General features: G+C 39.7%; 2 protein-coding genes across 4 annotated transcripts; one reads left to right on the top strand and one right to left on the bottom strand.

Annotated features, from left to right (window-relative positions):
* Positions 1–31,945: 31,945 nt before the first annotated feature.
* pax1b (paired box 1b) lies at positions 31,946–60,250 on the bottom strand. 3 transcript variants are annotated; one of them, XM_004561042.3, is made up of 6 exons: positions 60,136–60,250; positions 42,899–43,172; positions 40,648–41,227; positions 36,846–36,994; positions 35,430–35,697; positions 31,946–32,355 (listed from the first exon to the last, which is right to left on the bottom strand). In XM_004561042.3, exons 3-6 carry the CDS (start codon positions 41,126–41,128, stop codon positions 32,291–32,293), a joined length of 963 nt encoding a protein of 320 aa, XP_004561099.1. In that variant the 5' UTR covers positions 41,129–41,227; positions 42,899–43,172; positions 60,136–60,250; the 3' UTR covers positions 31,946–32,290. The 3 variants fall into 3 exon arrangements, with proteins under 3 accessions (XP_004561099.1, XP_004561098.1, XP_076730687.1); XM_004561041.3 differs by having other exon boundaries at positions 40,648–41,232; XM_076874572.1 differs by lacking the exon at positions 60,136–60,250 and adding an exon at positions 43,414–43,502 and having other exon boundaries at positions 40,648–41,232.
* Positions 52,828–54,697, top strand: nkx2.2b (NK2 homeobox 2b). Its single transcript, XM_004561043.4, has 2 exons — positions 52,828–53,261; positions 53,703–54,697. Exons 1-2 carry the CDS (start codon positions 53,045–53,047, stop codon positions 54,266–54,268), a joined length of 783 nt encoding a protein of 260 aa, XP_004561100.3. The 5' UTR covers positions 52,828–53,044; the 3' UTR covers positions 54,269–54,697.
* Positions 60,251–71,213: the final 10,963 nt, after the last annotated feature.

A 71,213-nucleotide genomic window follows, 5' to 3' on the forward strand; every position in this document is an offset into this window, starting at 1 on the left:
CCCTGGGCAGCCCCCATTGTGTTGGTGAGGAAAAAGGACGGCAGTTGGCGATTTTGTGTAGACTACAGAAAATTAAACGCAGTAACTCATAAAGATGCGTTCCCGCTCCCCCGAATTGAAGAGACTTTAACATGTCTGACCAGAGCTGAGTGGTTTTCCACACTGGATCTTGCCAGTGGATACTGGCAAGTGGAAATGGATCCTAAGGATCGGGAGAAAACTGCATTTACCACTCCTCTGGGTTTGTTTGAGTTTGATCGCATGCCTTTTGGACTCTGTAATGCCCCTGCCACCTTCCAGCGCCTGATGCAGCGGTGTCTAAGTAGTCACCTTTCTGAATCTGTTTTGGTATATCTGGATGATATAATAATCTACTCACCTGACTTCTCTACTCATCTACAGCAATTGGAGAATGTCCTGCAGAAGCTGTGGCAACATGGTCTGAAGCTGAGGCTGGACAAATGTAAGCTGTTCCACTGTCAGGTGAAGTTCATGGGGCATCTTGTCGACCAACAAGGGGTAAGACCGGACCCTGAGAAAATCCAAGCTGTCCAGAACTGGCCTGTTCCCTCGACCACCCGTCAGGTCAGAGCTTTCCTTGGCCTGGCAGGTTATTACAGGCGATTTGTCCCAGGGTTTGCTAGGTTGGCTAGACCTTTAAATGCTCTGCTCGTGGGAATTTCTAGCAGGTCAAGCATGCAGGTCCAGTGGTCTGCTGAATGTCAGGAAGCCTTTGACAGCTTGAAATGTGCTCTGACCGAGCCCCCTATTTTGGCTTATGCAGATTTCCTGGAGCCCTTTGCACTTTATACTGATGCCAGCAATCAAGGCTTAGGTGCTGTGTTAGCTCAGGTGCAAGATGGCAAGGAACGGGTGATTGCATATGCCAGCAGGAGCCTACACCCCACCGAACGAAATGACAAAAACTATAGTTCCTTCAAACTGGAACTTTTAGCTCTAAAATGGGCCATTACTGAGAAGTTCAAGGATTACTTGACAGGTGCCAAGTTTGTCGTGTATACCAACAACAATCCTGTGGCCCACTTACAGAATGCTAGACTTGGGGCAACAGAGCAACGCTGGGTGGCACAGCTGGCATCCTTTGACTTCGAGGTTAAGTACAGGGCTGGAAAAGAGAATGCTAATGCTGATGCTCTCTCTAGATTTCCCACAGACTGTCAAACAGCTTACATAAACACCACGAGTGCTCCACGTCGGGATGCACAGGGGCTGGTGCCGCAGATGAATGACTGGAAGGAGGCTCAAGAAAAGGACATGGATCTGCTCATCCTGAGGGAGTATGTGGAACAGGGAATCCCCCCTGATGCACCAACGAGGAGATCCCTACCTAGCCCTGTACAGAAGTTATTACAGCAATGGAGAAGGCTGCAGGTTTGCGAGGATACGCTGTGCAGAGAGGTAACATCACCCTGCGCGCCACCTTTTCCATCTGCTGCCCTCAGGGAGAAGGTACAGGTCTATACAGGCCAGAACATCCAGACTGGCCAACAGCCTGTATCCACAGGCTGTGAGGCTCCTGAACTCTCTGCCCCCCTCTCACGGACAATAACCATATCCAACTTCTTAATAGCAATGAACTGGTCTGCATTGGTGCATCATATCTTTATTCTCTTCCCCCTCCTGCCCCCCCCCCCCCCCCCCCCCTCTTTCTTAAATAGATAACTATCATATCTGATATCATATCTCACAGTACAATAATATTGAATGGGTTGCATTGTTGTATTTTGTCATGTTTCTCAGGTCTTTGTCTGAATTTCTACGAACATTATTGCTAAGGATTGTCTTATTGCATTGGAGTCACACTGGGTTAAATATGTACACTTGGGTTTTAAGGGGTATTTATTATTTTCTTCTTTTTTTTGGGTTGTATGGAAGCCCCAAACGCAATTTCATTGTTCTTGACAATGACAATAAATAAATAAATACTAAATACTAAGGGACCCTAACACTAACGAAATGTACCTTCAGATTCTATGTCCTGCAGAGAGACACAAGGAGGTGTGGGAGAAGTATCACGAGGCAGCGGCACATGCGGGAGTGGAAAAGACACTGTCCAGGATACGTCGCTTCTTTTATTGGCCCAGCATGGAAGAGGAGGTGCGCGAATTCCAGCTAGGGTGTGCTGCGTGTGGCCTACGAGATAGAAATAGGCCTAGAGCCCCTTTGGATCCCGTTATTGTGTCCTATCCCCTTGAGGTTGTGGCCCTGGACTTTCTTACATTGGGGAGGCCCACAGACAGGTACCAGAATATTCTGGTTATGACCGATCTTTTCACACGGTACGCCTGGGCAGTTCCTACCAAAGACCAGACTGCTCAGACTGCGGTGCATGCTCTTTGGGCTCACGTGATTCAGACCTTCGGTTGCCCGACCAGGCTACACTCAGATAGAGGTGGTAGTTTTGAGTCTGCCCTGATGTACCAGCTGTGTAAGTGCTATGGCATTACAAAAAGCAAGACCATCCCATACCATCCGGCTGGAAATGGTGGGGTTGAGAGGATGAACCAGACATTGCTGCACATGCTTCGGTCCCTAGAGTCAGAGAGACAACAGAGGTGGCCAGAATATCTCCCAGAGCTCTTACAAGCATATAATAATACTGTCCATAGTGCCACAGGGTATGCGCCGTCGTACCTGATGTTTGGGCGGCATTTGAGGCAGCCAGTGGATTTGAACCTAGGTGTTGAGCGGGATTCTCCATGCCACAACCTGGGAGGGTGGGTTAAGGACCATCACCAGAAACTATCCTTTGCCTATGAGATGGCTAAGAAGAAGATGAGGGCAGCAGCCACGCAAAACAAGAGGGCTTATGACCAAAGTGCACGGGCCCTGCCGTTGGTGCCAGGCGAGAGAGTTTGGATAAGGGACAGGAATAGGCAGGGACGAGGCAAGTTGCACCCAGGTTGGAGCTCAGAGCCGTATGTGGTAGTGGAAGAAGTTGGCAATAGTAGTAGTAGAAGTAGTATATAGGGTGCATCCGGAGAAGGGGGGGGGGGGGGGGGGGGAGAAGGTCCTCCATTGGAATGCACTAAAGTTGTGCGTTACCCCTGCAGCAGACTACCACTCAGAGGGGCAGGAAGTCAGCGTTGAGGGAGAGGTGCTAGTTGAGCCTCCATTTTATGGTTTTGTGCCCAGCGCCCCAGCCCAGCAGCCGGGAGAGTTGTCAGAGGTGCGGCGCTCGACAAGGCCTAATTTTGGTCAGCCACCCGCCCGTTACAGGTCGCTTGACTAGGGTGACAGGGGCTGTCACAGGTAAAATGTGGGGGGATGTCACACAGTGGAAAATTGTGTTTTTATATTTTGTTTTGGATCAGACTGTGTTGGTACAGGGTGTCGATTTTATTTGCATGATTTTATTGTAATAGTGATATTGCATGTTTGTTTATTGATATTCCTATTGCATGATTTTATCTCCATATTTATAGTGTGTGTTTAGTGTTGATTGAACAATATGTTTTTTATTATTCCACTGTGGATTAAGCGGACAATTGTAGGCACCTGTGAGGTGGGGGCGTTCCCCGTGGTGGCCTATCAGCCACCAAACTGACTTAAGGGAGATAGTGAGCGCAAAGACTAAAAAGAGAGAGACACACGAAAAGTGGAGAGCTGGAAAACAAAACGTGTGCAAGCCAGCATATGAGAAGAAGGACCTCTGGCCTGACTGTGGGGCGCCACGAGACATTCGGCGATCGGCCAGCACAACCCGGCGATCCAGTCCCGACGGACAGAATAGCGACCGTGGGAGGCGACGCGTGAAATCCACAGTAGGGCAGGGGTACGCCTCTGCCTGCATCTGGCGGAGCTACGAGGGAGGCCGTGCGCGGAGGTGGAGAGTAGCTGGACTGCACGATTGCGCACAGTCAGGTGGAGATAGGAGCCTCCTCCCTGGTCTTCTGCTGGCGAGAGTCCACATCCCGGAAGAGGAGTTCCTCTCCTGTCTCTCTCAGCTCAGGAGAATTTGCCCGTGTGTTGCGGGACTGGGAGAATTAGGACCCTGGGGGGGAGTTTTTAGTATAGGGAAAAACATTCATTTAGCTTTGTGTTTTTAGCGTTTAATCATTCCTGCCGGCAGGGTTTTTAGCGGGTTGTAAACACTATTTTTATTGTATACGGGGATTTTAGCTTGTATTTGGGGTTCTGACTGTTTTATCCTGAAAATAAATGGTGTGTTTGAAGCCAGCTAAATTTCTGTGCTCTGAGCGCTGACCCACTCACTCCCCTTTCTGCTTGTATAGGCGTGGTGGTGAAGATTTAGTTCCACCAGTTTAGCGGCTACATTAACACTCAACTTAGATATTTACACCTTTAACCTCACAGACTGGCAACAAAACCCAAATAATACTGATGATGCCCTCAAATCAGACAATTTGCCACTTAAGTTTTTAGAGAAGTACAACTGATAGCATAAAGCCCAGATTCAGTCTTAGACATTCTGATGCAAGAAATGTGGGATATTCAGCATCACAACTTTACATGCTACTGTGTTAAATACAGAAGAGGCCTTTCTTTCTTGCATTACTTTAGACTGCCATGTTGAAGATCATTTGCTCACACAGCTTACAAGATGAAGGTGTGCATGACATTGTATTTATAATGTCCTTATTTTGAGTCCTTTACTGATCCAGCAGTCTCTGGATGATGCGATACACTCCTTTACTCACAGTTCGACGAAAGAATAAGATGAGTGTAGATGGCTGCAAGGCAGCGTTGAGTTTTCACTGTAGCAGCCCTTGGCATCAAGAACGACAGAAGAGTCTCTAACGGGTGCAGCCATTTATTTCCTCACCACACACGGCTCATTCTCTGGACGTTGAGCACCGTGAAAACTATAAAATAAGAAAAAAATTGATACCCGTACAGTACTTTTTGAACTATAACAATGAGCAATAACAACAATGAGCTTAAGTTAATTCAGGCAAGTTCAAACAAGTAATTCTGAGATATACAGTCACAGATTAAATAAAACAAAAGGGGTTACTTCAAACAGCATCAAGGGATTACACAGTTCAGTTAAATAAAATATAACAACAGATTATCTCTCATCACATACCTCGATGAGAGGGTGCAAAAATCCGGTAAACACTTAAACACTTCGGCCCGTTTCTCATGGGGTGCTGCTAGCTTGCATGACACACATGTCTAGCTAAAAAATAGCACATGGATGTAAGTAACGTAAATACAGAATAAAAAGGTTTTCAGATAGCTCACAATCCAAACGCAGCAACATACCTTACATTAGAAACACACTTATCATACTTATCAAAGTATTATCGTAACTTACATGGACTTTGTACAACTTATTCCTGCCGCGACAGACTGCTCTATACGCGTTACGGGGCATGCCTCTGAGCACATCTGTCCTTAGTGCGACTGCGCATACAGTTCCGACAACCCCCGCAAGGATGACTTATGGTACAGATCAGCGGTTCATTACACAAAAACTCAGGTTTATTGCTCAAACAAAACAAAGAATAGAACACAGCTGGTATGAGGGAGAACGTGACACCGGACATAGGGAAACAGAGGGCTTAAATGCACAATACAAAGACGAGGGAACAGAAAACACATGAGGAACACAGCTGAGATGAATTAGACACAGAGAGACCAGGAAAGCAAAACTAAACACACTGAACAAGAAAAGCAAGACTTTCACAATAAAACAGGAAACAAAAGAATGCAGGACTGACACATGAGCTTGGCAGAGGAATGGAGGAAAGGCAGACGGGAGAGGTCGTGAGGGACCAGGGGAGAGAGAGGGGACGAGACATGGCAGGCTGGGGAAACATGGATAAACGTGATAGGTGGGGGGAACATAGAATGTCACACAGGGAAGTGAACATGGGCACAGAAGAGGGAACCAAGACATGAGGACTCACACAAACATATGAGCACCGACACACAAAGAGAATGAGACAAAGAGGGAGCCTAAATGTACAAGAAGCAAACATAGGTTACAAAAGGGACCTTAAATAATAAAACATAATACAAACTAACACCAAAACACAGGAACGCAAAAACATTGGATCAAAATGACCCAGAACCATGACAACAGCAGCATGTGTTTTGTAAAAATATCATGGAGTAACTGAAACCAGTCAAAATCACTGTGGTTTACTGGACAGAGCTCTTTAACATACAGCAAAAAAAAAAGTGCAGTGTGGGTTTTCTGCTCTGATTCATGTGTACAATAAACATCAATACATCACATTTTATACTGCAGCTACCTTTTCTATTACATAGCTCATACATATATACACACACTGTAATATTTGAGTAATATGTGCAAACAAAAGCAAACCTTTAGTTTATTATTAAAAAAACACTAAAAGGAATAAAAAACATGATGTGTCAAAATAATATTTCTTTCTCCTCAAGTCATTTTTATTTTTCTGAGAATGATGAAAATAACATAAATAAAATGTTATATCTCCCAAAGGAGCCCTGAAGTTCAAGCAAAGCACTGACAATGCCAACGCTGCGGCTTTGACTCCTGCGAGAATATCTGCAGTCATGTTGGTGGAAACCTGGCAAGCAGTGATATTTCAGAGTGATATTTACCTCTGAAACCGCAGCATTATCCTGACCAGAAGCCAAGAAAAAATAAACACCGTCGTACTCAGAGATCTATTTTAGAACTCACTGAGGAGCGAGCTTTTTCACAGAAACAGAGTTCACACTTTCCGAGACATGTCTGAACATATGACGCTTTCCACATTCCGCTTCAACGTGACACAAAAAATGTGCTCTTTTATGTGTTCAACCTGGTGAAGTCCCTGATTTTTCACTTTTAGGTGTAGAGAAATGGCCCAGTGGCACTGTACTGTAGGGTAGAGTGTAGGGTGAAGAAAACAGCATGATAGTGAAGGACATGGCTAATGCCTGGAGGTGGTCTGCACCTTGAATGCTCACTAAGTATTCAGGCTTTGTGTTTGGTAACACTAGTGAAATCTTTACAGCCTGATCTTATATTCTCACTTTTTCTCATTTTTTTCAGCTCCTGTACTGTCCAGTATCTTTGTACTTCAGCAGGGATGCATCTACAGATTGAAACAGCGCCGTCATGGTCTGAATATGATGACCAGAGTTAAATAGCTGCGCACCTCCCCTCCAAAACCTAAACGCAGACACGCTTCTGACAATCTGTTATTCTACAAAAATGCTTTAAATAAGTTACAGACAGTTTCCTTTAAGAAATACAGAAAACAGTCAGAGGGAAAAACCAGGAAAAAACTTTATGTTCAAAGAGAAACGGCTTCCCAAATTTCCAAGAATTAAAAAAGAAAAGAAAAACTGGTTTTGAAAAAATTGAGAAAGAAAAGACTTCAGCCAAACCAAAGTTTGTTTCCTGAGACCCAAATTGAAAGAAAATGTTTGAATCCATAATCTATTTAAATTTATACATTATAAATATAAATAAATTATCTATAAATTAAGTTAACCCACCTTTAAAAACTAATAAGACTAAACTCCATCTGTCCCTGAAATCAGGTCAGATCAGTGTTTGACATCAAAGATTTTAAACCCAGCCCACTGGGTTTAAAATCTTAAAAAAAAAAAAAAAAGATTAAAAACGTCACTGAAACAAACTGAGCCCAGTTTTGATGAGGAAAAATTGGGAGTTCATATTAATAAAGTTGTGGTCATAAAGTGTTTAATGTGCACCAAGACTCTTACACTTGCAGGATTTTTCAGCTGCAAATAACTTTGACTAAGAATAAATGTGAAACTATTTAAGGTCAAATGAGAATATTATAACCCACAGTAATAATAACTGTCACAATAAGCCATGGTTGTTGTGAATGCTTTGTAATGCCTCGCATGTAATTATGACATTTGGCGCTAGATGGCAGCACTCTGCAGACAATCGCCATCCATACTGTGACATTAAAGCAGGTATTCTTCACGATGTTTAAATAGGCCTATGTGCAACCTCACAGGTTCACACCACCTGTGTGTGTGTGTGTGTGTGTGTGTGTGTGTGTGTGTGTGTGTGTGTGTGTGTGTGTGTGTGTGTGTGTGCTCCAGCTTTTAAAACCTTCCTTCTTGTTAATTCTTGTTTCATTTCAAACAGCATTCGCTTCAGACAAGATTGAGAATGTAATTTGACTTTGTTCATAGATACAAGAATACAAATAGCAACACCACAGAGTTTGTAGATGCAGATCATAGCTTAGTTATTTTCTCTATCAGTGCTCTAACCTGTAGGTTTATTTAAAACCTGAGAATTTTTTTGTCCTGTTTGGCTTCTTTTCAATTTGGTGTGTTGCGAGTAACTGTGTAACAGAGATAAATAATGAACAAAACTAAAAATGTAAGAACTGTGCAGTCCTATCTTATGTTAGGATGATTAAGCCTGACCTCGTCTCAAATATCTTTAACTTGAATTTAAGGTCAGTCGCTGCTGCATGAAGCAACTATAACAGGAATCTGTACCGCCCATGGATTCACCTCTGTATAGACAACAGCCCACCAGCAGTTTAACTGCACTGCTGAGCGCGCGCGCGCACACACACACACAAACTGTTGGTTCACAAAGATAACCCTGTGGGCGAAGCACATTCTCCACAGTGACTCGAAACCTCTTCCCAGAACAGTTCACAGCCCAGCAGCAGCCCTCCGTATCTGATGTGTGTGTTTGCATTGTCGGCTCTGCACCTTTAGCATGAAGAGGAAGAGTGTTTAATTGGGAAATGCACAACAAGTATGCCAGTCACCTGACCTGTCACTCTGTCCCACCTGCCCACACCCCACAGAAATCCAGTTTTTTTGTAGTTGCTATATTTTAATCTTTTTTTCTAAATGAATCACTGTGTTTGTGGTTCTGGGCACTCTGTTAGGTTAATTTTCATTTCTAAATTAACTGTGAATTATTGTCTGTTTCTATGTATCAGTCCTGTGATGGACAGGGTGTACCTCACCTCTCACCTAAAGTGGACTGAGTATCTGAAAACTTAAGTGAAAACTTTCTCAGAACTATTTTGAAGCTAAAAAAATAATCTAGTTGTGAAGGAAGAGCTAGCTAAACTGTAGCTGGAGATCCGGATCAAGGCACGGTTCCTGGAATTTTATTCAGTTTCTTGAACAATGACATTGCGGGATATGGCTTGGCAGAGGTACGTGCTCTCTGAGGCTCTTCTAGGTTTGTGTTGTTCTTAGAGGATTGGTTTTTCACTCGTAAACTTAAATTAGCCCATCCATCAAAATAAAATCCAACAAAATGAGGCTACAGCACTTCTGTCTGAGATATTAAACCTTCTCTCTTCTCGTCTTTATGAGCTTCTCCACTGTTTTCACAGCAGAGCAGAAAAAAAAGAGACCGATCCACATGAAGTCACGGAGTCAGATCCACCCATGTGTGTTATTACTTCTGCCTGTTGTGTACAGTGAAGCAGCCCAGCCAACAGCCTGCCGCCTCTGATCTCCGTTATGGCGGTCTTGGAGGCCCGTAACCGCATCCTCGCCCCTCTGACGTCAAACCCCGACCGGTTGGTCCACCGTGACCGAACGCGGAGGGGACCGCAGACAAAACAGAGGCGAAAGAAGTCCCAGACCTCGATGTCTTTCACCATCTGTCCTCCTCCACCTCTGAGTCTGGACACAGGTCTCCCAGGGGAGCACAGCCGCCGATGCATTGAGCTCAAGGAGGGCTTGGCAGCCATCTTGTTTTTGCAGCCTCTCCATCTACTGGAGTTTAAACCACATGACCTCAGCTTATAGCTCCACTGAAAACGATAAAACCAGGACCAAAAATGGGCACCGTGGGGTTATAGCTGACGACAACTTAGGCAACATCCCAACAAAATAGCTCAGCTCGTGTGAAAACATCACCTGCATGTTGGTGATGATGAGCAGCAGGAGGAGAAAGATAACACAGTCCTCTTGGTGTCACCTGTAGACTCGTCTGTTTCCCATATTTGAGCTTTTCCATGCACAATAGAACAAGTATCATCCCATCACTGTTCATTACAATCCACCTACTCTTAACTTGTCACTGCAGCACTGGCGGGTTATAAATCAGTCACAGGATTCAGTGTCTAGTAAACACTGTGCATGTTTTTCCAGGTGTAAAAAAAAGGTTTTGTCTAATAAATCAAACCTACAACAACTTTTCTCAATCACACATTGATTAGATACTTAGATTAGTATTGGTCTTTCAGGACACATCACTCAGAATTCTGGAATTACATCTAGTCTAACTGAGTTTTTAACACAACAAACCAAATCACACACCTCCTTACCTTTAATCACTTTTTATACATGACACACTCATACGCGCTTATGAATGCATAGAAACACTTGAACGTACAGACCGAAGGAGCTAGATATTAAACCGGTGTTGTAGATTTCACATTGTTGAAAATGCAGCAGCAAGACTTCTTACAAGGACCAAGAAAAGCCAACATATTGCTGATTTTAATAACGCAGCTCTGACTTCCCATTTCTTTGAGCTTCTTCTAAGTGCTTTAAAGACCTTCCCTCTTTTAAACTGCAGTATATTATTCTAGTAACAGAGGCAAGTAGAATGACGAGAGAAAATTACAGTCTGTAGAGACACAAACTTGAATCTTCAAGCAAATGATTCACAGACAGCAACAAACTGTGGCGTGCGAGCCGCACCTATTTAAAAACAATGGAGTTTATTTTAAAAGTTTAAAATAAATCATTCAGTGTGTCTGTAAAGTTTCCACTACACTCGTTAAATACTATATTTTGACATGGTCATTGTTATGAAGGTTAGATGTATGAAATGACAGAAGCACAAAGAAAATTCATGTTAATAAAAAAGAAAAACAATGAAACAAACTGCAGAGAATAAAGCGCAGATCTCACTTAAATCCTTTATTTTATTTATTTGTTTTTAAGTCAACTGTTTTCTTATGTTGGCTCATAAATTTTCCACATTTTGAAGTTTTAGAGAGAGCTATCTTTATGTTTAAACAAGGCTCCTTTTTTAAGTGTTTTGGTGTCTAATTAATGGGAATGTGGCAGATTTTGAATGTTCACACTCTACATAAGCCTGCCTCTTCCAGCACATGGATAAAAGAATAAAATCCAATTCTTCAGACTTCTGCAGGAGAGCTTCTCTCATGAATTCAGACTGATGATACATAGCTGCAAATGTCAGAAAATCCTCAGTGGGACTATTTCTTTGCGTGGTTGGACATTCTCCATGAGCGATGGCGTGATGATCTTGGCTATTTTCACATGCCTGCCCCTCGTCTGACACACCAAAGCGTCCCCGAGCTGCTGTAACTCATCTCAGAGGAGATTTATGAGACTGTGCTGTCGGGCCTACGCTCTGCTTTGGAAGCTGAAATTGTTTATGAAGAGTCAGGAAAAGATGCTTTTCTGATCGGAGTTTTACGTTTTAACTCCGTTTTCCTTTCTGCACAGCAGATGTCTTTGTTCAGCTGTAGCTTGAACACGCCGTCTTCTTCCTGGTTCACAAATTTAACAAGTCGGACATGAGTGACCTGTGGAAACAGAGTAACTGGCCTCTGTGGACCCAGTTTCAGGTTCGGCAGGGTGGGTGGTCCATCCGCATTTCTCCATTACACATCGCTCTACAACGCCTGCAGAAAGATATCTGCAGAGGAGTCCGGCACTAAGGGGAGAGTGAGAGTTAGTGTGAGGGCAGTTTTATGTGGGCTTTGTGGTGTCACCTACGTCTTTTACATTTTAATAATCGTGTTGAATGACTGTACATGTTAAAGCCACGAAGTCAGCTTTGCGAGGAGGGCGTGGTGGATGGATGGATGGGTGTTCAAAAGTGCTGAACTTCAACGCAGAAGAAGAATTCTGATGTGGCACTTTCTGTTTCAAGTTTTTGTTTTTTTGTTGTTTTTTACCCAGCATAGCAACCGCTCAGGTTAAGCTCAGGATACAACAAGTTCTGTTGTGAGGCTGCTGTTCCTCTCTGTATGAGCATGATAGTTGGAAAAGTTTTGAATGTATTCTGATAAAACTTTGTAGGGGTGTAGACCGGGGTCATATTAACAATCCATTTAAATTTGGCCGAGGTTTCAATGTCAGCTTTATAATTTGTTGGTCATAAATTGACAAAAAGCCTTATACCTAACTGTGGTGTGCATTATTAACATATAGAAAAGATTTAAAATATGTCACATTTGACCTCTGACCTCTCCTTTGAGGTAAAGATTGATCTGAAGGTCAAACTGATAATAAAGCTATATAGAGCTATTCTTTTAAACAAAATAACTTGTGATCAAACACTTTTTTTCACTTCATATTTATTACTAAACATTCGAATAAACATAATAGAAGTGAAAGGAGCTTCACTGGTCACGTACACAATCATACAGAATACAACATGTAGTGAACTGTGTCGTGTCCGAGCTGTGGACAGGCTGCAGACGTAGCCGCGCCATTCCAGGGTTTGGTGTTTGGCATGGGGGCCTAGCCAGGACCCTTACGGGATACTGGGAGGGAATTCAACGTGTGACTTTCACTCCAAAGGTGTGTGGTCTTACCACTACACTATTCAGCTGCCTCAAAACAATGAAATGGATGCTACACATGCACTAAATCCTCATAAATAAATAAAACAGTAACAGTACTCAAAACTAAGTACTGTATACAAAAATGGGTTTCAACTAAAAACTTATTAAACTATGTTTGAAATGAGCAAAGAAAACAAAATGAATATACTGTATACAAATACAACACAAATTAAACACAATTAGAGCATTCATCCACTGCTCTCGCTCAAATTTGAGCCACAGGTTGTCTGAACAGCAGTTTAATTCCACCAAAGCTACATTTTTGCTCACTGGTCACTTCCTTCAGTATCCAGTCAGGCATGACAGTGACTCAGACAGAGTCTTCTTCACCGTGTCTGCCTGAAGTTCAAACTGAGCATCAGAAATATGGAAGAAACATGTTTTAAGTGACTTTTAACATGGCATCGTTGTCAGTACCAGATGAGCTGGTCTCACTATTCCAGATGATGTACTCTGACTTTCACTCACAACTCTCTGCAGAGACTTAAAAAGCAAGTGACAGTTCTCTGCTGGCTCTTATATTATGTCAATTAGTCTTCCAAGTCTATATGTTGTCATTCTAATGATAAAATCTGTATTTTTAGGTTTAATTTTTGTGGCCTGTTGAAATCTAGTACTTTGATGTTTCTACCTGGAACAATTTAAGGTTTCAGTGCATTTTTTGTACAGCATCAGCAAAGCCATGCCTCCATGTGTGTTGGAGCTGCTTTGGTCTTGCACCTACAGTATTGGTTCATTAATGAGACAACTTACTTGTTGTTGCACTGGAAACATTCAGTCACAAGGATGCTGGTACAACGCTTGATCTGATTGGAAATCCGATATTTAACTTGCGCATTCAGGTGTTTCAACCGACAGCAACCAAGACTTTATATTAAATTCATCTGGAATACAAGATTATCAGAAAACCTTTTATTTCTGTTTTGTTTTGAGATACCAGCTGCAGTTTTCATTCCCAGTTGCAGTGCATACACTCGGAGACATTACATCCACCCACAGGTCCAGTGTTTGGTTACTGTCCTGCTGATTTATGAGATAAATGGCGCCGTGTTTCCGGGCTTCACTCGCCTTTGTAAAACCGGCTACATGCGACGTCAGATCAGAGCGTCAGCGACCTCATCTGCTGTTGATCAGTCGTCTCCTTTAATGTTGGACCACAGGTTTACTGCAGGCCTCCACCCTGCAGAGCCTCAAGGAGTCAAGTTCAACAGGATGCTGCCTGTAAGCAGGTAGAGAGTGTATATATGAAGACATAAAAGTGCAGAAGGGTTAACAAGGCCCGGCTATAAAAGCTGAACCTCACTGCAAGAGTAACAAAAGCAAAGACTTGAAATATGTCCTACACGAACTGTTTGCCATTATGAAATCTGACTTGTATCATTCGCTTCAGTCGTATCAGTGGGTACAGTGTTTAGAATTATACTGAGATGAAATGATGGTGTTTGACCTTTGCAACAACAAAATGTGTAAATGTTTTGTGTTTTACAGGAAGACTCCAATCATGTGTTATAGCTACTTTTATATTGGTTATGTATGTTGATAAGTCAGCCATAATTTTGAGGAGTAAATTATTAATACAAAGAATTTAAAATAAGTTATTTTGTGTGTAGGCTCTGTTTTGCCGTGAGTGCCAAACCCTGTGAAGTTATGAATGCACCTTTCCACCTGTTAAGAGTTGATTAAAGTTCGTTTTCTGTCACCAGACATGATGGAAACGTGAGTGTTGAAAAAGCTGCCGCGAGTCCCCCACACATCAGCATTTCTGCAGCTAATCAATCAGTCAACCTTTATTTATACAGCACCTGTCAAACTAATCAAATGCAATTCAAAAAGTAAATAAAAAAATTACGCATGAACACACACACACAAAAGAGAAAATTAAGGGCTGCAAAAATAAAAGATATGAAATCAATAAAATTGGCAAACAATAAATATTACACGAAAAACTGAATAGTGAAAATGTCAAGTGTTGATGAAACAAAACAGAATAAAGACAAGAAATAAGAAAGGTATACTGAAAACATGTCGGAGCATGGTGGTTAGAAAAAAGCAAAAAAAGAATCAAATGAATAAAAATTGTTTGAAATGTTTGCACAAAATAAAGTATATTAAACAAATACATTTATTCAAAAGAAACCTAAGAGAAAATAAAATTAAGAGTTACAAATTAATCATCAATAACTGAAAAACAGAATAAAGATAGATAAAGATAAAAAGAAATTACTGAAGTGTTTTATAACTATCAAACAAGCAAACAATAAGATTATTTCAAAACTGTCTGTAAACATTGCATTAATAAATTATAGCATAACATCATTAAACTTATAAAAAATCATTGTTAATATATTTACAGACCAGTTACATTTTTCTTAACATTAACCACTAACAAAAAAATGTATATAATTTTTCTAACCTAAACATCCGAACAATCAATTGGGCAGGGAGTGAGAAATATAGAAAAGATATGAAAAGGAAGAAAAATGTAAGATGTTTATTAAATGTATATAAATGTTTATTTATTATAACATTCATTTTTAAATGTTATAATAAATAAACAGTTGAAATACAAGGTAAATACTGAAAACAGTAAAGCTCATCTCGACATGTTCCTCTGACAACCCTCTATAGAAAGCTGCTCCTGCAGTTTGAGCAGATCTGAGGGACCTGAGTGAGAGCTAGTCTGAAGCAGTACAGCGGCTTTTAAAGCCAATCCAGAATCTAACAGGTAGCCCCTTTAAAGGCCCAGTTTAGGTGCAATTTGCGCTCCTCTATTGATGTAAGTCAGCATCCATGCAGCATAATTCTGGATGAATTGCGACTGATTTATTGCACTCTTCAGTAACCCAGAGAGCAGGGCGGGACAGGAGTCTGGCCTCCTGTTATAAAGCGTGTTTCACTCGCTCTGATGCGTGCTATTATAACCTGCAGCAAAGCCACTGCACCGCTTTAGTGCAGGTGAGGAATTTTTACTGTTTTTCCAGACTTTAGATCAAGGTGACAATATTTTCATGCCAAAGAGAGCAGGACACATTTTGATGTCGTTACCTGAGACGGAGATTTGCTTTAATCTCACAGATATTACAGACTTTCATATATTTTAATTATTTATTAATTATTTCTTTTTTATATTTTAAAGTTCTGAACGGCAGTTGTTTTACTCGTGATGCTCTACACATATGTAACAAATCTGCACTGGAGCTGGATGAGAACGTGTTTCTTTGCCTTTCAGTGTGATTCTAGCTTTCAGCAGCAGATTCACTGGTCCCGTGTTAAAATGTCAGCTTAAAAGCTGAAACAGAAGCTTAAAAGGCTTCGTTAAGGAGCTGCTTTCTGTTTTGGTGAGTAAAATTCTATTTTATTAGTCTGTTGGACAATGGAGTCCAGAAATCAGTGAGTGAAATCATGGAAACATTAAATAGAAAATCAATTTTATTTTAATTAAATGGCAGAACCCTGAATCTCACTTGTGCAAGTAGTCAGAAGCAATTCGTGGCACAGGAAAAGTTTTTGTTTTGAGTGAGTCCAAAAAGAGATTTCTCTTCTTAAGTGGTTACATATTTACATAGTTACATGGATACACAGAAAGGAGCCCATTGAGGTGTTTTGGGTACGTTCAACTGGGAGGAGACACTGGGGTAGACCCGGGAAGAGGTCTTTGTTGTTTCTTGGAAATGAGCTGACCTCCTCTCAGAAGAGTTGGTGGAGTGGCTGGGAGAGGGAGGCCTGGGCATCTCTGCTTAGACCATAGGTGTCCAACTCCAGGCCTGAAGGGCCGGTGTCCTGCAGGTTTTAGATGTGTCCTTGATCCAACACAGCTGATTTAAATGGCTAAATTGCCTCCTCAACATGTCTTGAAGTTCTCTAGAGGCGTGGTAATGAACTAATCATTTAATTCAGGTGTGTTGACCCAGGGTGATATCTAAAACCTGCAGGATCCTGGTTCTTGAGGCCTGGAGTTGGACACCCCTGGCTTAGACTGCTGCTCCAACACCCACATAAGCGTCAGAAAATGGGTGGATGGATAACCACATGTCAACGACACATCAGGGATAGTTTCTGGGTTCGATTCTTGTCCAAGTGGACTTTAGCATGCAGACTTTAGGAGTGGTGTCTCTTACACAGGTCAGAAAAAGAAGAAGAAGAAGAAAAGGTTTTGTCTTTTGTACAAAGAGACAAGTGGTGGAGGAAATGATCAGATGTTTTCCAGGATCACAAATGTTTCAGCACCTTCAGCCTCTGCATTCATCTCTAAGCATAAGTCTTTTTCTCAGGTTAGCGGCACAGAAACAAATGCCTCTGAAAACAAACGGCTGATGTTAAACAGGAGCCGAGGGACTCTCCACATTAGAAACTCATAAAGAAACTCTCTGACATCTGTTTCATTCCCCACAGTGACTCCTAGAAGGTCACAGGGGGGTCATGAGCACCAGTAGGGGTCACACATTGGGGAAACACTACCAAAAGTATAGACCACCCATCAGAAGGCTGCAGGTTGATGGGAAAACCAGGTTTAAGTGTTAATCTAAATGGTTTTCTATGTGAGGCTTTTTTTTTTTTTTTAATTTTCAGAGTTTGTCATTGAGTACAGGCAGAAGTCAATTTCTTAGATATGTCATTGGATACGTTTGTTACTCCCAGTCTGATTAAACATCAACCAGGAGGTTCCAGAACAAGGCTGAGCTACACAGGACCCACCCCACAGGACCTTCAGGATCCGATCCCTTGTCCCTGCACGACAGCATGATGCCCAAAAGAACATCTGGCAGGTGTTGTGGTTCATCGGTAGTCTCATTAATGTAACAAAACATTTTCTACAAGCTTTACTAATGTTTTAAACAGGTGTTCCTATCATCATCTATGCTGCCCAACCTCAGTCTCAACATTTCCACAAAATTTAAACACATTTTAAGCTAAAAGACTGGAAATAAAAATGCAAACAAATGAATCAATAAAAATCAGGCTTGCTTTATGTTCCTACTGCAATAACAGTAACTTTGTAGCATCACTGCATAAAATCGTTTTTTCTTTTCAGCAGCTGAGCTTTTTATAAAATGTTACATTCGAACCAAACTTGCTGCATTGATGAAATGCAATAAAGATGATAACAAGTATCCTGCCCCAGAGGGCTTGAAAATGTTTATTGATTAGATAGTTTCTCAGTGATTCCAACCCTGACATGTAAAACTGAAAACTTGCCATATTATTAACAGTACAAGTTGAATAGCATTATTTTTGCAGAGCTTTCTCAGACTCTTTGATTTTATTTGGAGCAACATTAAAACACAGTTATGGCTCTCTGGACCTCCAGAAATCAGAGAAAAAACCTATTTGGGGGTTGAAAAGATCCAAAAGACCATGAACACTGAGAGGAAGGAAGCTGGCATGGCAGGTTTGGATACTGAAAGTGAGAAAGTGCAATTACTTGGAAGACTTTGTAAGTTTAATGCTATAATAAAGAAGAATTTTGAACGGTTTTCTGTGTCAAGCTGATGTAACCTTGAGTAAAACCAAAAATCTTCCATGCAGCTGCCTCCTGATTCTGAATAAACCTAACATCTTATTTTCAATCGTCTCTTACAAGCATGTTTCTTTTCATAATTAAAATAAGGCTCACTGGTTAAACTAAGCTCTTACTGTAGATAACAGGAGTGTGTTTGGTTTCTTGAGGCCATTTTTAGCGATGCGCTGCTTCCTGAACTCGTCTTCCTCTGCTGGGAGCATTTAAACACCGGACACACTGACACGAAGCCCTGTGTGGTCCAGAACTGAGAAGATGTGGGTGAAAGGTTGGGGTTCTCCCAGTGGTGAACAGCTTCATTTTTCTGTTTACTACAACTTTCACAGCTAACTTTACCATGATGTTATGTCTTTATTTAAAAATCCGAACTATTCCTTTAAGCTCCCCATTTGTCACTCGACTGCTTTTACTTCCATCGCTCCGGCGTTTTCTCTCTGCACCATCCAGGTGTTTAATCCTTGTATATTTCAGTGGACCCACATTCAGATACGGGTTGTTTCATCTTGTGGGTTTTCCATTCAGTCCTTTCAGGGCTGCTGAGGCGGGCGGAAGGGCCACGTGATGTAATCTGCCACGACGTGACCGCAGATCTGTCAGTGCCCAACTCACGTCTTTCTAAACTCCCTGACAAGATCGTTTCATGCAGCCTGCAAGGCACATTTACAGATACACTTACAAAAATAAAGGTGCTAACTGGATCCTCGACATAGAGCTATATAGAAGTGGTGTCAAACATCTGGCATGGGGGCCAAACCCTGGCCACCAAAGGGTCCAGTGAGGTCACAAACTACTCCAAATTTTCATTGAAATATATTCTTCATTTTTACTGGTGATGCTAGCCTCACAGCACATTTTATTTTTAGAGCTAGACAAGTTGTTTAAATCATAAAGATGGAAGATATTGATGGTTATTTACAAGAAAAGGGAAAAGAAGACTTTTTTAAAAAGAAGAAACAGTGATCAGGATGCTTTTCTACTCTGGGCGATTTTTTTAAATATTTAGTTATTTACACTTGAGATCGGTTTGTGACCCGTGGCCTAAAATGAGTTTAAATAAAGAAATATGAGAATAAATAAAGAAAAAGGTTACTTAAAGAGACATTTTCAATAAAGTCCCAGCAAACACTGGCATTTATGTCCCAGGTCACTGATTTTGATTAGTTTTTACAATCCAATCAAATCATTCCTTACAAAGTAGGAGATATCAATCAAATTATTGCAATAAAGAATTTAAATTTGTTTTTTATTAACACAGACACTGAACATCCTCTACACACGCTTGTATCACAGGAGCTGTTAAAGGAATGATGAGCAGCACTTGAGTCATCCATAGAGTTTTCAGGATTTTCTAATTCTTATCTCAGTCAATTCACTTCAGTTTGATTCATACAGCATCAAATCACAACAACAGATTTACATTGTAAGGTATTAAACTTACAATGATGCAGAGAAATCGCTGACAAGAGCCAGAGATTCATTATAATTAATGATTAGATGCAGAGTGTTGTCAGATTGTTTGCAGTATTTAATTTAATTTAATTTTGTTCTAATCCATAAAAAGATTTCATAAAACATGTTTTCAACACAATTCCTCTAATGTTGAACTTTGGAGCAAAAACAACAACAAAAAGTCAACTAACTGCTGTGGTTCCTAACACTTCCCCTTTGCAATAATCCCACTTACAGTTGATTGTGGAAGCTAGGAGAGAGAAAAACCTCACTCATTGCATCCAGAGTACCAGGCTCAAATTCAGTGAGCTCATTCGAACATTCTTTACAAATGTTTCTAAAGGCAGACTGCATAGGTGTTGAAAACACGTGAATTCAAAGATTAAGAGGTGTGACCTGGTGCTTTTGTCCATGTAATGTATCTGTGCTTGTGTATTAAACCTTGCCATCTAAGCTAGCAAGTCTTACAGTCCTCTTTTTGTCCAAATATGCACAAGCAAACCAACATCATAATAGCCAAGATGCTTTAAAATGTCCAAAACCAGTCAAACCTCATTCTGAGTTCATCCAACTTTTATACAAAGTCTGTAGTCACCAGTTTATCACAGAGCTTCACTTACAGTCACTCCTTCTGTAAATCACAGTCAACAATTAACCTGACATCTTCAGAAGCTCGTACAGGTTAAACTGGGCCGACCAAACACTGTTAGACCTGACTGGCTTTGAATGCTTCAGTAGAAAGACTATATGCTGATCAGCGACAACGTTCAGAGTCTTAGTCCCTGGTTTCATGTGGCTCTTAATTTGACACTTACCACTCACATAAAGTAAAGACCCCACAAGGGCTGATGGTGCAATATGGCAGCCTCGCTTCTGTCAGTCTGCCCCAGGGCAGCTGTGGCTACAACTGTAGCTGCCTCCACCAGTGTGTGAATGTGAGAGTGAATGAATAGTGGAATTTTACAGCGCTTTGAGGGCCCCAAAAAGCGCTATATAAATGCAATCCATCATTATTATTATTATTATTATTATTATTATTATTATTATTATTATTATTACTATTAATCCAGCGAAACAGTCCAACAATCCAAGGACTCTGTGTGAGCACTTCTACCTTGAAAACCACCTGCTGTTACCACCAGGTGTCGCCCAACCAACAAGGAACAACTCTAAACAGATTTTTACCTTTCCATCTGATTCTTTTGGAGATTATAGATTAGATGAGATTGATAGATGCTGTCTTGTGCTTTGAAATGTGTGTTTTTCTTTTAAAAAAGAAAAAGAAAAACACAAGACACATAAAAGCAAGCCTGCAAACAACACAAAGTCACCACAAAACTGCTCGGTTATGGAACATAAATGAGCATATTTCACTTTCTTTTCCATGGCCTCCAAACCAGCTGCAACATGCCTGGCGAGCATCGGCGCACAGCAGCAGCTCGGCACGCTTCACTGGACCTTTAAAGAGGAAACCTGTGCAGGTGAAAAAAAGTCTTAACTCTCGTTGGAACAGTTGAAAATGTCAGGAACAAGACACAACAATGCACAGTCTCTCAACCTGTACGTATGCTAGTTACTAGTTAAACTGGTGAAATAAAGTTATTACAGACACAGGTCACAGTTAATGATATGTCAGCAGCATGGCATCTTTAACCAACAGGGGGAAGGTCCGTCACCTCCATTTTACCGTGAAACCCGAGATTTTCATTTAGCCTGAAAAACCGCTTCATCTCCACCTCCTCCTCTCTCCTCAACTATTTTAAAAGCCTTTCGATGTTAACCCAAAGGTCAAATATTGTGAGAGTTTCTGTTGATGTTTCTAAGCCCAGATCCTCCCATTAGATCTAAAGGGGGGATTAACAGATCAGCAGCACAGGTAAAAGATGTGCTGATAGGCAGAGACGCCCAGCAACCCACAGCCCAGGTATTCTAACACTGACTTTAGACCGACTTTACTTAAAGAAAGAAAAGGTGCTTCTTTGTTCATAGTTTAGGATATAATTCCTGTAAGGTATGTGAATATTCTTCTCCCCATTTATTTACCATATAACTGTGAACTTCGAGAAGCTGTTAAAGGTGTTAAAAGTGCGATTAATTTTTGACAAAAAAGTTAACATAATAAATTTATTAGAATAAAAAAATCTAAAATTTAAGAAATAAATGTATGAATTTATGAATTTGTTTTTCAGAAAAAATCTCATAAATCTGGAAAAATCAAGCAGCATAAATAGTAACATCAGTTATAATAGAAATAACACATTTTTTTAATCTCACAAATTTGTGAGCGAAAAAAGTCAAAAATGCATGAGAACAAGTGTAAGCTGTATTGTTTGCGCCAAAGAAAGAGCAACAAAGTGTCAACAATATACAGATACCAAAACCTTCTAAGGATGGCTCAGTTTAATATTCATCTCTGCCTTCCTGCTGGAGACAATAATACTCCATTTGATTGGGCAAGGTACACCCTGGACAGGTCGCCAGTCCTTTACAGGGTCAGCGCCATAGGCTCCATACAAAACTGTGATGTCACGCATTTGTTAGTGAGGTCTCATTATAAAGATTTGAGTGAAGTGTTTTTATTGTCACCGTGTTGGCATTTTTGAAGCGAAACTGAGTGAGAGGTGGATCTGACTGATCTGCACGTACGCATACGGTAGTGACTTGTAGGCCTCTCTTAGGCATACCAGGCATCCTCCTCCTTTATGACTCTGTCTGATCCCAAATTGGCACTAAAGACAAAAACAAAGTGGACAAGTGGAGCGATAGATTATTCCACAGACAGGACTTCCACAGAAATGTCCCAGAGGATTATATACTTGGTGAGTGAGGTGGTTGATTTGGTTTGTCTGTGGATGATAGCTGGAATGGAGCCACTGGTCTGTTTTCACAACCAAGAAAAAACAAACATGTTATATTACAGTAAAGAATTGATTTTGCGAGCACTGAACCATTACTTTATGGCGTGCCAACCAGGTGATGGCTCTATACTGTACAGACTGTATAAAAGCTTCAGGTGTTTGGTTGAAATTATCCATCTTTGCTTCACCAATGCAGCGTTACAGGGCAGGTACACCCTGGACAAGTCGCCAGTGGGAATTGCAGGGTTATAATAATTGCATTTATATTGTTGTTTTAGCATTCCTACTGTAATCTTCATATATTACTTGAAAATAATTACATGTCCTCACCCAGTTTTCTTGTCTTGACAGGTTCTTGCCTGCTTTTGGCACTGCATGGATAAAAAATGTGCTGTAGTCAACATTTAACTATCATGAACACGAACACTGACCTCTCAGTCACTGTGTGGCCTTTTGCTGCCTTAGCTAAACCTCAACACAAGGTACAAAATACAAAATAACTGACACAAACATGCGCTTGATGATTTGAACTCCAGCACTGATATTCCCATAAATATTTGCAGTCACCAATGAAAATATTCTGTGTTATACAATGGAAATGTGCAGCATCCTGATGGTTTTTTTTATTCCGGGGCAACAGACTTCACAGTATTCATATGTACTCAAGAAAACAGTTCAATCGTATGGAAATATTTCTATATTTTGCTGCATTTTTGAAGGTAGTGAGGCTGGTCCCAACCCAAAATTCAATCTCAGCAAAATATCAACCAATCGTTCAACCTTGGTGCTTGGAAAACAAGCACAAAGATACCCACATGGCATTATCTATCACCAGCTGCCATCAGCAACAAATCAAAACGTTCACAGTAACACAAAGACAGGAGAAAAGTGCTGGCCAGAAAAACCTGGGTGGCAGCAGAGAACCACGCTGTGGGAGGGTTCAAGGTGAAAGATGGCACGCCAGCTGGGTGTGAGGAAAAACAGATGACAGTCAGATAGCTAAGATGGATCTGAGATTGCCCATCTGACGCATTTCCTCATCGCTCACAGATTTGTTATGTCTGTCTGTCTGTCAGGACCCTGCTGTACAAGCAGCTATTCATTAGAGATGCTATCAGACTGGAAAAAACAAAAGGTTTTTTTTTTTTTCAAGAAGGAAGATGTCCAGGTGAGATCTGTGGGAACTCAAAGCTGACTTTGTGTGCCAGTTATGTTTGCGATTTTCCAACGTCAATCATTGCATTATCATGCAATGCTTTGTCTGTAAAAGGGAATGCTTTCTCTTTTGATTTGTTTAAATGTAGTGCCATGTGGCTTTGTTTGGAGAACAGAAATTTGGCAGGTTATTTGTAAAGTAATGGTTTTAAAATGGGTTGGGCAGGCCCTTATAACACGCTTTTCTGCAAAATGTGCAAGCAATCAACTACCAAACGTCATTCAAAGTCAAAGATGCATTAAACAAACACTTACTTCTGCACAATGTCAGCCAACATACCCATAGTCAGATAAGAGAACCAATATAAGTTTAATCTAAATAAATAGCGCTGTGATAGACTGGTGACCTGTGTAGCCCCGCCTCTTACCCCAGTGACTGCTGTGATAGGCTCCCTGAACTAGGTAAGTTCATTGATGACTGGATCTCAGTAAGTAGAAATATACCACTTGGATTACATGTTTAATTTGTGTAATTAAATTTGTTTTTAATATATTGGAAAGACTATTATTCCAACTAATAGACTAATATTCCGTTGCTGTCCATAGTTGTGACATCTATGGTTTTATGGATATGTTTGGCCAATTGAAAGAATTTGGATAGCTAAATATTAGAAAATATCCAACTTTTTACATATTTTTCTAAAATTAAATAAAGAGTGAAAGAGTTTTAAACATTACCTACTTTGCAAAGGTCTTGTTGACTTTATGAGGCGAAAATTGATTACATCACGTGAATTAAGAGACGCAAACAAATCGCTTTTGAAAGCATCTCAAATATTACCATGGCTGAAAATTCCTGGATCCAGAAGGAGATCTAGATGTCTCTCAGTTGTTGTTTTTCATTTGTATGTGTATTTGTGAAGTTTTCTGCCCTGACATGCAGCATTGAACTCTAACTGGGTCAAGTATCACTGTTGGTAAAATTTTATTGTTAAATTTTCATTCAAATAAATCTTTTGAACCAATCACATGATCTGTTTGATGGGATGTTCTACACATTATTCCAGAGGGGAAATTGAAGGGAGTCACTTCCACTCTAATAAAGATGAAGTGATTTCCTGTGGGCTTTAATAAAGCGTCAGGTTTGGACCAGGTCCAGTCTGGCTCCTGTAGCCTCTCTATACATGTTCATGAGTGCTGTTCAAAACCAGTCAAAAATTGAAGTGCAGCAAGTCTGCACTGACTTTTAGCCACACACTTCTTTCACCCCTTTTAAAAGGTTTCTTCCTGTTAAAAGGGAGTTTTTCCTTCCCACTGTCACCAAAGTGCTTGTTCATAGGGGGTCATATGATTGGTGAGTTTTTGTCTGTATGTATTATTGTAGGGTCTACCTTACAATATAAAGCACCTTGAGGCGACTGTTGTTGTGATTTGGCGCTATATAAATAAAATTTAATTAATTCAATCTACACCATCCAATTATATATATAAATAAATGAATAAATAAATAAAAGGAAAATGCCTGGTGGTTTTTTGCCAGCACATCATCCTTTAACAGAAAATCTTTATTTAAAAATCAATGGCTGGTTGAAAAATACAGCACCTAAATTATTAAATTAATTTATATATAACAAATAAATAATTAATCTTTTTTAATAAATTGAAAATTACCACAACAAAATTTTTAACAGTGAATTTGACTTATTGCAGACTTTTTTAGCATAGGTTTATTGACCATAATTTTGTGTATTATATGGATGACACTACATGCACTTACCAATTAATTTCAGGACTATCTTAGTAAAAAAAAGAAAAAAGAAAAATGACTGAAACTGTACAGGCCCATTTACCAGTGAATGATGGACAAAATCCTGGTGCATCCATCTGACAGTGAAATAAATATAAGAAGATGTTGATTCATGTTCCTGTTTACATCTGAGAAATTCAACATGTCCCAAAGCTCGCCAAAGTGTGTCTACCCTCTCTTATTTAGTAAGAGAATTTCCCTCACCAAATAGGAGAAAGGTGTCAAGGTGAAACTGGAACAGAGACTTTGTCATCAAAGGTTGTTTTCTGCTGTAGTAAGATCTTATTACCCATCACTCCAACTCCAGTTTCAACCTCATTTCATTTGAGCATCATATGCTAGTGTTTTGTCAAGGATGCCAAAAATCTACAGGTGTTTGGGTATATAATAACTCTACCCTTAACTTAAAGTGTAAAGTGTGCATGTTAGTCCCCATAGGGAAATAGTTCCTCTGCATTTAACCCATTCACCCAGTGAAGCAGTGGGCAGCCACCAGTGCAGCGCCCGGGGAGCAGTGTGTGGGGACGGTACCTTGCTCAGGGGTACCTCAGGGTAGCCGTTCAGTGGAGTCGAACCCCCGACCTTCCGATCATGGGGCCACCACTCTACCTACTGGCATGGTCTTGTCTGCAACAACGACAAAGTCTGCATGAAACTGTCAACCAGTAAACCACAGTTTGTTCCTCATTTCGTTTAGTTTTGACCAGTTAGAATCGATGCAGGACTCGAGCCCCCAAGAGCAAAGGGGGACTGTACAGCTTTAACAGAAAATGCGTTTGCTATACACGGGTCAGCTACGAAAATTTTCATGGGCATGGTCAGTGACTCTATAGTGTGTGGAATATCCTCACACATTGGAATTTTTTTGTTGTTGTCGTATGCATCGATAAATCTCCACAGCAGTTTCCTACACCTCATTTTAGTAACAAACCTATTACAGCACGAGGCCTAACACTGAACTGGATAACCGGTTAAGAAAATGGATGAATGGCTGTCCGACAGTAAAGATGAATTAATTCCCTTCACATTGTGCACCAAAGAAAGCTTACCTGTCTGGAATTACAGACATGACAAGAATATTAATGCACAGAAAGGTGAGAGAAGAAACTCAAAGAAAATCACGTAACAAAAGATCTAACACTAAAATAAAAATCTGTTCAGTGAAGGAGAAATCCTCCGCCACCTGAGAGAATAGAGGAGATTCTCCGTCTGACATGCTAAGCCGTCATAATTGATGACTTGACATTCCAAGTGTTGCAACATGAAGCAGACTGTTGTTGTTTTGCAATAATTAGCCTGTGATGGGCTTTGTGAAGGCTACGGTACACTGACAAAGACTGCAGCCAGACAGAAGCAAAGCGTGTGGAGTCGCAAATAGGTATGAAAAGTTCAAAAAGCAAAATTCACCTGCAGTTGCTATCTGCAGTGATGATGTCAGCATTTATGGATGACATGCCACGCGTGCACATCTACTGAAGACTTTCCACAATCTTCTTAATGACATCTTGATCTTGAAGCTATGGTTAACTTGTAGGATTCATTGGGGAAAAAACACCCATGAAATGTTTCCACCCACTTCAATTGTGTTCACTATTATTATTATTTTTAATCTACAGCTTTTGAAAACCATTAAAACATAACTGCCGTATGACGTGTGATGAAAACGTTCTAAGAACAGGCTGTAAAACTAAAGAATTTGGCCAGTCTCTGAGGTCATCTTCCTGTGCACCTCTGCACCATCCTCCATCTTTCAGTAGTTTTGTTTTTGTCCTTGTAATTGTGCTTCTGTGAGGGGTGGTGGATCTCCTCCAGTGTGGCTCCTTCAACTGGATATTCATTTTGAGGAAGAGAATGAAGTTTCGGGGAGGCAAATCTGACAGTGTGAGACAACAGATAATGTGTCACTGGCAACACAGTAAGCAAACTAGAGTTTATCTTGTCTTACTTGTCCGGAGGCAGGTCACGACATGGGGGGAGGCAGATGGTGAGGTCCAGGTGAGTGCTCATTGGTTGTGGGTGCAGAGAGTCCGGTGGGTCCAAGAGGGAAAGGCAGTGAGCGAGGCAGGTGAAGCAGAGAACCAGAATGGCGACGATGATGGCTGCGAACCAACTGAGAAACCAGCATCCAGGTGAATGTGACAAATTGCAAGGGTGGATGGATAATCTAATGAGTATTAAATTACAGGAGACAAACAGTCAATACAACAAGAATACGATGGCTTAACATGAACAGCACTTAAAGGCTTGGCACTAACGAGGGTTAGCAGACAATCTAGCGAAGATTCTTTGAGAGCGCTGGACATAAATACAGCCACGAAGATTAGCAACAGGTGTGGACACTTGGACGGGTTGCTGAGGCTCCACCTGTATGCAGAGACCAATCTAGTGGAAAACACAAAGCCACTCACCCGGACCATGATACATATTCTTTCAAGCTGGATCTCAAGATCTCTGTCTAAATAAATAAATAATTCTTGGTAAATTCCCAGATGATCAAACATGCAACTATTTTGCTGGTAATAACTGAAATGAGTAAAGAAAATCAACAGCCTACTTTTGCAAGATAATTCATAATTTTATTTGGGGGGTTATATCGGCTGGGTCTGATTATTTATGGGGGGGGGGGGGGGGGGGGGGGTCAGCGCCCCTAACCCCCCTGGAAATTACGCCCCTGCTTTTGCTAAACTCTTCCTTTGAATTTTTTCCTGTATTTGCGCTTTCCACCACCAAGAGGATACACCAAACACCTTCTTGGCAGTCTACCTCACCACACCAGTCATGTGAGAACTCTTCCCTACCACCCTGTCCACCACCCAGCTTGTCTCAACTCCTCCCTGAACTCATCATTCAACATTCTTCCTTCTTCAACTTCAGCCATTTAATTCTGGCTTCGACTTTCACTCCTTGGCTCTTCTTGATTTCCAAACTCATTTTACAAACTACCATCCAGTGCTGCCAAGCTACATTATCCCCTGCCACCCTCTCGCAGTCTGCCTCTTTCAGTTTGCATCTTCTGCACAAGAAATAGTCCACTGTGCACCTTTCTTATATATACCTCTTATATGTCACCCAATTTCCCTCCCTGTTTTTGTCCACAGTATGTGTCCTTGTACATTTCTTTACCCACCCAACACTTCCTCATCACCCCTGCTCCCTGAACCTAACCCATTACATTTCTGATTGTCTGATGTGTCTCTTGGAAGATGTTTTTATAGCCTGGGCTCAAAAACAAATTCTATACCATGACCTAAGTCACAAAAATATGTTAACACAATTAAAACACTCTAAAAATTGCAGCCCAAATGACACAGACACGTCTTATCATCACATTGTACTTCAAACATCCTCCTCTGCCTCCAAACTGACCCTCACTCTTTGAAGTTTTGAAGATTTCTAGTAACACTGCTGATAATCTACTGATCACTATCTTCAATTGAAATCATTATTTACACTCAAGTTTCACCTGGACACACTCCTGGGAGTCTTTTACACTTCTGTACTGTTCATCAAAGCTGCATGTGCAAATGTGACCTGAAATGCTCGCAACATTAAATGGGCTTAAGATATTAAGTGTTTAATAGAACAGTGGGTGGATAAACTATCTCTGGTATAATTACTGCCCTGGATTTGTGATTTTGGCGGCTTAGAGCGGTTTCATGCTGAGCTGCCTCTCTTCTTCGTGGCGCCTCCGTTCTGTAGGTGTGAGAGAGATGAGGCAACACGTACTGCGGTGCAACATGTTTGGCATGTTAAAGGTAACCAAAGGGTATGAAATACAATGAAACAAAAAGGTGAAAGCATGTCGCACAATACACGAAAGGGAGGGTTTGAACAGTTAAAGCACAAAAGACAGATTAACAGACAACAATACACCTACTTTAATGCAAATGAATCCAGCCATAAATGGACATAATTTTCATTTCATAATTACTTTTTTTCTCTATTTTTTTTATACGCTTTGGTTTTCTGTGTGAGAAGACACAAATCGTGAGCAGCCCCACCTGCACAGACAGAAAGCTGCAGACTCAATGAGCAGCTCAAAGCAGATAATGGAAAAGACAAGTGGGACTCAAGTTGCTTCCTAAATGACTCAAAGGCTTCCTAAAGAGTTTTAAACAATGAGCCGCTGTTTGCTCTGTCAGCCTGGGTCTCAGAGGGACTCAGATTGTTCAGGTATTAATGGGCAGCCTCTGTTTACTTTGAGCTGTTTGCTGATGGATCATCTTACTTTTTTTTGTTGTTTACCTGCAGGAAGCTTCTCCTGACTGCAGCAGCAACTCACGAGAATGAAACTGGACTTCTTTCCTGATTTAGGAGGTTTGTGCTTTTTCAACAAAAAAGAATTTTAGAACCAGTTAAAGATCAGTAATGTTTTGTTTTTTGTTTTTTTTGCGAGTCAAGCAAATGAAACATGAGAAATCGAGTTTCACTGATAGCTGAGGTGCATAAAAATCACCCATTGTAATTTCATTACAATTTAGTGTTCAGGAGCCTCTGGATCCTTACATGTTGGTCAGTGAGTTACATACACACACCTAAACATGACACACAACAAACACGGCAGCATCTGACAGTAGGACATTACTTCCCACCATTTGCACCTTTCCTCTGACACACATGTTTAAAAAAAGAATAAAGAAAAAACGCTTCCATTAATTCTGAGCATCAAACATTCCAACTTTCTCTATCATTTCCCTTTTTGCATCAATTTATGGAGGAAAACGACAAAATTCAGGCAGCAGGTGAGAATGCAAAATAGAATGAAACATAATACACTGAGAGTCCCAGGCATTCTTTATTGCTTTCAAATATTTACTCTCCTTTACTTTTCTCATTTCATGTTCTCCTTGCTGAGTCAACATGCACAGAGGCACGATTTCTGTCCTCTTTTGTTTTGGTGGCATCCTCTTTAAATGTGCATGTGGCACCTATTCATGACGGCGAGTCATCATTTTATTTTATTTTCATAAGGTTTTTAGAAGCATTGGAAAGGAGAAAGTCTCAATTCCCCAATAAATACCTCCAGTTAGACGACGGTGCTTTGTGTGTGCCATAGTTTATTTCCACAGTAAAACTCTTTTTAATCTCAGATTAATCATTTTAGCAAATAACACTTCAAAGTAATAAGTAAAGTACAGAAAACTTCAGTAAATGATTCTCCATCTGCTTGATTTTTGAGAGTTTCTGAAAAAAAAATCCTCATGGTTAAATAAAACAATATATTACAAAGTTACAAAATATAAGAAATAATACAATTTTTTATATATTAGAGTTATTTCTTATATTTTTTGGTTTATGCACGTTTTATTGTGGCGCTCGGTTAGTGTCACTGAGCACAGACATAGAAACATGCCTGTGCATGCATGCATGGCCGAGACACTGATGTTATCTCAGAACTGGTCACAGTACGTAGAAAGAACCGCAGCACTGCTGCTGCCGTTTCAGCGTGTGCTCGTGGTTCAGTCAGACCTTTCCTTACACTGCAGTCAAATCACATGTATGTGTTTTTGTATCTTTTATTTCATTTAAATATATATCTTTTAAATGAAATATGAATGACAGAACATTTGATCAGTAAATACTTGTGAAGAGACAGCCATGTTTAATAGCCATAATACAATAAAAATATCAAATATAAAACTATAAATACACATAAATACAGTTCTGCTAAAAATGATAAAAGGATATTGCAGTTGTGCACAGACTAGTATTACCAAAATCTCGTTTTAAAATCATAAACAAAAGGGTTTATGATCTTCATGTCTATTAGATTCTATGTTATTGTGTTGCATGTCTCAGCTCTCAGATGTCAGCTCTCTGCTTCCCAGTGTCAGAAATATAAATCCATAATGTGGTCATTGAAAAGTTTAACTGAGAATGTTCACTTTTGTTAGCAGGATAATACGAAATAATTATTGTAGAGACTTCCATTAACTATAAAATGCATCGGGACAACTTTCACCGTGAAGCTATTTTTCTAAACCAACCAAGAGGAAGAAAAAAAGGTCGTCCAACGGTTGTTCAGCGATGAAACATTTGCTGCAGGCAGCAGTTACTGTGGGATAAGATGAAAAGACAAGATATATTGTTATTGTCCCAGAGCCAGAAAATTCTACACAGGTGACAACTTTTAACTGAAAAATAAAAAGTGTGGAATTTACTCAGGCTCTCAGACACGCCAGGTATGTCTCAGGTGGGTCAGACGAAGGTATGTTTGGTTATGTTCAAACAGACAGACGAAGATTTCGTTAATTATTGATGTTAAATACAGAACTAAATGACATGGAGTAACCTCAGGCTACATTCCATATTTAAGACAAAGCCAGGAAAAGAACAGACTTATTATCAAGTACTCTTAAATATATGCTGTGCTTAAGGTAAACAACAAAATCTACCTGTTATGTACCCATAAATAGTGTCATTAAACTTCAATTACAGGAGAGCCAAACTCATTTAATGCATTTAAAAAAAGACAAAACAATTTGGATAATAACACTAATTAATAACTACAGTTTTCTAATGATAAGATTCTTATCTGATCCATTTTAATATAATATGTTGAAAATATTTTCCTCCTAATGCTAAAATAAGCACAGATGCATTTTTTGTTGCATTATTAAATATTTATTAAGCAAATGTATAGAAAAATATATATACAGCTTTGCCAAAATACTTTACAAGAATTCAAATGCAGCTTAAACATTCTCTTTTGTGGCAACAACATCAAATTATATGGAAGACAAATTCGTTTTATTCAAGCTAAAAACATTTTTTTTTTTTAGGACTTTCTCTGGTCGGTTTCGTGTTTTCTTCCTTCACCTTTTCATCACTAAATAAAAGTCCCGATTCGGACAGATTGGTTTGTAGTTCCAGCACAGTCACAGCTCAGTTTGCCACTAATCTTCTAAAACATGACCCTATTTAAACATCGCTCCAGTCCCACTGCGTTTCCTCCACATCGTCACGAGGCTGAAGATAATCTGTGAGCAGAGTGATGGTGTTTGTTCAGGGGAAGTTTCCCTTCCTCTGCAAAGGAAACACAAGAAATAACCCATTAGCAACATCGTGACCATGTTTCTCTTTTACCGGCATTCAGTTTATTTTATCGAGATTAAACAGCTCTTCTCTAATCAACTATGCACACAGTCGTATCAGCCTAACGAGGATTCCGACTTTATTTGTGGCCCATCAGTCCAGGAAGCCCTTTGAAACCCAATTATTTGAAGGATTTTTAATAGACACTTGTTGGTCAGAGAGTTCTCCCTAAGGGAATTAGAAATCTAATCATAAAGGCATTTGTTGGCACGGATAAAAAGATGATCTATTTCATGTACGTAATCTAGTTTTGTATCAATTTACATGGGTAACTTGGTGTTACTGTCATGACAACAGAGCTAGCATTGAAGTCCACGTGCAAGATAAATATACTCCTTCTACCACTGAAAGCACAGGTCACAACAGCCTTTAGCATCCACACAGTAGCAGACATAGAAGTGATTATCCCACATATAATTTGACCTGAATCGGGGCACATCTAACACTTGTGTGTTCAATATTTGGCCTGTTTGTTTGTTTTGGTGCAGTTCTTCTTAAAATTTACCCCTTACAAAACACGTTTTTTCTTAATGTCAGTTTTCATTGTACAAGCTGGGCAGAGTAAATACTCTGGTGATGATAAAACGAAGTGTTATCATCAGTTCGGCAGCATCAGAAGTCATAAGTAGGACATTGAAAGCAATAAAATACCACAAAACTCTCATTAATTGACAAAGAACTTCACCAACTGCAAAAGTGAATTATAGTTTGTGCATGGACTTGCACGCACGCCTCTCTATTCTTTGCTATTTTGAAAGCCATTTTAAAGAAACTTCACAGATAGCTCAATGGCTTAATTAAAATCAAGACCTCAGATCAAAACACACCTTTACTCTAGGTACGAGTGTACAGACAGGAGAAAGAGTATATCTCCAACTGATGGACAGAGATGCTACAGAAAGAAAGACTGAGTTCTCTGTATTAAGTAAGTAAGTATTTAAGTAAGTATTTTATTCAACCTTCCGTTAAAGGTCGTCTCTGGGCTTTTAAATTCATTTTGAGTGTGTTGTACTGAAACCTGCCGCCCAGCCTGATCCTCCTTTTAAAAAAACTAACTTCAAAGGGATTTTTTGGTTAAACGAAGGATAAATAGGAATGACCTGTTTGTTGATGGTTATCAGAAACTGGTTCTGTGGGCTTCGTGTTTTTCAGCAGTTTTAATAAGGTTTGACGCTGCTGGTGGGAAATCAGATTTGGCTTCATTATTTCAGACGTCTGCCCTTAAAATTTCAGAGTTTCATTTTCATTTGGTTTTGCAGTACATTAATGTTTTGTGTGTTTTTTATTGGGGTTTTTATTCCCTACTAGATTTGTTGAGGCCAAGTCCTGAGGATGAAAAAAGGCAAACAGTTATGAAATTCATTCATTTTTATCAAACTTAATCTGTTTTTGTTAGAAATGTACTGCTAACAACAGTTTACACAGAAAATGTGTGGATTATGTCAGTTTTTGCACAGGACAGCCAACTAACTATAAATGAAATGTTATTTATTCTGTGAAAACCAGGAGCTATTTCTTCTGTGCAATTTGGGGCTTTTTTAATCTTAACAAAACTGTTGTGTTTCTTAAAAACGCATACACATTAGTGGTTGTTGAGGAGGAAAATGCAGCTTTTAGCAGAAAATAAATTCTCTCAGATGTTTTTATAGCTTAAAACACTGGATAGAAGCACTGCGGCTTTTTAGAGAGACCGTTTTATACATCTGTAGTTTTCAGCCAGGCCACAAAAGTCAACTTTCTCTTTAGCTTCCATCCTACAAAAAACTGAAATACTACTGAATATCAACAGTGGGCTGGCAGAGTAATTGGGAATCTGCGGGGCAAAAAAATACAGCACACTTCGGGAAACTATTCATATTATTGCCCTAAAATAAGTTAGGAAAGAAGGAATAACTAAAGGCCAATTTCCAAATTAGCCGGTTTGTCTAAGAGTATAGCGTCTCTTATACGTAAAACGCATGCTCTGTGGCATGTGTTTCATAAATCCAGATGAAGTCGTGTATGCACTGCATTGTTTTGCTGTTACTTGGGTTCTGGATAAAGGCTTGGATAAGAAAAACACCAGGCTGCTAGATTTTTGGGCCACACAGATGATCGTGGTTTGCGTGTCAAGCTTTTAAAATGGCGCCGGTTACTGTTCAGGAATTACTTGTCTGACCAGCAACAGTTAACGATAACGGAAAGCGTCCCACAAGGTTTGGTTCTAGGTCCACTTATTTTTACAATTTACTAATAGAGCTAATGATTAGCTAATGATCTATAACTTGTACTAAATGAACATAAACTGTTCTTCAGAGCAAAACACAATGATGGCTAACTGCCACATATCCCCAATGCCTGGTGATCTGACACTGAGACCATTCAACTGAACAATTTTGTTAAGATTTCTGTTTTTGTTGTTTTGGAATTAGTACAAGTTTGCATGGTTTTTCCATGGTTGCATCGATTATCTCTGGGTACCTCGGCTTTCTCCCACAGTCCAAATACATGTGCAGATCACATTAACTGGTGATTTTAAAAATTGCCTGTATGTGTGAATGTGAGAGTAAAAGGTTGGCAGCCCTGCGGCAGACTGGTGACCTCTCTAGAGCATACCCTGCCTTTTACCTGGTGGTCAATTAAATTAGGGATTATAAACTGTTTGACTCTGTACCCATTTAAACTGTATTGGTATATTGTTTGGTTTTAATGTGTTCTCTTTTATCTTATCTACATGATTTTTTTATGCTTTTCTTTTCTACTCTCAGCTCTGTATGATATCAGAGCTTGTTTCATATGAACTGAGGGGTTTGAACAAGGCTCGGTGTAACATAAACAGTGAAATAAGCACAATGGTTTCACTTTAAATTAAAGCCAATAGGTCATTAATATTTAGTCTCAGAAATTCCCTTGTTTTTCATCACAGCAGTGGGGGTCTGCTAGTTTATCAGTAACAGTAAAAACATCTGGACCAGATGTGGTGCTACACAGAACTGGCTCGAAGGCGACGTCTGAGTCACTCTCACCTTCTCTCTGTGAAAGTTTGAAAGACGTGGAGTGGAAATCTGTAGCTTCCTGTAGTGCAGCTGAGCTGGGATGACTCAGACTCTGAGTCATTCCAGGGCTCAGACTGGGGGTCATTCTGGAATTCAAACTGGGAGTCAGACTGGAGGACTGGGGCTGCCAGTGGTGTCCAGAGTTCATGTAGTTGGTTGCAGGGCCTCCATACACACAGTACTGGTTCGGCGGAGAATATGCACAAGCTGAGAGGTAACCCGGCAGGCCGGATGAAGACTGAGGAAAACAAGGAAAAAAGGGAAGGTTTTAATCCCACTTGTTTTGAAGTAACATTCCGATCAATCCATTATCTTTCAGGATGATTCACATGCCAACGCTTTGCATCAACTAACTATTGTTGTCGACTGATGCTTGGATCTGGTCTTACTTTAAAAATATTGTCACTGACATTTTTTCTCAAATTACCTCGATGATGGCTTAAACATTCATTTTGCCCTTTAATAAATATTAAAAGGTTTTCTCATAAGTGAGTCTGGTCTACTCGTTTTTTGAAAAGCCATTAGGCTGAAATGTACGTTTATTTTAAAAAAAATAGTCCTGCATATCTCCCTGATCACAAACACCTTTAAAGCTTTACTTTTTTTAACCAATGAGATTTCTGGAGGACCTTTGAAGATCTTCCAGTTCTGATTTTTTTAAATTGCACAGTCAGAAAATCTCCCTAATTTACAAAAAAAGAGTAAAAAAAAAAAATACATGAATAAGAATTTCAATTTTTTTTAGAGAAATAACTCTTTCTCTAAATGTCCTTGTTTTCCCTTTCGTTCCAAAGTAAATAGTAAAATACTCCCTTTTGATTCGTCCACATTACAACAGCTGTTCTATAAGCTCTGTGCACATCAGCAGCTGTTAGAGGTTAACACAAAGATGAAATTAATGAGCTAAAGACACTTGAGACAACCTTTTAAGAAAATCCAAGAATTTAGGCTCCTTCTTCAAAACTTCCACTGGAGTATTTCTAAGTCTCAGTTTAACAGCTGTTTCTACTTTCCCCGAAATACTGGAAAACATGAGAGGGGCTGGTGGATTGTAGCCAATCAGGGCTCTCCTCACAATCAGGACTGACAACTATCATCAAAGCAGAACAAGCAAATGGCAAAATAGCAGCAAGTAAAGCAAAATTCAGACACAGAAGGATTCTGCCTTTAATAAATTCATTCGTGTGCTGTAAATCACACTTTTATTTTCCAGTTCATGTAAAGCCTGTGACATGTTGACCAGTTTAATTTCATAGTCAGAATTTATTCCTGTTTTACTGCCAAAATAAACATAAAAGTCATATTTTATTTGTACCTTCCTGCAATTAAAAGTGTTCCTTGTGCAAAAAAACCACTTTGTTTGCAGGTAATGTTCAGGCTACTTACCTGCTGTGGATATTTGATGTCCAGTTCGTTGTTGGGTTTCTCGACTCCATTGATTCCAGACGGAAACGATCTACTGCTCATACTGGTCATGCTGGGAACGCTGGTCCATTCCTCCATTTTGGCTGGATGTCCATCAGATCCAGGCACACCTTTAAAAAAACATGTAAAATGATATAGCTCATAAAAAAATTATACAGTCTTAATGTTTTTCATTGCAAACTGATTCAGCAGAGATCAGTGGGACAACTTGAGAACCGATGTTCTAACAGTTATCTGTTGGTTCATCAGACTAGAGTAAAGTTGTTTGTGCAAAACCTATTAAATCAAATTTCATAAACTTGTTAGAGGAACAACACATTAAATATTGATGTAGGTCAATGTTTTTGAAAGTACGTGATAGGTAACCGCCCGGCAAAGGATATTTGAGAAAGCACAAGCAAAGTGGCTCATATCAAAAAATAAGATTAAATTAGTCCACTCAGAGTAAATTTAAGAAGTAAATAAAAATATAATAGAATTAAAAAGTTTAAGATGGAATAAGAAGACAAGAAGTGGAGCCACTTCTGGCCTGCTTCAGGTTAAGATTAGCAATAATAACACATATTAGGGTTTGTTGAAGGACAGCAGTCGAAGGCTTTTTTGTAATTGTTAACCAAAACTCTTATGCACGACAAAATGCTTCAGTTAATATTTTTCTAATTTCCACATTATTTAATTTTGGAGCAACACCAGGAACGCACAGGATAAATATTACTGAAACAGAAACAAAATAAAAAGAAACTGTGGGGAAAAAATATAAAATTTAAAAGAAAAAGGTGCGGGAAAAGGTGCTGTACAGACAAACGCTTTGGTTAACAGCGTCTCTGATGGATTTGAGGCAGTTCATTCCTCTGTGGCTGCAGAACTTCAGCAGCTAAAAACATTTTTCTGTGGTACCTTTCACCCAAAAACAATAACTTCAAACTCTGCAGGAGAGCAACAAGCCCAAACATCCAGGCAGAGTCATAAAGAAGTACCGTCATCCTCCAGAAGAACAACAAGAGCTGCAGCAGATGGTCTGACCCTGCAGAGCCCTGCGCAGCAACATGGAAACTGTCTGGATCACACGCACACTAAACCAACAGACGAGCGCTCTCAGAAACCTCCGTGCACTCCAGACTCCACTCTCTGGTAATATCTCCTGGATCTGGTTTGCATGCAGACATTGCTGACGTAGAGTGGCTGGCTTTTTGTCAGTTTGTGTTTCTCTAATCACATGATGGAGGGAGAAAATAAAATAAGGAATAATTTAGTTTTTACTGCATTCTGTTTGTCCAGTGTTAGGTGTGGTAAGGCAAACATTTAAATGTATAATAGTTTGTTGCTTTAAAGATAAATGTGCGCTGCGCAGAATTCGACAGGATGGACTTACTTAGCACGACAGTTTGATTGTTGAGGAGCATCACATTGTTTAGACGCACCCTGAGTGAACGTACTGCGAATGTTTGTTTGTTTGTTTTAAATGGCACCGATTTAAAATCATTCAGAGAAATAATGTGAAAGCATGAAGCCTCACGATCCAAAGGTTAAGACAGAAGGACCACAGACGTAACTGAATACACATCAAAACTGTATTTTTGAGGGTTACATGTGAGAATATTGTTGCTAGTTTGTTTGGCAGGGAACCGTGGCTTCAGTCTGAGCCTGTTCAGTCATTATTTATAAAATAGGCATGGATCTTATATGAATTGTTTGGGGGAGGGGGGGGGGGTCAGTCTGTATAATATGTGAGTACTGAATGAATAAATAAATATCAAAATGATCTCCGGGGCCTCGCATGTGTTGAATCAGTACGTGCTGCACATCTTAATAATAATGGATTGGATTTATAAAGTGCTTTTCAAGGCACTATTCATTCACTCTCACACACACTGGTTGAAGGAAGCTACAGTTGTAGCTACAGCTGCCCTGGGGCAGACTGACAGAGGCGAGGCTGCCATATCACGCCATCTGGCCAACACCTATAGGCGGTAGGGTAAAGTGTCTTGCCCAAGGACACAACGACCAGGACAGAGAGCCTGGGGATCAAACCAGCAACCTTCCAGTTACAGATGCGCTTCCCATCCCCCTGAGCCACGGTGGTCCCATCTAAAGCCACATCTTTAGATAGTAATACTGAGGAGTTAACCTGACAGATAAAAGTGACGTTAACCTGAAACTCATCCACAACATGTTGCACTCAAATCTTCATATATGCCTTCATATAACTAATATTTACTTGGCTTAATGTCCATGTGTCTGCTGATAATTACGTCTTGAACTGTGAACAAACAGGAAGTGTTTTCATTTTCACTGAACACCGGCTCATATTTAATGAGGTTGGTGGAGTGTGCAAAGACCAGTGTCAGTGATGGATGAAGTCGGATATGCTACACATAGTTTAGCACCCGTCCATGAGCGCTGTCAGAAAGTTAATCAAAAGTTTTTACTGGGATCTGTTTCCTTAACTACACATGTGTAGAAAACAGCTCTCAGTAAATAATATTCTGTAATTTTTGATTCGTTTCCAGATAAATCAGAGCGGGTGCTGTTACAGAGGAGCTTTGTGGATCGAGACGTTTCTGTGAGGAAAAATAAAGCAGAGCTGAAGAAGATTAATGATCTAGATCAGATGTGGAGGACGATGAGCTGCTCACAGACTTATTATAGTTTATTTTTTATTTAATAAATCTTTATATTTAGTAATTTCTTAAGTGCTCATCCACTTCAGGCTGATTATGCCTCGGACAGGTAGGCAAACAACTATCACGCTCACGTTCACACCTACAGCCAACGTAGAATCACCAGTTAACCCTAAAGCTCGAGTGCCCAGAGAAAACAAACACACGGCCTACAAACATCACAGTTTGCCACAGAAAGGCCAGTCTACTGAATTCAAACACCAGACCTGGGCTTGCTGTGAGGGGACAGCGTCAACCACTGAACCATCGTTCGCTTGAACTCAAACTTCGACAGTAACTGTTGACAAAATACAAAAATATCACCTCATCTATATTCAGCTGATTCCAAACCAGATACTTTTAACCAGAAATACGAGTGTTTAATATTTAACATGTGAATCCGGAACAACACGACAGCACGATTAGATTGCAGTGAATGATGGTCTTTAGACTTTGTTAGTTTATCAAAAGGTCACTGAGGTCACAGTGTATGAATAACTTATAATCTGTGCCTCTCATCTGTTGAGATGTACTCTCAGAGACAAGATGATTTTGGAAATGAATATTTCACAGTTTCACGTTGACAATTTAAATGAACAAGAATTATCCAGTGAGGAAATAAATAAACCCATTTTTCTTATTTGTAATAACAATAATAATCTGCTGATTCACTCACCCACCCATTAAAGACATTTTATTTGTTAATTCATTTCATTTTCCCCATGGTAAAACTCATTTTAATCTACAGTGGACTAAAGTTATGTTTTCATTTAAAGTCGGGAGAACTTTAAGGTTTAGATTCAAACTTTTAAGGTTTAAATTAACAGAAGGCTAATTATTATACTAATCAAACGTATTATTATTATTATAAGATTATTTAAAAAGGTAAATTTTAATAATTTTCATCATGTAAAATCAAACCTTATCAATTTTTAAATAATTAATTTTACTGTATTAAAGATATAAGTAGAATAATTGGTTTGATTTATTTGAATAAACCAGCACATCTTTTAAACAAAATTTAAATGTTTTAATGCATAAACCCGATTTTTAACATTTTTATACTGAGTGTTAAGTGTGAAATATAAAGACTCTCCACCAACCTCCCGGCTCCATGAAGGCCCTGATGCCCAGGAAGTTGTGCCAGCTCCGGGGCAGGCCGATGTGTCCCGCGGTGCCGCTGCCGGTTCTGGTCCCGGAGGGGGCCCCGGGCCCGCTGTAGGATGGGTACGGGTAAACAGGGCCGTACTGCAGCGGGGCCTTGATGCCGTCGCACGGTCGCGGCTGAGAAAGAGTCCCGATTTTATTCCTGAGGATGCGGCTGATGGAGCTGACGGAGGGCACGTTGTACTTATCGCACACCCCGTCGGACAGCAGCCGGTCCCGGATCTCCCAGGCGAAGATGCCCGGGTCCCCCTGCTTGTAGTCCCGGATGCTCTTCACCACGGCGGGGGTGGTGACCCGAGGCTTGCTGCCGCCGATGGCCCCCGGCAGGATGGAGCCGGTCTCGTTGTAGCGAGCCAGGATCTTGGAAACGCAGCCGTGAGAGACCCGCAGCTGGCGGCTGATGTCGCAGGGCCGCATACCGAGCTGCGCCAATTCCACGATCCGCAGGCGCACCGGGTTCGGCAGCGGGCGGCCGTTCACGAACACCCCGCCGAGCTGATTCACCTCCCCGTAGCTCTGCTCTGCAACACGGGGGGAGAGGTGTGACCGAGCCGCTCGGGTGTAAAGCGGGAGCAGGTTTAAAGGCTTCGCAGGAAACATCTTATTATTATTTTAAGAAAGTTATAAACCCTGTTCTCAAAATAAACGTCTCCGTTAAACGACGTTAAATGTGTGACCGTGTTAGTTTTTCCTGATTAAACATAAATCAGATTTTAACTGTTATTTAAATGATAAACATTAAACAAATGACTGAAGATTATTTAACCAGAATAATGATTACATTTATTACGTCATCCATGGCATTAATACATGTTGTTAACGTTAATTTAAAACTTTTAGTATATTTTAGTTTAATTCGCTTATAAAATATGGAAATAAAACAAACATTTTTAAGCTTCTTTATGTGATTATCTACTTGGAAAAAATAAATCCATAACAATACACGTTTTATTAAAGTTTATCTCCGAAAAAACGACAAATTTGTAATTTGTTTCTGATCTTCTGTCTCAATCTCCAGCTTTTTTATACTAAACACGTAGATTAGATTAATTTAAATGACTGAATGTTTAACGCATTAAATGATGCTGAGATTTTACTGGCTGATGAGGCTGATGTGTGTTTGTGTGCACAGATTAAATCCACTCTTCAATTATAGATCAGATCTTCTTGCTAACTCTACATGCAGCTCAGCTGAGGATTCATCTGTGGTGTTAGTGCAGCGCTGCACTTCCTGTTTGTTTCTGCTCATCTGCTATACTAAAAGAATCTTCTTATAGCTTAAAATTCAGCCTTAAAACTTTCTGGCTCCATTTGAGGAGATTTCTGGGTGTTAATAGGACAAAAAAGCTTTTCGCAAGTTGGCAGCAAAAATGATTTATTTGAGAATTTAAATCACTGCTGAATGAACCAGTTTGTCCTCTTAATACTTCGTTTATGTTCCTCTGACAGTCCTGTAACAGTCATTTAAATGCATTCACTGGGGTCTAGACTCTCACTTTGTCCTCACTGTTTGTGCACATCTATTATCAGTCAGAGGCATTTTTTTAAACCTTATATTTATTGTTCTTGTTGCCCATCATTAGCACGCGCTCTTCATTTCACCTGCAGCTTTCCTGGTTAGATAAATGAGGAAGGAAGGAGTTTAATTTGACTGACTGCAGCAGACTAAAGCTCAGACACGTTTCTGCAAACACTGAGTGATAAATTCATAAACTTACTTTAAAAAAAGCTCATCTTTGGGAATTTCTCATTAACAGTGAAGAAGTGAAGAACATGCTCCTTATGTTTCATGTTGTTTTTTTTATCAAATATAATTCTTGCCTTTACCCTGCATAATCTCCGGTCTACTCTGGATTCTTTTATAGGTGTATGCATACTAACAGTTGTTTTTTAATATTTTAATATTTATTGAAAGTGTTATTAATGCACAACAACAGTTTAAAGAGGCTGTAGCACACAGATCAGCTCATTTTAGTTTAAAAGCACCTCGGCGTCTTATTTTGTGTTCACTTTACTTGCTGCTGGTATAGCTACACCGTGTCACATTTTAAAAGATAGTCAAGCACCAACAATGCAGCTTTTCTTCAATAAAACACTCCAGAAAAGATGAAATCTCCTCCAGATCTCACATAAATCCCTTTTCTCTTCTTCAGAGTCACCTTCAGGTTAAATCTGTATCAAACTCACCCATCAGCTGCCGTCCACAACGTCTCACTGCTCCACCATCCAACCCTCCGACTGCAGCCTGCAGCGATCTGAAGAGATTTGAACCACCACCACCTCCTCCTTGTCCTCTTCCTTCTCCTCATTTCCTGCTTGCAGGCTGTCATCAGAAATACGAGAGTTCCTGAAGGGCTCTGAAAGCTGGATTTCTTTTCTCCCATGTCCACATGTTGACATTGAACTCATCTTGAGCTGTTTATTTCCCCACAGACTCAGAGGACAGCAGCTGCCAAAGGATCTGCTTAAAGGACGACACAACACAACGAACTGACGTCACTGGAAAGAGTTTGTTCAAAGCCACTCTGTGTGTGCATGTTAAACAGAACTGACAGATAAATAATAACATAATAAGGCACCACAAATAATTTTTTTTAAAAGTCCAGAAATAAACAACAACAACAAAACTAGGCTCATTACAACTTGTAATTTTTTTTAACTTTTATTTATGATCATTGATTCAACTGCAAAATTAAACCCACCTGTAATGTACGCAGTCCAAACGGGTGACTGAACACAGCAGGTCAAATTCCCATCGAGTCACAAAGTGTACAGCAGTGCTAGACTGCTGTTCCACAAAATCAGTCCATTAATGTAATTAAACACAAAACAAAGAACAGGTTGTTTGGTACCAACTGTCATCCTCCTGCAAAACTAAACCAGCATCTAGTTAACAAAACCTGCAGTTCCCCTGATGCCCACTTGAGGTTGCCTCTAAAAACGAGTAATTCCTCACAGACTCCCTCATTAAAACACCAATTTACAGCTGAAGTAAACGTGTTTACAGAACTGACCTCTGTAGATTGTTCCCCTTTCACAAAAAGTGTATAAAGTTTTCTTTATTTATTTGATCAGAACCTGGTGGGTACTGCAGTGGTTGCTTTGACTGGCAGGTGAGCTGACACAGGCACGTGTAGCTGCAGTCGCCTGGTTGTCCTTCACTCAGTAAATGAGCATGTAAAAGCAGCCACCGTAGTGGAGTCTCTCTATGTCTGCGCATTTTTATTGCAGCTGTCTGATTAATATTATGACCTGCGGAGTTTTATTAAACTGTTATTTCGCACTAATTAGCGACTATCTGTGTCTGTGTGCAGCACCTGTACAGCTTTGTGAAGCACATTAGCACCTTCTTATTGATACAAGCCAACTTCTGGTTGTATTGAATGCAGCACAGCAGTGGCTAAAACACCCATCTTTAGGCTTCAAAATGCAGGGCCAAAAACCAGCCGGTGACACCACGTCCATCTATTATATACAGTCTATGGTGCCAGCATAGGCAGCTGTAGTCCTATAATTTGAGTCGCTGTGCTGCACCTTTGAATTCCAACCCCATGTGCTTAGCCCCTTCAGTGATTTGGTCATTTTTTCTCTTGATCTTATTCGGCCCATGACACCAGCACCTGTCACTCCAGAGGCACCCAGAGATTTTATTTTTTACAGAATATATAAACTAATAAACAAATGTGTTAGATTATAGCTAAAACTGTCGAGCAGTATACAAGTGATTAAAATCATTTCCAACCTTAGCATTAAAGTGATATACAGTAATATTGATGCAATAATATTCTGTCTGATCAGTACTTTTACTTTGGGTTCTTTAAGTATGATTGATGTGAAAACTTTAGCTTTTGGACTTAAGCAGGATTATAACTTTTACAAAGTACTTTGCAAAACAGTCATAACATATGAAATGTAAAATATGAAAAAACCTTTTTCAGGCACTGCTTTAGTACACAGGCTGCACAGGAGCCTTGAAATCATTGTTTCTCAGATTTCAAATATTCTATTTCCTCTTGTACGCAGATATATTTAATTACCACTTTCTTCCTCATCTACACCGCACATTTCACTCACACCAGACTTTTGTATCTTTGGTTTAGGAGCCAGGGTGCTCCTGAACCAAGTTCATTCCCTTCATTTGAAAGCATCCACTGATCTGTTTTTCCCTTTTATTTATGATTCATGTTTTAAATTATACGTCTTGCTTTTGAGCTGTTACAATCTCAACATCTGAATGTTCACTTGGGATTTTAAATTACACAGTTTTAAAAGCATATCTGTGACTATTAACCGCCACACTCAGTAAGAAATGCTAAATACTGCCTGACTGACTCTGGTTTCTAATGTAGCGGCGCCTCCTTTTGGAAGATTGCCTGCATTACAGCTCCGCTCCCACCTCACTGGAGACGAGATCCACTGTTACTGTCTGAACATTTAAACACCCAGCAGGGCTTCACTGGCCAGTTTTGTTTTGCCACATAATTAACAAAAAATTAAAAAAAAAATTAAAAAAATCAGAAACTACAAGACGCCCCCTGCTCACAATGATTCGTCCATTCATTTTGCATTCAGGTTTTTCTCATTACAAACCTTTACAAACCAAGTGTGTCTGCTATTTGGGATTTGTACACATTTCTTAAACTGATGGTTTGCTGTAATAATAATAATCCTACCAAACAGATCTCTTACACAAATCCAGATTTAATCAAGTGTCAAATAAAGTTAGGGGAGTTAAAGAGTTCCTTTTGTGTTAGTAAGTTCACTGTAAGCAAAACACACAACAAATCAACACAATATAAACTTCCTATGTTACACAGGAACTAAACTCTGTAAGGAGGTCCACGCCGTGAATTTGTCATATTGAAAATATTCTGTGGTTCAGATCGATCCCTGATCTTCAATTAATCGTATTATGAAGGAAATGAATCTCTGAGTCTCTGGGAGGGTGTTGTTTGTCCTGGATTTTTAATATCCAGCCTCAGTGGCACTAGCTGCAGGTCCTTCCCGAGACAGCAGGGGGCAGTCTGAATTCATAATTGTGCGGCATTGGACTGGATATCCATTTAAAGCTTCCAGCAGGGACTTTGGGACTCTCTCCTTCTCTAAAATGTTACATTTTACAGGTTTTTAAATGAATGCAGCTCAATTTATAATTTACCTTTTTGTTCTTTTTGTATTAGGGAGCATCTGATGTTTTCTCCAGGTGTGTAACTTTTGTTAATAGTCAATGGTGCAATAGACCTCAATACTTGAAATGTGCAATTCACTTGTATTTTTATTTTTATTCCTATTTATTCTATTTATCCCCTTCGTATATTTTATTTATATATGTCTCTGTATTTATATATGTGTGTGTGTGTATATATATATAATATTCTGTAACTGTAACTTCTGTCGGTGCTGTGCTTTTGGAAACCGAATTTCCCAGAGGAACCCACCCGAGGGATTAATAAAGTTTTATCTTATCTTATCTTAAAGTCTCTGATATCCATGAGAAATTTTGCCTTTATCAGGAAAAAAAGACATAAAATATGATAGGATGAAGAACGGTGGATCCAGGGTGAACTTTAGTCAAAAAAGTCACACTCATTCAGCAGTGCTGCACTCCATATGTTAATCCCTTTTATTAGTGCACTGTGTCCCATCAGGGGCCGACCCACAATTTGAAAGAAAGAAACTAAAGGAAGAAAAAAAATGTATCAAAAAAAGCTAAATGTGACCGTCTCCCTTATGGACTTTTTTTTAAAATTCTGAATCAGATGCTAATTAACAGATAAATCTAAAAATATAAATAAATAAATATTATGTATAAATATAAGAAATAAATAACAGTTTAAAAACTATATCACAATGTGTGTTTTACTGGTTTCTCCTCAGTGAACCAGTTCATCCAGTTCCTCTGTGCAGCGTGTGAAAAGTTTTACACTGCACTATAGCATATCAGAAAGAACTTTTCAGCCCCCTGCTTCCATGTATTCTTTCAGTTTGGTGTCTCAGCTGCTCTTTTATGTCACATTTCTCGGCGTTAAAGAGGAAAAAAATATAATATTCAATGTGTTTGTTTGGAGACTGTAAATGTGGTAATTATGTTTTATTATTTTACAAACAAAATGAAAAACCTGAACCATTGTGTTACCAGCTGACATATGAGAAAAATAAAAAATATATTTTTATTTAGTTATATATCGACTTCTTAATTCACTGTTCGAGAAACTGCACTCTCAATTTCTATTTTTTTTATGATTTAACACTTCATGTTTTATTGCCATTTCTTTTCTTTTTAAAACTGAATTTTACTGTGAGTGTTATTTTATTCAAATTCATTGTATTTTATGTATTTATTTATTTATGTTAATTCATATGTGTGTGTTTTGTATTTTATTGTGATTTTGTTTATGTTTCATTTTGATTTCTTTTAGTTTAACAGATTGTTACCAGTTTTTTGCCTTTTTTCAATCCATTTATTATTATTTTAATTCCTTTTATTATCACATTAAGATGAGTTTGGTTACAAGTTTTACTGCAAATTATTTTTAATCTTTTTTTTTTATTTAAATATTTTATTTTATAGTTTAAATAAACAGAGGCTAATTGTAGATATTGACCACGGGAATGGGTTAAACTGCCGGGTGTGTGTGTGGTCATGAATAAAGAGGAGAGTCTATTGAAGGGAGCACGATGAATACCATGACAACTCCCAGCAGTCTCACATGTATTCCCAGCAGAAAAAGAGTGTGTGTGTGTGTGTGTGTGTGTGTGTGTGTGTGTGTGTGTGTGTGTGTGTGTGTGTGTGTGTGTGTGTGTCCGTCCATTATAAAGTGTTCGGAGGGAATAAATGGGATAAATGTGGAGGCTGTGCGGTCTTTGTGGCCATGGGCTCGGCGTGTGTTTGTTTGCAGAATTCGACCACCCAGCAGGAATTTACACACACACACACACACACACACACACACACACACACACACACACACACACACACACACACACACACACACAGAGCTCATATCTTTGTCACACATCTCACACTCAAAAAAACTGAAGACCAGCGCTCAATCAAACTAACAACTTTCAGAAATGATTGGGACGGTACCCTCCATCATTTTAAATCGTCAATCTGATCCTTCATTTATCTGCTACAACTTGTTTTTAGCCATATTAAAATACAAGGATTTATGAGGAATTTGCAGGATTTGGATTAATTCCCACTAACACCTGTAGGTTTTCCGGGCCTATTAAAAAGGGGGAAAAAAAATATTTTCATCCTGAAACACAAAAACAAATCAGTTCAAAAATGAAAAGCAAACAGCGCTTTGTGAGATTACTGTGGTTACAAATCCTGACTATGACTTTGCTTTTCAATATTCTCTTCATCTGAATTTTTTGAATCAATTACTTCTAACATTTTATTGACTAAATGCTCGTCTTCACCTCGTGGCACCCACATTTTGAAAAGGAACAGAGAGTAAAATGAACAAAAAACTACATTTAAAACTGAATAGACAAATAAAAATAGACTGACTCGGTGGTGAAGAGATCACACCGCCCTGCTCCCACTCATTAAATGAAATGAATCCACAGATATGTTAATAAACCAGAAATCAAACAGACTCTGAAGCACTAACTCTTTAATGATAAAGGACCTGAAATTATCAACTAAATCTCCAAGCACCCTTCAGCTAATTAACAGGAAGTGTTTTTTTATTTGAAGCTTTTAATGATCCAAATCGCCACTAAAACCAAACCTAGCAATTAGCTGCATTATAACCACGAACAGACAGGTCAAAGATTCAGCTGATGCTTCGAGAAGCTACGCAGGCTTCCCTCGGTTCACTCATCCAAACAGATATTCTTAAAGGAAAGCCGCCAGAGAAACACAGAATTAAACATCTTCAGCCACTATAAGAACAATGGACCCCTCTAAAGATGGCACGGTGCCCGCAGAGATCCCATCTCACCATTACTGAGACAGTCTGAGGTTACACACTTAATGCACCAGTGTGTAACCTCAGTGACAGTTCAAGTGACAGTGCCCTCTATTAGCCATGGTCCACAAAGTCTACAGAGGCAGGAGGTTGGGGTGGATGAATGGGTCAGGTGCTCAATGGGAAATGATGAGCTGCACATTGGGACACTGCAGGGCTGCGGTCACATAAGACATGCTCATGAGCCAGAACACCATCAGGAACGTTTTCTTTTACACCACTTGAACTTTAATTTTATTTTTTTCACTGGCCTTTTATTTTTGGTTTTACTTTTGGTTTGGGTTTCAGAAAAAAATGAGAAATGATCTTTCACAGAGCTACAAAGTCTGTTTTAAGAAGCTGTGCAGGTGGTGGTGGTGATGCACATCACATGAATATCAGCAAGGAGAAAATGATCAACTTTTACTGTTTTCTTTGTGTTTGTTTGCTGTTATGTTTAGGCACTAAAAACTGTTTTTCATGGAGAGGAATTTGGATTTTTGTCCCTCAAAACCTAGACTCAAGGCTTCAAATTGATTTCTTAACCATAATGAAAATGATATTTTAAATAGTGACCATCAGGTGGGGTTAAACAAAAAAGAATTCAAACACTCAGGAAAGTCTTTAGTGAGGTCACAGATCCAAGCAGCCGAGAGCCATTTTTAATTTAGCTTCTACTACCAGACATCTTTTGGTTGTTTAATAAAACTCAAGTTTAGACAGTTTAATTATTTTAATGTATTTAATTACTTGTATTTCAATATAAGTTAATAATAACAGGATTTGGTAATCTGGGAATAACTTGGTGAAAACTGCTCCTGCTCCTGCTCCTGTTCTCCTGCGCTTGTGCAGGTTTGACCTAGGAACTCCGGTTACGCCTGCACGCTAAATTAATGCAGCCCACAAAAAGATTCTTAATCACAGGAGTTTAACCTCCTGTTTAAGATAAAGGTTAATAACACTGGAGATCATGTCACACTCACCTATTTCTTATGCTTGAACCTATGGCTGTCACAATATCTGATTAGTCTGGTCAAAAAAATATTCTCAATAAGACAAGAAATACTTTTTTTTGCCACATTCAAGAAATTCTACTCAAGAGAATATTTTTTAAAGGTCCCTTAAATCCATTTATAACTTAATTTATTGGCTTTTTTCACAAATAAAAAATTAAAGGTCCATGAAGGTGATGACAGTATGCAGCTATAACTGTGCAGAAACATACAAAATGGACTATTCTAAAAATATTTATCATCTATGCAGTAATGTCATTATCATAATTTATCATCCCTGACAGTTACCATGACGCCCCCGTCCACACCAAACTGACTCGTTTGGATTGAATTAGAAAAATAATAAACTGTTTGGTTCTATTTCTCTAGATCTCTCAGATCTCCTTGAAGAACCCCTGAAAATATTTTAAATTATTCATAATAATTTCTCAAACTGCTCATCCAAAAAAAGTTCATTCTGTATTTTTGAATGGAATAAAAAAATTAACCACATGTCAGTATGAAAAAACCCTCATATGATAGTTTATGCATTTCTGCTTGTGCAGATGGAGGTGGCTCGGAGCTTCTCTCCATCTCTGCACTGGACTTGACTCTCAGCCGATCTCTGTAACATTTCTTTACTTCACTGACGGCACACAGATGATTTCATACAAACAAAATCCAACATGAACACGTACACTGGCACATTTCTATCCCTAAAGACATGATCCACAAGAATGCACCTCCAACGGTCTAATTGCTGCACCTCATCATAATTATAAGCAGCTTTCTTAGTGCAGATGATGTGGTATCAGGAGACTAATAGAAATAAAGATAACTTATGTTAAAAATTAATTTTAGTCTTAGATTTTCAGCAGTCCGTGGGTGCAGATGTTCGAACTGTCGCCTCACCGGCTTTGACCTCAACTGTGAGCCATTCAGAGCTTTGAGTCTTCGGTAACACTCCATTTCTGGTCATTAATGAATCATAATAAACTCAAAATCATTTAATTGGTCCCAGTTTTGCATTTTTTTTATGACTGATCACAGAAACATCACAACAAAGAAGAAACTAAATACCCCCTGTTGATGCTATTTTTATGCCTTTATTGATACAAATAATCTGACTGAGACTCAGCGTCTCATTTACAAGAGACAATTTGGCAGTTGTCCTACTTAAGGCGCAGGTGTAGAGTTGAAGAGAGACGTGCATTTCTGTATTTAGGCAACATGAAAAACTATTTAGAAAGCTGCTAAACTCAGTGTGTAACAATGCTGCTGATACAGGAGGGTCTTTTCTATACTAATAATAATATTATTTGATATAAAATACAAGTTTGGATCTCATTGTATCAAATTTCCCAGAGGAACCCACCCGAGGGATTAATAAAGTTCTATCTAATCTAATCTAATCTAATCATTCGAGTGTTTTAGGAACTTAATTTTTACAGACACACACACACACACATATACAGTGCTGTGACCTCCGTCATGCACACAATGTGATAACCACAGAGGAGCCAGAAGAAAGGAGGAGGATGTTTCATATTAACACATTTTTCCTTCAGAAAGTTTGAAAATAAGTAGGTTGTAAGCCACTTTGTCCCCGTTTAGAAGAGTTGGTCTAAGCTTGAGAACTAACCCTGAGCAAATATGGTCTCATCTTCTAGATTTCAGTGAGATAGTCATTCTTTTTCCATCTCAGAATACCGATATGTGTGACTCGTTTTGTTTTGAACATGTTTAAAAGTCAACGATATTTGAAATTAAAATATTAGGACTTCTCATTAAAAGTGAACGGATGTAGATTAAAACAGCTTCCGACAAAAGACACAAAAACACGCTAAAGTCTGGACCCGGGCAACACAGAAGAATAAGTCATAAACAGAAAAATATATCAGACAATCAAAAAGTCATAACTGCAGACCAAAAAGGAGAAATCGTAGAAACTTCAAACCGATTGCATCGATCAGGCTTCAGGCAGAAAACACAGAGAGGATTAAAGCGGATTACAAGAATTAAACAATAAGACAGTAACAAGCTGAAGCAATGAGCCCAAGTGCGTTTGAATCACTGAGCCAATCAGTGAGTGAGTCAACACTGTGACTCTTCATCCCAACAACAAACATACTCCGACCTTTATCAGTGCAGACTGGTGCTCTGAGGGAATCATCATAAAATTATTCTTAGTGCAATTACTTTGTTATTTGGATTTTTAATACCAAGTTTGAAGACAAGTGGTTGTGGATTTTTACTTTATTTTTATTCATTTATTGAAAGAAATTGAGGTGGTGGACTGATGACAGCTCAACTTTTAAACACCAGAAAATTTAGAAACCACATTCTGAGGTTTTTGAGTCAATCTGCTCAGATTTGGACACTTTTAGGTCAAATAAATAAAATGTTTCAAATTTTATTCACAGAATATCATTTCTGCCATAACTTTGCATTAAATTACAGATTCTTCTTCTTTTTTTTTTTTAAATGATGATTTACAAATTAACAATGTAAAAAAATGGCAGGTTTTTTAAAAAAATAAACAATATTATTAAAATTAAAGTCATTGTTTACAAAAAAAACCCCAATACGATATTAAAAAGAATAATTTTGTGGCCAAGGGTTAAATCTATGAATATCAATAAATTAGAGAAGTTATTAATGTAGTCATTCTGACTATATTTTTTTCTAAATGTAATTTAATCAATATAAAAACATTTTTAATCTCTTTATTTGAATAAATTATTTGATGCTTTGTATATTTTATTAGGTATAATGGATTGTTTATAGCTCTAATGTAGAAGGTTTAGGGATTTTTTCAGTTTACCGAGTTGATACTTATGGTCCTGCATAAATAAATAAATTATCCTCAAACATTTTTGTTGTGTCTTTCTTCTTGCCGTTTGCTGTTCAGGCACCATGAGCGCATTTTGATGGAAATACTGGAGATTTTATTTCTGCGGTAAACAGGAAGCGGATCAGTGGCGCTAACATGTGTAAATGCGTCGCTTCTTTCCTTCTAATCCTCCATCATTAATCATTCATCTCCTCCCTGACGCTCCGACGTCTCTGTTAATGCACTGCTCCGTTTTTTTTCTGCACACCCTCATCCACTTGACTCTCGGGACCCGCCTCCGTCCTTTTTACCGTCACACACACACGTTAAAAGGACGGTGCCACACTGTCTGAACGTCTTCCCTCATGTATTTTTCATGCTGTTAAACCCTCTCCGGTCGGCCCGTGCAGCTCCGGGCTCCCCTCTGACGGCATTCATGGACCCGAACCCTCCGCTGCCTGCTCCTGTTTAACGGCAGCTCTTCACCCTCCTGGATACGAGCCCAGAACTCTCCCCTTCTTCTCGTCTCTCCCATCCTCCCCGCGCCATGCCGTTTGGCGCCAACGCAAAGACGGGGTTCTCCGTGCGGGACATCCTGGACCTTCCCGACTCGACGGGGAGATGCGGGTCCGGGACCGAAGAGACCGAGGAGGACGACACCGAGGAGGCCTCCACGGAGGTGTCAGGCGGCCGGGGCTTGTGTGAGCGCGCCGGTGAGCGTTTGGGCACGTGGAGCAGCACACCCGGTAACCTGCCCTTTTCACGTGAGAGACTTCTTTGATTTTAATGACTATAAAAGTTCACGCGTTCACACTGACCGCCCTCGCCCTTGCTGCTCCAAATCTCGAAAATATGTGAAAATATGCTTAAATATGGATATTTCCGTCAAATAATCGTGAAACAGCCTCCTAAAAACTGCGTTAAATGATTATTTATTTACGTTTCTACTTGTAACTGGATCGGGTTTTTTTTTTTTATCTGATCCGCTAAACTTCGAGTTCAGCTTCTGTGTTGCTGTGTCGGTAATTCAGCTTCTGACATTTTTGATCGCTTCACTTTTTTTCTCCCAATGAACTTAAGAAGCTTAAAGTCGCTTTGCTGGTTCTGTTTGTAAAAACACACCTGAGCTCAAACCAGTCACGCCATCAATCTGCCACTGAGTCTCAGAGAGTAATCAGATTACTTTACTGTCTCTCTCCCTGCAGTGCACGGGCTGTCCTTGGAGCCTCGCGCCGATCCCAAATCCCCGGAGCTGTCTACGGATGAGTCCCCAGACGCAGAGCGGGACGCGCGGTGCGCTCGGGCGCAGAAGGCGCGCGGCAGGAAGCGGCGCGTGCTCTTCTCCAAGGCGCAGACCTTCGAGCTCGAGCGCCGCTTCCGACAGCAGCGCTACCTGTCTGCCCCGGAGAGGGAACATCTGGCCGGGCTGATCCGCCTCACGCCGAACCAGGTGAAGATCTGGTTCCAGAACCACCGCTACAAGATGAAGCGCGCACGCGCCGGGCACAGCGTGGACGCGCTGCAGCTGCTGTCGGCCCGCCGGGTCGCCATCCCGGTGCTGGTGCGGGACGGAAAGCCGTGCGGCCGGGCTGCAGCCAGCGAGATGGAGGCGACGTTGAGGTCCGGCCTGAGCCTGCCGCTCTGCGCCTACTCCCCCCTGCTGCACCCCGCATACGGCCCGGAGCAGCATCCGGGGGTGGAGCAGCATCCGGGGGTGCAGCAGCACCCAGGGGTGCAGCAGCTGGCGCACGTGTACCATTGGGCCTGGTGAAGCCCGGCGTAAGACTTGTGCGTGCCCTCTTCGTGAGATCGTAACCGGCCTTCTGCCCTGTCAGAATATCATAAAAACCGCTTCGGCCTCGAAGTGAAATCTGTGTTTTTTGAAAGGAGTTTGGCACAAATTTTAGAGCGTTTAATTCTTGTAACCAAGGAAACGAGTTCACACATGTTCATCTTCTTTGGTGTCTTTGGTGACCTCGCTCAGACGCGCGAGCCGTCTAAAACTACCCCGCCCCCTGTAAGATAGAACTGATCACAGCAAATGTTTTAGCAGTTTTTGTGCGATTTATTCTGATGTCGTTTACGTTGTGTTCGCTGCAACAACAAAGTCACTTTTTTCTGAGAGATGTTTTTCGTATGTGTTTCATAAATCTATTTATAATGTTGCCCTGTGTAATAAACTGGTTATTTATGGCGGTAAATAAAAATCTGAACAGAGGTGAGTCGTGTGATTTCAGCCTGTACTGGCCCCGTAGGGCGGATCCTTCAGATCTCAAAGGATGAACAGGATTTTTTGTTTGTTTGTTTGTTTGTTTGTTTTTTACATGGGCTGCTGAATTCGAGATGAGTAATTGCGGACCCCCTGCAAACAAATTAGTCATTGTTTTTTCTTATTTCTGTGATTTATCTGCAGGACAAGGGTTCTTTTTATAAAAATGCTCATTTCGGCCCTTCTGGAACATTTTCGAAAATACAAATTACACTGAAGTATCCGAATCCTCAATTATCTTTAAAAAAAAGAAAAAAAAGAAAGAAAATCCTATTTCTGAATGGGCTGAAACCTGGGTGACTCATTTCTGGGCCCCGGCAAACAAATGAATCATTTTGGACCATTTGGTCCTAAAATCCCCCATATTTAAAATATATATATATATATATATATATATATATATATATATTTTATTATTTTAAACTTTTTTTAAATGATCATTTCAGTGATTTATTTGCAGGACAAATCATGTTGTTGGGTTCTGTTTTGTTTTTTAAAAAAATTCTAATTTCAGCCCTTCTGGAACATTTTCTAAAATATAAATTACCCTGAAGTATCCAAATTAATCCTGAATTATTTTAAAACTAAAAAAAAAATCCTTGGTACATATCGGAAAATGTATAATTCAGGTTAATATACTTTGTTCTTTTCCATGTTTTAATGATGATGGTGATTTTATAATGACCCAATTTTTTGGACTTGTGAATCATAAACATCAGAGCAGCCCGAGGATCATAAGGAGTATTTAAGGCAGTGATTTCCAGACTGGGGGATTAGGACCCCCCAAGGGGTCCCAAGATAAATGTGATGGGTCACGACACAATCAAAAGGGAAGCAAGAAAAAGACTTATCCTTTTTTTCTTCTTAAGCTTTGCATGATCTTATTTTTTAAAAAGATAAACATTTTCATCCCCGCGGTGAAACAATCTGCAAAGGCTGCAATCATTACAGCATTCAGCTCTAAACCATGAGACCCACAGAGGCTTCGTTTAGTCCTTTGAAATTAAAGCTGCATGACCATCTCTGCACGGCGGGCCATTTAAGACCTGCAGAGGTTGGCCTCGGGTAATATGAGTAATAATCACTTTCTTTGGGTATATGAGCAACTTAAAAGCTGCTCTAAAGCAGGTCAGGATCTATAGGTCACAATTCAGCCTTAATAACATCACAATTTTAGCTGATATGCAGCTGAATTCTTTTATTAATAAAAGCCCCAGCAGCTCATTTTCCAACGTGATCTGGTTCAATTTAAAGGAATGCTTTGGCACTGAGATTTACAGATAATTCAATAAGCAAGTGTTCAGTATGCGGGCATGCATACTCTCTGTCATTCCCCTGAACAATAGGCGTCACCACTCTGATAAAAGCTCCACGTGAGCCCTGGTAAAAGAGGAGAAGAAGTCTAAACTGGAAGAAGAAAAAAAACTCTTTTTTTCAAATTTCTTCCCAGAAAATCTCATCATTTCAAACTGTTGTGACATCACTCCCTGTCTAACCTATGAAACTCTGAGCTTCTGCACTGATACTTCATTCAAATGGCACTATAAATCCCCAACACGATCTGACACTCGTGCCTGCAACCCAGAACCTGCTCGAGGTTATAAAACTGAGGCGCACGCCCGGCTCAAATGACACCAAAGAGCGACATATGCCAGCAGATGTGATTTGCTTATGGTCACCTCATCCTGACCAGGAAAAACACCGGTGCTCTACAACGCCGCAGTAGGAGGTTAAAATGGAATGGATGCTGTCTGGAAGAAATGCACTGCAAAGTAGCATGTTAGTGTAATCACATTACATTTTTCAGTAACGCAGTAACGTAACACATTACTGTGCTAAAGTCAGTAGTCACATCACTCAGGCTCCTCGGTTATCAGATATGAACATCACTTTTATTTTCACTGCATGAAAGAACAGCAGCTTCATGCTGACGTGAAAACTGCGTCCAGGACAGAAACAACTGCACTACTGCTAACATGGAGCTAGCCAAGAACACAGAGTGATGCTACAGCATTACCTGGAAACAAATGGTGTGCAGATCTTTCCCCTGCTTTTGCAACACACCATCCTGACCAGCTGTAAGAACATGTACTCTTTTATCTTCCCCCTTATTTTAAGCCTCACTACATATTTCTTACAGATTACAGGAGTTCAAATGAAGACGCCGTCTTGTGGTTGAGTAGGAAAGTGCACTTTAAGTGGACATTGCTAATCTTGCAAATAATGAAAGACTCAAATACGTTTGCTTTTTTCAAGATATCCATCCATGAATATCAAGCACCTCAGCTAGTTCCTACTCCTGGAGTAGTGGCTCTACCCTGAGTACCCACTGAATAACTGAACTCCTTGTATTATCACAAAGGGAGAGCCCAGCCAGCATTTGGGTGAAGGTCGTTTCTTGTCACTACCCATAGTTTGTGAATCTTTGGGTAGTCCCCCTCTACCCTGTCCCCTGACTCGTGAAGAGTCACTGCCAATTGACCCATTTTATTGGTATGAGGGCGTGCCTCGCAAAGCCTTGCAAACTTTGAGCACCTGCATCGTGACACAGGCAGCTGCAGCTCATCAAGGTCTAGACCCACTTCCACTAATCAAAGTCACTGAAATAAGCTGATTTATGCAGTTGGTGAATTTTGGAACATTTTAAATAGATACTGGAGAAATAATTGTGTGTGTGTGTGCTTCAGTTTACTCTATTTTACTAGTCTGTTAAATTGTTAGAGGATTGGTTCTTGCATAGAGCTTTTCTACTGCCCAAGTACACAGGGCACTTTATACAACATGCCTCATTCACACATTCATACGTGCACTTGTTTCTGTCTGATAAACACAGAGACACATCAGCCTACAGGCTGGATGAGCTGAGGGAGAAACCGCTGACCTTCCAGTCAGCAGACAGCCCACTTTACCTGCTGAGGCACATTTGTTTCGACAGGTTATCTTTAATTCATACACAACAAATCATAAAAAGTTTGGAACATGTCTACCACAAAACCTATAAGAGAGGGAACTACCGATTCTGACCAAAGTTTGGATCAAATGATAAATAGAATCTGGAGTAAAGTGGTGAAGAAATGTATTTCATATCTCCAAAAAGCCAGATGTTTAAATAAACATTTGCTTGAGTTTGTCATGTTTCCCAGTGACGGAATAACATCTATTGCACCTGGTTTCTCGCCTTAATGTGGATGGCTGTAAGGTGGTGAGTTTATTCTCTAATAACTTTAATCCAATCATACACTCCTCTTTATTCATTCACAGTTTTTTTTTTATAGATGTTATAACTTATTCTACACACCACAGACCATCAAAACACTGGTTTAATGGGCTGTAGTGGTTTTGGATTCCAGTTTTTGCTTTACAATCAGAGCTAAACACAACATATTTGAATATTAGGAGAAACAGATTTTTCCCCCTGGTTTTAGAGTCTTAAGGCAGAACATTTTTGTTTTGACAGGATTACTGCAACAGACGACTTCATTCAGAGCAAGAAAACCAGCTATTTACTGTGTTGTGACAAAGAAGAGAAAGACCCAACCCCCCTGTGAGTGTGTGTGTGTGTGCGTGTGTGTGTGTCTGTCAGAGGTCAGCTCATCTCACAGGGATGATGTCATGGGGTGGGGGTTTGGCTGGTTAAGCTTTGAGAAAGTTATAATGTGTCACCTGCTGCTATAAAAGGGCAGAAGAAGAGGAAGAAGAGGGGGAGGAACCCACGCTCGGACTTTAAAGGACTAGTCTGGAGGGTTTTTTTTAGCCCATTAAACAGCGACCGTGTGCTTGTTAGTTTGTGCAGCGTTCGTGTGACTTACAAGAAGTCCAGCAAAAAGACCAAAATCAGCACCGTCTGATGCACTGAGCTCTAACGTCACCCAGAACTTTTAAAAACAGCAGCGAGGCACAGCTGATCAGACAAACTCATCCTGAACATGATTTTAATTAGTGTCCAAACTACACTTTGTTTTTTTCTAAAACCTCTTAACTATTTATAACACAAAGATAAACTACGTTTGTATTTTGCATTCACAAAAGGAGAAATATCAAAAAATTTATTAAAACATCACAAAAACAAGACAAAGAATTAGAGGTTTTTGCATGTAAAATGTTCAGAAAAGCTACAATAATAAAAATGCAATAAAACTGTGATTAATGAAGAAAGGTTAACATGTGGAAAAGTAAGAAAGAAATGTGGACACCCATCAACCACAATATTTATTAATCAATCAATAAAAAAAATAATAATTTAAAAGCCATCAAGAACCCCCCCCCCCCCCCCCCCCCCCCCCCCATTATATACAGGAAAATAATAATAACCCAGCCAAGAATTTTTAAATGGTTTCCTTTCACCTACACTTTTATAACTTCAAACTCCGCTTTAAAAATATTTCCATTTTTATAAGTCACTTTCAAAATTGGCGTAAAGATCTGTTATAATGAGACTGCAGAGCAATAAACGCTGCACTGCATTACTCAAAAATAAGGAAGGAATCACCAAACTACCTCAAACGCCTGAGTAAACAGAATCAGTGATCATATGCATTGTGTGATAAACATTAACCCGATAAAAAACTTTTTTCCCACTCAATTATATACATGTATATTTGGCTGATTTCAGTAATATTTTTCTGTTCTCTCCTCTCACTAAATTTCCTCTGTAACCAGTCTGGTTACATGATAAGTTAAACAAAAACTACTTTAAACTATTATGTGAAATGATCTGCAATTATTGTGTTCTGTTTTATCTTGTGTATCCTTCACACCTCTGGTTAATGTTTCTTTTCTCTTCTTTCTTTGCATTATAGTTTAATTTATGGTGAAGTCAATTTATCCGGTTTTTATTGACAGCTGATTTTTTCGAGACACCAGGGTTGCTGCTCGTCCCGCAGCCAGCAGGTGGCAGCAGAAGCCTGTTCAAAATATGTCTTTCCATAAGGGCAAGTTGTCCCCCCTCTCTGTACAAGTTTTCTTCTAAGGTATTAATAAGACTTTAGGTTAACCAGGTTTAAAAACACAAGTGATCACAGCAATTTGCACCTTATACAATAAAAAAGAAAGAAAAGAAAACCCTTCGGTTCTAAATCTGCTTGAGTAATTTGTAACAGGTTTTTTTTTTTCTTACAAGTTCTCTTCTCCATTAATTCTTGGATGGATGAATTTCTCCTCTGCTTTCATAAAGGATCCTCCTACTGTGGCTCCTATCCTAAAGGAGGTAATAAAAGAAGCTCCTTTCCTAAACATCTGGAGAACATATCTTTGCAGATATCTCCAGGTGCGACTAATTTCAGTGCATTTTTGGATTAATATCCTTCACAGGGGAGATTTGACTCTATTATCTGAGAACAAACATGTAACTTTAGAGGGAAAACACTGACCTGAGTGACTCTGGAGGACTTTCAGTGCTCTGGACTTCACCACATTAAACACACCAAGCTAGCACAGCAGGTTAACGATAATTTTCAATGCCATAATAACTGTTTATCGTCCCCCTCTGGCCTGGAGGTGCACATTCACAGAACCCAACAAATCTTTTCTCCGCACAGCAACCACCAGGCGAGGCAGGCGACTGCTGGGGGTCACAGACCAGTAGGGGGCGCCAGAAAGCTGACAAACGATAAACTGCAGCAGTAGCTGCGTGCAAGGTTTGCAAGGACAGTTGAGACCAGGGGAGCTTCACCTGACTCCACCCACTCTCACTGAAAGTGACGTTTTTGATCCTCTTTAAACAAACCTGATGACAAACAGTGAGGAGTTATGCTTCTGTCATTGAAAACAGAAGAAAAGAAAAAGCAAGACAGCGGTGAGTCGAGCAGATAATAATGAAGTCTAATGCTGCCAGCCTGAATTATAACTCCCAGCAGCATCACATTATTCCTTTTGTTTACTTTGATATTTAATTTGAGTTAATGTGCCTACCAGAGCAGCCTGCTGTGTCCATGTGTCTATGTGAAGTCAGGTCCACACGGATGGGAGTCAAAGTCAGGATACTAGTAATAAGTGGTGCTGGTTGTTTATTCACCAAAATAATGACATTGTCATACTAATTAATATTTTTATACTCTAACAACACATAAAACATGTTAAAGTCCAAACATAAAAAAATAAATAATTCGATTGTGCATATAAAAGGAGATGCAAGGAGACATAAATTCAAAGTGTTGAGATGAATGACATCTGACTGCACATTCTTTCGTCTCACTGGCTGTATTACACACTGACACACTGAAGTTATTTCTGGTCTGCAGTACTTGCTCAAAGCTTGACTTTCAACAAAGCCAGGAGTGAAGGGTAGTCTGTGACAGTTTGTGCACGCTGAGGCATCTTCCTGGTGATGCAATCTGAAGTTTTCTATTAAATACATTTTTAAGATATTCTATCTGCCTGGATTTCCAAACAGAATTGTGAATTTTAAGTACATCAGAGACTGTTTAAAGTCATCTGTTCAGTAGACAGATTTATTTGCATTAAAAGACCTCCTGATGGCGCTCTGGAGTCTCAGCAGAGCCCTCTTCTCTCTCCCACACTCTCACACACTTTTTGTACTTCTATCTTTGTGAGGACGCTCACTGACATAATCCATTCCTGAGCCACTTTCCCGTGAACATACTACCAGCAGGACGGTGCAGTACCTCAGACACATCCTTGGGTCCTGCCCTGAGTTACAGACATTTAAAAAAAAGCTAAAATACAGTACAAAGCACAAACTTAAAATGCAAATAAAAGCAGAATTGAGTGATGTGAAAACTCTCTAAACCTTCAAAACGTTGAAGCTGGACATTTGTATCTGTTTTTGAAACATAATTTTGAATGATTTACTTCCTCTGCAGTTTTTTATATGTAGCATTTGAGGAATTAATCAAAACAAAGTTTTATTTTTTCACAAATCCAGCAAAAAAGAAACAAACATCTGCCACTGAAAATGCTGATCTTGGAAATTTCAAAACTTTTTAAAACAAACTGAAAACTGGAAATAGAAATTCTCATATTAAATCCTTTAGACCAAATATTTAATTAAAAAAAATAGCACAAAATGGTGCACTTGCAGTGCCAGGCTGCTCCCTGACCTCAGTGGCACTCAGACGTCCTCTTCAGAAGGCCTTAATGTTTGGCATGATTGTAGCTAAAAGACTTGTTCTTGGAGCCATCTCCTCCATTGTTTAGGGTTTGGCTACATGAGATGATTGCATGTTTGTATATTGAAGAGGTTCATTATGGCCTGGCTGACACTCATTTTAAGTTTGGCGACATCTGGGGCCCTTTTCTCAATCATATTAACAGGGATTCAACATAAACTTTAACCCATTTGACTGCACTTTGTGTTTGTGTGAAACTGCACTTCTGCCGGGCCCTGATTCCTTCCTGGACTTGTTCCCCACATCTTCTGGACTTGGTGAACTCTCTGTTGCCCTGTCTAACCTCACACAAAAGATCATCTTCTTTGGACACTGGTATTTCTTTGGAACTTTTGATTTGTACTGGCTAACCGCTGTATTTTCCGTCTTTTGTTTCCTGTTTTCCTGTTTGGGTTTTTTTTGTTGTTTATTTGTTTTTGGTTTTCTTTTTTTTCTGTGCTTGAATGTTATTGTTTTTGAATCTTATGTCCTTTTTCTGGTGTGATTTTATGTAACTCGAACTTAAAATCTTATAAATAAACATTAAAAAAAAAAGCACAAGGACAATCAAAGCAGGAACATGTGCATGCATACTACTGTCTTATATCACCTTCTTTATCAACAGACTCTCCTCTCTAAATCAGCCTTTTGTTGTACTTTTGGAAGCTGATTCTTTATTCTTGTTTGATAGAGCTGTCCTCTTTATCTTGTCATAAAGCTCCAAATGTTGGCAGGTCTGGACTGGAGGCAGGCCAGTTTAACATGTGAACTCCTTTCCTGTAGATTCCTCTTGCTAAAATAAGACAGATAATTCTACTGTATTTAACTATAAAAGCTTAAACCCTAATTCCAAGCCATATTTAACCAAAAATGTATACAGCCTTTACTCTACACACACTTAACCTAACATACCTGGTGGTTGGGGGAAGCTGGCGGCCTGCAGGAAAACTATGAAGGCACGTGGAGAAAGTGCAAACTGCACACAGAAACGCTCCAGTTTAAATAAAAGCAAATGAATATAGCCTACGACACTGGAAACATGTGTGGGTAACATCAAACCAGACAGGATTGGGAGATCTGCACCATAAAGCGCAATAAGGAGCAAACACAAAGTAAGGATCCAGAGTTTGGTTATCAGTCGATGTGACCACGATAACTAAAAATAAGTGCAAAGTGAAAGAAAAGTACCGTTGGCTTCTTGGGAAATAGGGAGCAATAAGGGGAGTAATAAGTGCTAATAAGTATTAATGATATGTGTGATATGAATATATAAATATTAAAAAAGGAGAAAAAACAAAACCTGATTAGACCTGAAGCCTCAATCAGCACTTCTGTACCGCAGTGACAACCAAATGCAAAAATTCACTCAGGTCCTTACAAAGATGACGCATACGCATACGCACACACACACACACACACACACACACACACACACACACACACACACACACACACACACACACACACACACACACACACACGTGAGTTTTCCATGTTTCTCATGTTTCTTAATGCGTCTTTAACTGCCAAGTGGTGCAGAGATGGCGCCTTGACCTGCATCACCCTGCACACAGGCACACTGCATGATTTCTGAAGACCACTTCTGAACACGTGACCTCTGACCTTTCTCTGTGCACTGTAACCACAGGTCAAGATGAAGCGTTTTTTTTCCTCTCATGGTAACAGCCTGAAATGTGTGAGTGTGATAAAAGAAAAAACATCTCGGCAGGCGTGACGTAAAAACACGTTTAATATCTGTTCGCCAGTCGTTTCTATCCATGAGTTCGGAAGGTTTACATCTCTGTTTTTATGTGTTTTCTCAGTGCTTATTATATGTAAGGTTTTCATGACACAATAAAGCAACAAAATATGGATCAAAAAGTATTTTAATTTAAATAATATCCCGCACAAAATAAAGGAGTGAACACTGAAGGCATCCTGTTGAAACTGAAAACATTGCCATCGAATAGTCTCGGTACATTTCTAATAGAACCAAAAGACTGGATTTAAAGAAAGACTAACACATTTTTTTGTCTAATATTTTCATCGACCGCAGAGCAACATCAGCTTTGAGACTTAATTCCAGAAAAGAAAGAAAGAGCGTGAGTCCAGACATTGTGCCGTCAAGTCCTCCTCCTCCTCTCAGTGTGGAGTTATCGGCCGGTGGATTTTTCTGTCTCAGGAGCCAGGTGGTCTGAAACAGCCCCCCCACCCCACCTCCACCTCCCTCCTTGCCCTCCTGGTTAGAGTGGGCTGCCTTTTCAAGAGGCGTTCAGGGGGCCCCAGCTGCTTGCCCTAATGCTCCTCCGGAGAGCCGAGGATTAAACTGAGGGGAGAGGGACAGAGAGGAAGGCAGAGAACCTGGAGTCTGCAGAGGGGAAATAAAAGGACACGATGAGGCAGGAAATGTAAAGAGGGAAGGGGGAAAAGGATTCATACAAATAGAGGTTGTAGTTAAGTGTCTCCTCCACCTCCTCCCCCCCCCCCCCCCCCCCCCCCCCCCCACCCCCCACCTCTAGCCTCGGTCAGAGACATGAGGTGGTTTGGCTCAGAGCCGCTCTGGGGGACCAGGTCTGGAGAAAAACAGAGAAATAAAAGAGAAATGATATTTGCTTAACAAGGAGGAAAGAAATGTGAATCAGTGGGTTGTATGAATAAAATTCTAGTATTTTGTTTCTTTGTAGCTTTCTTCTTCTGTGACTGCACCTACACAGTTTATCATGCAGCTTATAACTTAGCACTCCATCATCTCATTCAAATATAGACCAAAAAACCAACATGGCAGGAGCCAAAAGACGTCTGTGCATCCCTCAAATAAAATTTGAGACATTCTCAAATTATATTTGAGAATTCCCTCAAATTATATTTGAGAATTCTCCGAACAAAACTAAAAACCCCTTTTAAGATCTGTACCACCCACAGCAAGACATATCATCAATGTAATAATACAGCTCACTGTGAACAGAATGAATAGTATCTAACTTTTATAGTAATTTCATGTAGAAAGAAAGAATATAGCAAAAACATATTAGATCAATTATGATTTGCATTTCACGGAAGAAAAGAAGTATTTGACACCCAACAACCTGTCCAGAATTCTGGCTTCCACAGTAGTGTACAAATCAGGCACACAGATTACCATCAATCAAACAATTATATGAAGCACACGTGTTTCATAGGCTCACTTTCTTCTATTCCAACCTCTCCACCACCATGAACAAGACCAAAGATGTGTCAGGGACAAGATTGTAGACCTGCACAAGGCTGTGATTGGGCTTCAAGACCATCAGCAAAAAGCTTTGAGAGAAGATGACAACTGTTGGTGCGATTATTTGGAAATGGAAGAAATATAAAAGACCAATGAGGTAGTGGATCAGCCCAAAATGAAATGATTTGAATGCAGTTGGAACCACACTTACCAAGAACACCATTGCTAATGCTATGCTTTAATGCCAAAGGTCCTCTGCTCAAGCAGGTGCTGTACAGGCCTGTCTTCAGTTTCCCAGTGAACATCTAAATGATTCAGAGAAGGCTCGGGTGAAAGTTCTGTGGTCAGATAGAACCAAAATTGGGCTATTTGGCATCGATTCAACCCGCTGTGTTTGCGGGAAGATAAATGCTGAGTATGACTCGAAGAACACCATCCCCATAGTCAAGGATGAAGGTGGAAACATTATGCTTTGGGGATGTTTTGCTGATAAGGGTACAGGACAACTTCACCACATTGTGCATTGTGGGGCCATATAGAGCAGGGGCCCCAACCCCCAGGCCTCGGACCGGTACCGGTCCGTGAGTCGTTTGGTACCGGGCCGCGAGAGTTGAGGCTCAGGTGTGAAATGTATGGTTTTCAGGGTTTTTATTGGTTTTCAGCGTTATTTTGTTATCGTTTTTATCATTAACTCGGTTTTCCTGGGTCTTTTCACGTGTGTTATGAATAAATCTTCTTTTTTTCGGTACTGGTGGCTACTAGTTTTATTTTGTTGTATTTATCCGCGACACCTTAAAGGCCGGTCCGTGGCGCAAAAAAGGTTGGGGACCGCTGATATAGAGTAAAACTTTGGTGAGGACCTCCTTCCCTCAGCCAGAACAGTGAAGATGGGTCTTGGATGGGTCTTCCAGTGTGACAATGACCCAAAACATACCACCAAGGCAACAAAGTAGTGCCTAAAGAAGAATCACATTAAGGTCATGAAGTGGTCTGGCCAGCCTCCAGACCTATGGTAAGTGGACCAGTTCTTTTATAGCGCTTTTCTACTCTGAGCACTCAAAGCACTTTACACAACTTGTGCTTTCACTCATTTTTTTTCTTAGTGCCTTCTAACTACCATTCACACTCCGATGGATGCATCGGAGAGCAATTTGGGGTTAGGGTATTTGGCATGCAGACTAGGGGAAGCCAGGAATCGAACCACCAACCTTCCGATCAGTAGATGATCTGCTCTACAACCTGAGCTACAGCCACCGCACCTGACCTCAGTCCTACAGAAAATCCTCGGGGGGAGCTGAAGCTTTGATTTACGAGCAGAAGGATTTCGAGAGTTTCTGTAAGGAGTGGGCCAAAGTCCCTCCTCAGATGTGAGCAAACCTGGTGACCAACTACCAGAAATGTCCTATCACTGTGCTTGCCAACAAGAGTTTCACTACCAAGTACTTTTTCTTGAGGATCAAACATTTATTTCCATGACATGCAGATCCATTTATAACTTTTATGTAACGTGTTTCTGGATTTTTAGTTGATGTTCTGTTTCTCTCCATAAAAATTAGACTACGATAAAAATTAGAGACTGATCAGTTTTGTTTAAGTGAGCCAACTTACAAATCAAAGGAGATTAGATAATTATTTCATATACTATCATGAAAAATACACCAAAAGGCACTGGCATGAAGCCTAACAGCACCTAGAACTTGCTGTACATCATTAGCAGTTTGGCTGCCTCCATGTTGCTTCTTCAGAGCCAGTGGCTCTGGTGTAGTGGGTAACACAGTCACCCAACACAACAAAGATCCCTCAAGCAGACACAAATCCCACAGTGGGTTGGATATTGGGTACAAAAGGGCACCTGGTGTAAAATGTGCCAAATCAAACCCATAGCTCCGTTGGCTGGGATGATCCATGTGAATAAGAGATTGACCGAAACAAGCTTCATTTGTAATGCACAGACACAAATACCAGCTAAATACTAGAGTAATAACACACTAGATACAAAACCTGAGACACAAACTTCTGGGATAGTATGCACCACACAGCAAGTGCTCAAAATGAAAGGTGGATGAGGCCTAGCAGACTCCAACCTGTGCTGGGACACATTTTAATCAGTGTGTCCACAACCCTAACTCAAGTATCCAAGTGGATCAGTTCCAAAAAATAAAATAAAAGTAATAACCCTGTTCAGAGGGGTCATGAAGGGGGAAAACGTTCTATAGAAGCCAAAATGTTTTTGCATCAGGCTGTAAACGTGTAAAGTTGGGCATTTTAACATGAGAGTTTATGGGTCTGACTCATTTTTAGAACTGCTCCCAAGTGGCCATTAGAGGTACTACAGTTTTTATCCTTTTCACTGTCAGGGTTGCCTTTAACAAAGCCAGACTTATCAGTTTAAGAGACAGAAGGATGAGGAGCAAATCAGTTAAAAGAAACCACATTGTTGCTCTTTCCAGCTGTTTTGCTGTTTAGCATGCTACTACTGCCTACTCGCTCAGGAGCCGCGGTCTACAATAATGGTCATGTGATGTGATTTCAGTTTTGTTCTATTTTTAACAGGTGCAAATACGAATACATACGTACAAATATTTGAATATTCTAATACAAATACGAACAACCCGGTTTTTGGCACAACATCGCTGAAATGTTTGGAGAAAGTTGTTTCTGCAGATGTTTGCTGATAAGTGTGATCCTCCTCAGCTTGTGCCCACATTGGCCCATGAAGAACAGAAAGAAGTCAGGGTTAAAGTAGTGATGGAAGAGCAAATTCAACCTAATGAGGAGGTCGGGGTGGATGGATTGGTCATTTCGAAGTCATAGTGGACATCTTTATCATTTAACGGTCTTAACTACGTGTCTATAACTGCTGGTGTGACGATAAAGGCTCATATTTTAACACAAACTCTGATCTCCACCTAAAAACCTCACCGGGGCGTCTTTTGTGCCTGAATTTAAAACAGTGTCATATTTTTAAAACGCTTGTCATATTGTGGTTATGAAAAGTTGCTTAATTTGATGAAATAATCAAGTAAAATCATGACATTTCTTTTGCAGTTAAGTTTTAGGCTTGCAGTTAACATCTAACACTGATTAAATTGATGGTTGTTTATTAGCTTGTTGAATTAGGTGAAAATAAAGTCATTTTTTTATTTATTGCTTCTTATTCAGAGATCTGACTGAGGTCAGGGGCACTTCTTCACAGAGAAACAGATTCAGACTGATGTAAATCAGAAGATGGAGTCTTTGAAAGGAAAGAAAGAAGTAAATGTGTTTCTGCCAGCAGATCTGACTTCTTTGTGTGCAGTCTGTTTATCGTTTTTCTGCCTTTTTATTTCATACATCAGATCAGACTGCAGGCAGAACTGGTTCCACATGGACCTGTAGTTGTTTATTCTATTCACTGTGCCATCAAGGCTAATGAGAAGCACAGATTAAACACAGCAGGAATAAAATCTAAACTGCAAACCAAAATCTGTCTGTGAAACCCAGCATAACCTCCAACCTCAGAAAAACTTCCCCATGACACAAAAAGGTCTTCACAAGTTTGTGTTTGGTTTATTTAAATGTTCCAGATTGTGGTTTTAAAATCAAATAAATGTATTCTGTTTAGCCCCATTTTCCTCTCTCAAACAAACACGCACATATACAGTCTCCCAGCTTTACAAACCAGTATAATTTTTCTTTAATTCTATATTGAAGGTGGATAACTAAGAGTCCTTGAGCAAAAAGATTTGAATTTCCCGACCCCCTCACCGTCTCTTCTACCAAGGTGAGGGTTACTGCTGTGGTAAATGAAAGAAGTCTGTCAGCAAGTCCCTTTGGACTATTATAGAATAGAAGAATCAAGTACTTTATTGTCATTATTTATCATCATTTATTAAAATAAATGTGTAAAATTACAGAAAGATTCTGGTACTTAATTGCTCAGACTTCCTGTAATTATACCGTGAGTTATAAGTCTTGATTAATCCATATAAAATGTCCTTTTTAAATGTATTTATTTATCTAACTTTTTTTCTGCTATTTAATTGTTTATCTGTTGCTTCATTACTGTTGTACAAGTGGCTGTAGAGGAGGTCGGTGTCTGTAGGACAAGTTCAAATTTATCAAACAGTTAAAAGTTTTTAAAAAAGTAACCATTCACATTTTTCAACAACATCAGACTGTATATTAAAGATGGCCAAACGTGGCCACACAGATAATTCATTTGTGGGGTCTGTAAACATTTTTTCAGTTGTGTGTTTGTTTGTTTTGCTTTCTGGAATCTGGAAGGTGCATATTTGGACGAGAGGGGTGGAGTGATAAGTAGTCAGCTAGTACTAGCAGGCTAAGGTTGGCAAGCTGCATGCACAGACAGATACCTGCTAATAAGTGCTAAATAACAGACTAATACATTTAGGATTCATTAACAAAAGCATACTGGAGGTCTGTACTTCACACATAAGCATATTCTTTGTCACCCAGTTCCAGTAAAATTCTCCAGCAGCACAGAGTTGCAGTTGAGTTCAGAGGCTCTGAGTACTGGATATTAGGACTGTGAAAGTGGCAGCAACTACAGTTCAATTCAAATTTATTCAGTTTTATTTATATAGAACCAAATCACAACAACAGTTGTCTCAAGGTGTTTTAAATTGTAAGGTAAAGACCCTACAATAAAAAATTTGCACACAAATAGACTAAAGCAGCTACAACTTTTTAGCCTTAACAAAATCCAAATGGATGTGGTGGGGTTTTGTTTTGTTTTTAATGTCATGAAAAATTAAATTAGGATTAAATTATACCATTTTAAAATAGGAATCTATGTGGATTGACTCACTTCTGGAGTCGGCCTCAAGTGGAGATTAGAGAAGCTGCAGTTTTTGCGACTGATAGGGTGCTATGCTTGAATATCAACCTTTTCCTGGTAAAGAAGCCCAACACATCTTTGCATTCTGGTTCTTTTGTGCAACAAATTTGAGGAAATATGAATATACACACCTCTTAAAAGTATTGCAACCAGAGGTCAGGTTCTCACTTTTACTGCTTACTTTTTGCAACCAGAGTGACATAAGATTGGTTATCATTTGTGATGTTTTGAAAACATTTAGAAGCTGTAATAAATTAAAAATATTTAAGTGATTAGTGATCTGTTACCCTCAAACACAGACAATCCTGCAGCCATGCTCACCAGACGGTGTCTCGGGCTGCTTTGTACACTAATCTGAATTCAGCCAATCAGCGCGATGGCTGATAAAGTGCATAGTTACTTTCATTTAACAGCAAACCACCCGTAGCAGGGGGCAAAATTATAAGCGTTACAATGTGGGACCGGTAATTATGCTTTATTTCAGGTCATGATGATTTTATTTGGGCTTAAAAGCACTTTCCACCGTGGTATGAATACAGTTCACTTAAAAACATCAAAGAAAAAAACAATAAAAGGGTCATCAGTTATTTTACATTTTTATAAAAATAAAAGTAGTTGCTCGTAGTTTATTAAAAGTTTGTTAACATATCTTTGTATGTTTAAACCCACTGTGTTTCCTAGATATTTATATGTAATTAAACTGGATTAGCAAACACATTTGAAAAGAAAGTCAATTGTTACTAAATTATATTTTTTCAAAATTGCAAAAGAGAAATATGAATTTATTTCGTTAACTGTAATTGTGTTATCGAGTTCATCCATTTCACAAAGTTGGAAAATAAATATTCACACCAGTCTTTGCATTTTCCATAGCAGGTGGTGTATGTTTGAGGAAAGTACAGATTAGTAAATGAAACAAGTATGCACTACTACACGCAGCTCCTCAGTATGCAGACAAAAAGCATGGCTAAGGTACGTAAACCTTATTTACTCGTTTAAAATTAAGTAAGTAAAGACATTTTACAGTTACCTGAGAAACAAAAAGAAAGTTAAATGCAATGTCTGAGGACAATCTCTGTGCTAAGCAGTTAAAAAATGATTTAACTCCTGGTACACAGCAAAAGATTAACGTTTTACAAAAACAGGAATGTTAAAAATAATGTACGTTTGTATTCATTTTAATTTCAAATATTAGAACTAAAGTAAAAACAGGAGATAAGAGAATATATGCTTTAAATATTCACATAGTTCTGAAATTCCTTATGATTCCTTATGATAATTCCTTATGATGAT

Source organism: Maylandia zebra, linkage group LG15 (assembly GCF_041146795.1).
Source record: "Maylandia zebra isolate NMK-2024a linkage group LG15, Mzebra_GT3a, whole genome shotgun sequence".
Lineage (NCBI taxonomy): Eukaryota > Metazoa > Chordata > Actinopteri > Cichliformes > Cichlidae > Maylandia > Maylandia zebra.

Excerpts from the sequence above, each read along its gene's own strand:
- nkx2.2b (XM_004561043.4), top strand. The coding sequence starts at position 53,045 with ATGCCGTTTGGCGCCAACGCAAAGACGGGGTTCTCCGTGCGGGACATC. Across the intron at positions 53,262-53,702 it reads CGGTAACCTGCCCTTTTCAC|TGCACGGGCTGTCCTTGGAG; the intron begins GTGAGAGACTTC and ends CTCTCCCTGCAG.
- pax1b (XM_004561041.3), bottom strand. Across the intron at positions 35,698-36,845 it reads ACATCAAATATCCACAGCAG|TCTTCATCCGGCCTGCCGGG; the intron begins GTAAGTAGCCTG and ends TGTTTTCCTCAG. Across the intron at positions 32,356-35,429 it reads CAAACTTTCACAGAGAGAAG|AGGAAGGGAAACTTCCCCTG; the intron begins GTGAGAGTGACT and ends TTTCCTTTGCAG.